Consider the following 52,009-nt stretch of genomic DNA (forward strand, 5'->3'; position numbering starts at 1 on the left):
ACAGGAAAGTCATGTCATCTCCTCATTGAACAGAAGGGTGAAGTAAAGCCAGGAGAGATGAAGTCAGTTGTCTGTGACCACATGGTTAAACTGCAGCAATGCTAGGATCAGGGCCGTGTGCCCAGCTCACAGAGGAAAAGTTTTTTCTGCTCACTGTAACTTCCGCAAAATCATCATAAGCCCAAGAGAGAGACTTTCATGTGATTTTTCTGTTGTAATTTATCAAAACACTTCACTTCTCATACTTTTACCCTATCATCATCATGAAAATATTTGTCAGTTAATTACAATATGCCGAACAATACCCTAAAATTATTACATTCGTTATTTAATCCTAATTGCAGCCTTGAAGGAGTAAGTATTGATATTATTATCACTGTTAACATTTCACAGATGTTCAATCTGTTTCTGATGCCACAGCCTATATCGCTGACTACTACGTGATGCTACTGCCATAGAATGAACTAGTATTTTGTTAACTCTTTTTCCTAATGAATACAGTTTCTTCATGTTTTGTAGATACCAGTTTGTGTTCCGCTTTTAGATGAAGCATTTAATGCTTTTTAATGTAAAATGGCAGTAGTAGCCTTAAATTTGGCCTGTATCCATTTGGCCTGTGTTGTTATTTATATATTTAAATAGTTTGTTACATATTGTATTGGATTTATTTCATGCTAAAATAATTATCTTTTTTGTTTACATTGTCCAAGGGAAAATGCTAAGTCACAGATGAATATAACAAGATTAAATATTGCAGACCTAGGGATCCAAATGAAGAAGCAGATGTTTCAGATTTTAGTAGATTATATCAATAACTATCTAGAAAGCTACATTTATAAAAAGTACTGGAATACAGTAGGCAGAAAACAAACTTGGTTTCTATTGTATTTATTATAAATTTTATGACAAAACCATGTCCTTTGCAGCAACATGGATGCAGCAGGAGGTCATCCTAAGCAAATAAACGGAAAACCAAATGCTGCATGTCCTCACTTATAAGTGGAAGGTAAACATTAAATACACACAGACAAAGATGAGAACAGACATTGGGGACCACTAGATGGGAGGGAGAATGAGGGTACAGGCTGAAAAACTACTGGGTACTATGCTTGTCACTTGGGTGACAAGACCATCCATATCCTAAACCTCAGCATCATGCAGTATTCCTGTGTAACAACTCTACACCTGTACTCTTTCACTCCCCACTCAAAAAATACTGGGGAGTACAATTTGCTAGATCATATGGTAGGAGTATGTTTAATTTTGAAAGAAACTGCCAAACTATTCCAAGTGGTTACACTGTTTTGCATTTGCACCAAATAGTGAATGAGAGTTCCTATTACTCCACACCCTGGCCAGCATTTGGTGTCAATGTTTTAGATTATACTATTGTGAGGTGGTATCTCGTTTTGATTTGCAGTTCCCTGATGACATATAATGTTGAGCATTATTATGCTTGTTTGCTATCTGTATGTCTTCTCTGATGAGGTGCCTATTTATGCCATTGGCCCATTTAAAAATCTTTTTTCGTTTTCTTAATGTTAAGTTTTAAGAGGGTTTTGAGTATTTTAAATAACAATTTTCTGTTACATATGTCTTTTGCAAATATTTTCTCCCAGTCTGTGGCTTGTCTTCTCATTCTCTTGATAGTGTGTTTCACAGAGGATATTTATTTTTAAAAACAAAATCAGGGCACCTCTATAAGGTAAATAGTCACTTCAAATGATACTACAGAATATTAGAAGAGACATGCTCACAGTGTATTTTGAATAAAGCATGCAAGTATTTAAAACAATTTTTTTATTTGGACAAAAGCGTATGTATGTTAATAAGCACATGATTATTTATCTTAGAAATAAAAAAGTAAATAATCTCTGATTTTTAGCCTCTCTAGGCCATGAGGAATTCTATCAAACTCTTAGTATATTGTGCACTTATTTATGGTGATCTCTCTCTGATCTTATACTGAACTGAACAATTGAAAACAACTGAAACTGTAATTGGGATATGACCCATGAGGTGAATATAGGTCTTACAGGTGTGTATGTGTTAATCTTTTTACTCCAAGATTCTGTTCAGGGTTGGGGGGGATGGGGGGAGGTTGGGGGGAGCACCTTCCACATGGTGCTTTGCAGGAAGTCACCAAACAATGTATCAGACTTTCACTACCTGACTTCATTCTTAGTTGCATCTTCAGAATGAAATTGAGAATTTTATTTAAATTCAGATATACCTAAATATTTCATACTTCAATACATATAAATTTAAAATAATAAATTATCTAAATAATAAAATCTCTGGTCCTCTATCTTTTTTCTCTCCTGAGCAGCACAAGACACATTAATGACAGGTAGTCATACCCAGGTTTTAAACAGTGGTTTCTGTGGCTTAGGACAATGTTTCCTAATGTTCTAAAATCCATATCCTATCTTTAAAAAACAGCTTTATTGCAATATAATCGTAATCTCTTTAGATTTGTTGCTTTTTTCTCTATCACTACCTTTTTTTCTTTGCAAGATTCACTGATGCAAACGATCTTTTTAAATTAAAAACACAGCAATTGTAAACATGATCAAGATACAAGGTTTGAAAATTTCAAACATCAGAGTGTCGTACAGTAAAAGCATCTGCATCTCCCTTAATGGCATTTTGATTATCAATAGTGTTGGACTCCCTAGCTCTATAAACATATTGTGTTACTTACTGTTTAAATGTATACCATTATATTTGGTCAACATTAGCTCTTGAGAACTAATCAATTTGGCATATTGCTAAGAGAAGATTTAGATGGTGACGCTCAATACAGAGGCCTCCAAAGTTTGGAATTCTTTAATGCTAATTTATCATGCTGGGGATTTGAATTACTGATTATGGTATTCAAAAAAAAATTAACCACTTCTAGGGTTTAAGTTAAGGTACACCCACCCACACAGACTCCTCTGCCTAAAGCGAAGAATTTTTAAACAAACTATAGCTAACACAGAACTTCAATCAATTGCCCAAGAATGTGCTGCTTTCCTTACCCCCTTCTTCATGCTATGCTGCAAACACAGTGATAAAGAACATGAGCTCTAGAGTCACCTGATCTGAGTCCAGATGAAGGCTCTGACACTTCTTAGTTATGTAACCTTAAGTGAATTATTATTTTATCTCTTTAAGCTTCAATTTCCTTTTTAATCCCATCAAACTTACAGCAAGCAATTCACTTTACTTCTTTGTAAAGCAACGTTAACAAGAAGTAATGTGACAAGGCATGCAAACACTGAGCTCAAAATATGACTATTATTATTTCATTATCCACTCCATTTATTTTTATTCTTCTAATTTTTCCTTCTCCCAAGTCCGTATTTTACATCCATCCATCTAATCATATTTATTGAGCTCTTATTAAGCACAAAGTCTATGGATGGCACGGAAAAACCCAGTGATCAATAGGATGCAGTCTTACAGGAGCCTACAATCTCAGGCAAAGTTCAGGATTAATTAGTGGTTAATCTTTACTAACTTCATAAAACGTATCAAGCACAGTGCAGAGCACTTGACACTCATTATCACGTTTAATTTGAAGCTCTATAAGGTGGATGCTCTTTTACAGAAGAGGAATCTGTAGCTTAAGGAAACTGAGTACTTTATCCAAGCTGGATCCAAACCCAGGCAGACTGACTCCCAAACCCTGCATGCTTGTCTGCACCACATCCCAGGCCCCTCAGCTCTGTGAACCCTTCTGAGTCCTCAGGACAGCAGCATTCGATTCTTCCTCTGCTTGCACTCTTTTAACATTAGTCATCTTAAAAGAACTCTTATCTATACAGTTCAAGACGTTACACTGTCCTTTTAATACAACCCTCTTCCATAGCTTTCCTAGAGGTAGCATGGTAGAGGCAGCTGTTAAGGGCCCAGATTTTGGAGTCTGCTGCTTGACAGGTGTGTGACCTACAGCAAGCCACATAATCACTCTGTGCTGCAGGTTTCTCACCTGTAAAATTGGGGTAAGGTTACCCCCACCCCAGAGGTTGTGTTGAGAATTAAATGCATTAACATAGGTAAAGGTGTAAGCACAGGCAAAGCACACAGTCAGTCATTACTGCATAAGCAGTGGGCTTCATTATCATCCTGTAATTATGTTGTCATACCAGAATCATGTATACCATAGGTCAGGGACCACATTTTCTTTTCTTAATATCCCTAGGTCGGGCAAATCTTGCTCTGACAAAATAGTTTATTTGGTCGAACCCAACAGAACGAATATTTCTTTCTGTATGTAAATAAAAATAGATCATGCTTAAAGATGCTCCTTTGCCCAAACTCCTCAAGTTTTCCCCCAACTCCTCAAGTTTTCCCCCATTTTCAGTTCCTCTCCCTCCAACCTGGTCTTCATCAGGAGAGGGGAAAGGGCTTTTTCTGCCTGGCAGGAACTCACGACCTGGAAGAAAGAGGGCCTAACCTGCCAAGGAAACGACCTTCCCCTTCCTTGCCTCTCTGCTCCTCTTCCCGTTTCCTATGTCTTTTTCTTCTCTTCTCCTGATGTTTCCTTCTCTCGTTAACTATGAGGATAGACACGGATATTCACAAGTCCATCTGGGCCGCACACTCCGAGGTAGGGCATGAAGGTCAGGAGGCAGGTTCCTGTGCCCCAAATCTTGGAAAAGATGAGTTAAAGCTCTTCTCTTCCATTACTTTCGCCCTTCCAGTGTCTCGGGAGCAATTCAGTGTCACCTCACGCCTTGCCTTGCAGAAGTCCGGAGTTCCGGCCCTGAACTGGGGCTCCCAGCCCTTACCGACCCTTCGGCGGCGCGGCGGGGCGGGGCGGGGCGGGACTCGTCGTCGTCCTGCGGCTGCACCCAGGCCGCTCACCGGAGAGCGGAGGCGCCGGAGGGCGGGGCCGAGCGGGCCCCACTCGGTAGGCGAGGCTGAACTGCTGCAGTGCCCCCAGGAGCTCTGCGCGCCGCTCGTCGTCGCTAGGCACCCCGAGACCATGGGGAAGCTCGTGGCGCTGGTCCTGCTGGGGGTCGGCCTGTCCTTGGTCGGGGAAAGGTTCCTGGAGTTTAGGTGAGTGGCATCTTGGCGTCCTCTTCTCTTTCTCTCCTCTTCCAAGTGAGATCAGGAGCTGCCGTGCGCCCCCTTCCTAGCGGGTAGGAAAGAACAGCTTTGGAACCTCACTCCTCCATCGCACCCAGCAAACTGCCGGTTGAGACTCACTTTGCGTTTCGAAAAACTGCCAAGCAGGAATACTCCCATTTATTTTTTGAAGGTTATGACCGCCCCCGACCCGCTTTACTTTCTGAAAGTCATGACCCCTTTTTACTTTGAGAACGTGATGACCCCCTTTCCCAGGTCGGCCTCAACATTCTGCTGGGGAAAAAAGAACGTCCATCGGAAACTTGGACTTGGGAGAGAGAATCAGGCTACCAGTGGAATATTTATGGCTGAGACATTGCCCAGGTCTAGCTAAACACAGACTATGCTGGGTTATGGAACCCATCCTGGTTTTAAAGAGCTGGCCAGACAGCAGGGCAAACCTGCTGAAACCTGCAGGCGGCAACCGGCATTTTGTAGGCATTTGACCTTTTGAAGTGGAAGATACAATGGTAATAGCCAGCCTAGAAATGTCTCAGGAAAAGTCAATACTGGGCTAGAAAGAAGAACCTTTAAGTGGTAATATACATTCATGAGTGGATCGAAAGCCTCTGCTTGCTTTCAGTTGTCTTCAAGTGTTTATGTACTTCTCTTAGTAGAAGCTGGTCTTTTTCAGAGGATCACGCCTAGAATCTGTTGAGGCGGCTGGTGCCTATTAGTAATACTTTCCACTTCGGTTTGAGAATTTTATTGTTACATTTGCTCCCAGTGCAACCACATGAGAGAATCATAAAATAATAATAATAATAATAATAATAATAAAGTAGGCCTAAGGGGTATTTTTTAAAAAACAAATGTCTGTAAGATAAGTATTTAGTCTTCCTGGTTATACTTTAATAAAAATTTTAAATTATCCCTGATATTTAGAAGAATATGGAAACATTCCATTTCACTACAGAAACAAGAAAACTGTATTAAAAGATAAATCGGCCAATTGTTTAAATTGTAGTTGGTTTAATGAATTTACCTACTTGCAAAGTAAGTCAGCATAAAATTTAACAATTAAAGCAAAAGTGACAGAGTTTGACTATTAGGGGGGCCCTGCTGAATTTTGGGAAAGCAGTTTGGAAGGAGAAGTTCAAAGGACAAGATTATATTAAGGGGAAAAAGTACAGATTTATAATAGACAATACTTTGGAAAATTAAGTAGTGCTATTTTGTACATTTAAATTAACATTGTTCGATTACCCATACTATTAAAGAGTGTCTTTTATTTGGGCAGCAGAATGTTTTCTATGTAGAATCACATTATAGTTTTTCAGCAATAATTGGGTAAGGTTAGCTGATATAGGTATAATACCCAAATAGTGTCTACATTATATACATAAACATAAAAGGAGGTGCCTACTTACTTGTTATGCCATTTATAAATTCTGATGAAGATAGTTAACCAACACGAAGATGATTGGAGTCCATGTTTAAACGTACATTTTGAATGCTGCGCCTTGACTTCTAGGGTTGGGTTTTATCTTCTACAGAGAAAGGAGCAATGCCTCTCGAGAAGTGGAGTCAGTAGAACTTGAAAACTGCCACCTTATTGAGGAAATTGGTACGTATGTGACAGTACCAAGAGGAGCCAGCACAGTTTCTTGGTCACCATTCAGCTGACTGACCCCTGCCAACTCATTTAATTACATGTCACTACTTAGACTTTCCCAGTGGGACATCTGCCCAGTCCACTCTGCCCCATGCAAGGCCTCTAGGGGTGTCCTACATGACATCATTTGTGGCTTTTTCTCAGCCCATTTCCTTACGGACCTTTCTCTGCATTACTTAAAGAATGTCATTGACCACACCCTGCTTGTCCCCTCACTGAATGCTTCTCCTTTCCTGTCTGTGATATTTCATTCTCCTCTTTATCCTCTGTTACCTTTCTTTTTTTTCTTTTAACTTCCTTCTTTCCTTCCTCCCTCCCTTTCCTTGTTGTCATTCCTGGCTTCCAGTGTTATTTTTTTCAAAATTTATGTACAAGTACTAAGAGTAATATGACTTAGCTCTTCCCCTCAAGAACCTCACAGCCTACATACCTTCTTTTAAAAAATTAATAAAAAATCCACAACCCAGTCCCTACCCTCTCAAACTGCAGCCCTTCTTTGTTAGTCAGTTAAAGGGTAGCTCACCTCAAACTCTCCCTAAGCTGTAATCTACTTTACATTTCTGTCTTTTTCTCTTTCATCCACCCACAATCAGCTCTGCTTTTACACTTTTCCTATGTATGATACCCACATTCTCAAAAGATTCAATTCAAAATCCAGGAACCATTGTTCCCTGCTTATCCCTCATGCTTCTGTGTGAGACGTAGGCTAATCTCACCTGCTAGTTAATGCCATACGGCTTATTTGGGCGCCCCACCTCCAATTCTTCCTGACATTGCTAACAGAAAAGTAAAATTGGCCAGGTGCGGTGGCTCACGCCTGTAATCCCAGCACATTGGGAGGCCGAGGCAGGCAGATCAGGAGGTTAAGAGGTCGAGACCATCCTGGCCAACATGGTGAAACCCCATCTCTACTAAAAAATACGAAAATTAGCTGGGTGTGGTGGGGCATGCCTGTAGTCCCAGTTATTCGGGAGGCTGAGTCAGGAGAATTGCTTGAACCCGGGAAGTGGAGGTTGCAGTGAGCCAAGATCACGGCATTGCACTCCAGCCTGTGTAACAGAGAGAGACCCAATCTCAAAAAAAAGATGAAAGAAAGGAAGGAAGGAAGGGAGGGAGGGAGGGAGGGAGGGAAAGGAAAGGAAAGAAAAGGAAAGGAAAGGAAAAAGGGGAGGGGAGGGGAGGGGAGGGAAGGGAAGGGAAGGGAAGGGAAGGGAAGGGAAGGGAAGGGAAGAGACGGGAAGAAAGAAAAGTAAAATCAAATCAGGCTAGATTGTGTTTCCTGTTCTGGGAGTATGTTCTTTCACTTTCTCACCTTTGCTTATGAAATTCTCTCCAAACTTACTGATTCTTCTGTCTCTGCTTACTGAAATCAGCTGCAAATTCATCTCCTTCCTCTGAACTCTGACAGCACTCTGAAGCTCCAGTTCACTTATGACACCTGCCACATGCCTTATATTATAGCTAGCAGTGTTCTCTCTTTCGCTATCAGATTGTAAACTCCCTAGGGTCAGAGGCTGTGACTTATTTATTAGAATGTGATGGGATAGCTTATTTTGTGATATGATTTTCTGTTTTATTGCTATATTTGAAAATATAGAAAAAGTGCCCTTTTGATTTGGGTTTTCTCCCTTTTTGGCCTCTCAATTCCTAAAAAATAAAGTAATCTGACTTGACTCCCTAGTCTTAGACATGGTTTGTGCTAGCAGCAGGAAAGCAGAAGAAACTGAAGAAACCTTTCCTGACTTGTTTTTCCTGAGCCCCTTCAAGGGATTCTGATGGAGAAAGGATATGAATATGTGGATATCTTTGAATAACAGGGACCCCTACCCCACTGCCTGATAGCAGCCTGAGGGAGGAGCATGACCTCAGAAGGAATTGTGTCAAGGTATCTTTAGGGATGCTGGACCCTGTGTTCCATCTTAGGCAAAGACCTTGTGTCATTGCATGACATGGAAGTAGCAGAACTGTCTAAATTAAAGGGACCAATAACTTTGGCAATGAATAATTTCATGATACATAGTGTAGAATGAATGCCAGATGGCCTTTCCAAAACGTTCTGCTTAGTTTTAGAACCCACCACCTAAAATGATTTAATAACTCTAACAGAGAAACCCAGTAATGACTCAGATTGGATTTCCCATCAACTTAGTGGAATGGGGTATCAAAGCAATTTAATGTTAAAAATAAGGAAATGTGACATTGACTCATTTGTTTACTGTTTTGTAGTATAGTAGTATTCATATTCACTATACAAATGAGTCTCAAAAGATGTAAGCCTGCAAGTAATTCAGAGGTATAATTAGACTAGATGATTGGTAAGGTCTAGCCTGACTCTTGAATTGTATCACTCAACTAGATTCAAGAACATAAAATTAGAGTTAATATTGTAAGTCTTAGGTCAATGTTCTGATTACCCAAATATTTTGAAGAAAATGATTTAAATAGAAGCAGGCTAGGGGCAGAAGAAAAAAAATGCCATGTTACTTCTCATGTCTTTTGGCGTATGTTTGGTGAACTAAACAAGTTAGACTAATGATGGATCATTTGCCAGTAGGACAATACTGATATATTATATCTTTTGAAAACGCTGGTTTATCAAAGGCCTGGTGTCTATAAGCACCCTTTACAAACATCTACATCATCCTCATAACCAATTTGTAAAGTGGGTGCTGCTATCTGTGCTTTGGAGATTAGGAAATTGACCTACAGAAGAATTAAGTTGCTTGCCCAGCGGTCTGGAACTAGGGGGTAATGGGATTAGATCATAAGCCAACACTGTTTCCTTCCATACCTTTGTACTCTCTGTTGTGTAATGCTACCTTTCTTATCTGCTGACAACACATTTTTATTATGGAAAGCTCCAGTAAAGTTTTACAACAGCAGAAAACAGAAAATCTGAGGTGCAAACAGCTGAAATATTACAAGATATAGGTAAATTAAAACAAGGCAGGCTAGATATTTAAATTCAGATAACTATAAGATAATTCTCACAAGTCACAACTAGTTGATGAGTAGAAGGTTTTATAAAGCCATGAAAAGCCAGCCACTGAAGGATTTTAGGTAGGGTATGGTAGGCTGTAACAGAGCTGGAGAAAAATTTTTATTTGTGTTTTCAAGATCCAGACTTTTGAGGTTTATTTTATTGGTGGAAGAAACTCTTATTTTGTTTTTCCTCCCTAGCATTTTTTCTCGGAAGAAAAGTTGAAAGGTGAAATATATCTTTCTCCAGAAATCATATCTCATAGATCTTTTTGTATGACGTTGATCTTTTTTTCCAAGGCTTTGATGGTCAAGGATTGTTTTAACCAGGACGTTACCTGGCTGCCCTTGGCATCTAATCAAAGCTATACTTGAAATATGAATACTTTAGTAGGGCTTTCACTGGGCAGGATTATCGAGTAGGCGACCTGTGTATTTAATGCCTTCCTATTTTCCCTTCCACTCCTTTCCATTCTATAGCTTCCCATGTCTCCAAGATAGGCTTCTACTTCATAGTAGGTTCCATGTGTTTTCTTAGCTGGCTGTCAGAAACTTCTTTCCAAGATATGAAGTGATGATGATGAAATTAACTGATAGTAATATTTTGATATGACCCTTTCTCAGAGTTCCTGTAGGGGATGATTGGAGAAATTAAGAAAAGAGTAAAGAAATGAAGTTATGCCAAATAGTAGTAGAGTTGACAGTCTAAGAAGCAGTAGGCACCTATTCATAAGACTGATTTTAGACTTAGCAGTGGGGTTTTAATGATAGTTGTGCACAGGCTAATAAATGTGTGGAAAAGTCTTAGAGGAAGGTATTCTGGGGCTTTTGCTCCTGCAGGTGTCATTGTTCCTGACATTCATGGGGCCTGTCCTGCAGGTGCAGTGTAGGTGGAAAGGAGGGGTAGAGATTCTGTGCAAACTTGTATGGTAATTCTTTTCCATTGCTGAGTGCAAAGCATCAGCTTTCCCATGCTCTGGATGGAGCAAGTAAATAAAGACAGGCACAACACGTCTTAAAAACACCCACTCTGTTTTAGGTGAGTTATTGAAGTAAGTTTATGCTGTCAGAGGAGATATGTAAAATGCTGTTTGAAAGAGAAGAGGAGCCAAACACGATTCAGATATCTTGGACTTGGAAATCATCACCCATTTTTCAATAGTTTTTCCTCAATACAAGACAAAGTTCAAAAAACAAAATGTATGTATTTCTTTATTGAACCAGCCAGCTTTATTAAGAGCTTCTACGGTGAAAAGGCAGGTATTATGTTGGGTATAAGGATACAACGCTGAATAAAACCCAGTCCTTGCCAGAAAGCAGACCATCTAGTAGGAAATCAACAAGTAAACGGAGGGGTGCAGCCCAGTCTGAAAAAGATCATGGTGGCCATAGTCACAAGTGATCATATTAATATATAAAATGGATGCTAAGACCAGGAAAGTGTGGATATGTTGAGAAGGTGGTCCCAAAACTCCAAGAGCCTGTGGCCTTGGCCAAGTAGAGGTGGGGTCGGGATGGGAAAGGCCTGAATGTTGCAAGGAGAGAGCAACATATGCACAGACATGCCAGTGAATGAGTGTGGCCCATGTTGCAAACTACTCAAAGCACAGTAGTAAGTACCACAGCACAGCTGCAATGTAGAATAGAGAGTGGGGCCACAAGAACTGAGACTGGAGCCAAGATGTTTGGGACCTAGACCAAAGAGCTTAGGATTTATACTACCAGACCTAATGGGCCTCTGCGAGGTTTTAAGCAGGGGGTAACAAGGTCAACTTTAAATTTTAAAATATGACTATCAGCAATGCAGAGAATGGGTTCAGGGAAGAAAAGTTGAATTATTGGGAAGCTATTGTAGAAATCCAAGAGGAAGTTCTAGAGCTTTAATGACTGGTGATCAGTTGGATTTGGAAATTAAGGAAAAGGAAGGCATCAGAGTTAACTCCAGGCTTCCTGCTTTGGGTGTTTGGGGAATGGTAGCACTATTCATTGAAATAGAAATACAGAAAATGGAGCAGATTCGAGGGAGAAATATTTCAGATCAGTTTGGAATCTGTGGAATATGAGAAATAAAAGACTCAGGTAGAAATGTCCAACATACTGTTTAATACAAAGGTCTGGAACCTGGAAAAAAGCCTTAGAATTGATTAGAGATTGGAGAGAAGCCATCTGCTATGATCCATGTGGGACTAGAGTGCATCATGTGGGTAAAATGTATGCTCTGCCGTGAGAAACAGCCAAGGTCAGACAGAGCCTGGAAAATACTCCTCTATAGGACAGAGATGGGAATAAGACTAAGGTACAAGGACACCAAGAAGGGAGTGCAGAAAGGCAGGAGAAATGTCAGAAAAGTAACCAACCAGTATTCAATGCAATTTCTAAAATGGCTTTATTCAGTTTGCTGAATTCTTCCAATGTCTATGTCATTTCATGTGGAAATAGCTATCAAGGTACCATATGGGTAAACCCTGATTAACTGGAATGCTTAGGAAATGGGAAGTTCTGCTTAGTTTTCATATTTCCAGTTGGGGATTACTTTTGACCTTCAGTATAAAATAATAAAATAAAATCTTTCTCAACTGCTAAGTGCCTGTTGTTCACCATTTTGTTGATTTCAATTTGCATCATTTTTGACTTTGCTGTAATTTTCTTTTTCATATTTTCCCCTATACTTCCCCCTGTTGCCTTTTGACACTGTAGTAACCCACTACCCTAGGTAACCATTTCTGCACATGTTCCAATTACTATGACTGTGTCCCAAACCACCCCAAAACGTAGTGACTTAACCGCCATTGCTCAAGAATGTGCACTTTTGGCAGGGCACAGTGTAGGCAGTCTCCTCTGTTTCATTTACATCAGCTAGAGTGACTCACAGGCTGGGAACTGAAGTCATCTTCAGCTACTATGGCCTGAACCAAAGGAGCTGACTCTTTCCACTTTGGGTAATGCCTCTGTACTCTTTCCTCTGTAGCTTTAAAATAGCCAGACTTTTTACATTTTGATCCAGAGTTCCCAAGGTGCATGTCTTAAGAAATAGAGAGAGAGAGAGCCAGTGGTAGCTATGACTAAGACTTAGCCTTGGATGTTATGTGGCACTGTATTCATCTTATTCTGTTTGTTAAGGCAGTTACAAAGTTCTTCCTAGCTTCAACAGGAGAGAATATAGACTTTACTTCTTGCTGAAAGAGTCTGAACATCACATTTTAAGTGCATGTGGCTGTGGTACATATTGGTTCTGACATATTTGTAGAACATAGTTTGCCATACTAAATAACCATTGCCTTCATTCTTATTTCTGTCTACTTGGAACCACATCATATGTAGATCTGTGTTCTGTGACAACCCATTTTTCATCTTGTTCCCAGTCAAAACTTATTATATGTCTCTTTCCGTAGGAAAAAAAAATGCTGAAAACTAGCTCTCAATGAGAAAATGATCTGACTAAACTCTTTCCTATTAATTTATACTTAGCAATCTTTCATATTCATATATACTCAGTAGTGCATTACTCAATAATTTCCCAATATGATTGCATAATGATAGAGTTTTAGGCTTCATGTTGGAGGAGGAGTATTTGGCAGAGAGGCCTGTAATAAAAGATGTTCAACATTATGACTTTCCAGATTTTATCACTCAGTCTATAGACCAGCCTTCTATGGGGAATAAAGCTGAATCTCTCAGGACATGCCCTGGAAATTACTTAAAGAGTAAGTCTAGGATAAGAGTTTATTTTCTAGTTATTTGCCTTTTCCTCCTGAAAATGGGGTTCTAAAAAAGGATTCAGTATTTGAGGAGTCTGACTCCAGTTTTACTGTAGAGTAGCATGCCTGTGAGATTCCTGAAAGTTAATATAGTTTCCCAAGTAAATGGTTGAAAAAGTCAACGATTTCCAAAAGAAGTTTCCAAAATATGTTCATAGTTTGGACTGTGAGGTATATTTTTTAAGCCTTCATATATGCATTTTTTCTGATTCTACCCTTCTTTTGCAGAAAATGGCTCTGAAGACATTGATATACTTCCAAGTGGGCTGGCTTTTATCTCCAGTGTGAGTATTTTCCATGCTGCTCTGATGCTTATGTCAATAGCTCTATAGACAGTGCATCAATGTTGTCCACTGGAGCTGCCAGATGGATCCCTACACTCTCAACCCACCTCTGAGTAAACCAGTCAACTAAAAAAGCCAAAACAGGATTCTGGAGGGCTAATTAGAACACGACAGGAATGCCCAGCTTTGACTGCCTCATGGTGGGCAACTCCCTGTGGTTAGTGGCATACTCAGTAGGGTCTTGATAAATATGTATTGATTTCCATTCAGTTCCTACGCTAGTCTCCAGATCTGTCCAATTGCTGTCTACTCTCATCATTGCCCTATTTGACTGGGTTTCCGTTTCTGGTAGTCATCTTCTCACTAACTGGTATTCTTGTCACCATGCCTGCCTGTATTTGGAGCTCTGTAAATGTTAGTAGATCGAATGTTAACCATGTTACTCGATTTAAAACTCCAAGCACTTTCCATCTTGAGTTCCCTGCCATTATTAACTAGTCTTTCAAAGAGAGGTAGAGAAGAGACTGCATTTTATTCCCAATACTATCTTCACAGGAATAATCAAGAAGTTATGCCAGGGACAGCATTTTGGTAAACATACAAAAAAAAAGTGTACTTATGATAGGTTGAAATTTTTCATGTATTAATATTTGTTAAATCAGCTGCACTTTGGAATGGAGATATAATTTTGAAAAACTGTATTTACCACATTTTCAATGTGAATTCTGATTGCTGGAATTGGATGCCTAATATTCCATTTAGGACAATAAAATACCACCAAAGAAGATGAATTTTGAATCTAAATATTTTTGACCAAAAAAGGAGTGCATATAGTAACCATGGCCTTAAGTTATAAATTCATAAGTACACACAGTAGAGTACAGTGGGGCTCTCATTTGGACCTTAAACTGCGGCTGGTGCCACTGCTGGTACTGGTGCTAGTCTGTGTGGGCATGATTTTATTTCTTTATGTTTGCTTCAAAATCAAGGATAAAACAAAATGTTCTAGAAAAGCTTTTTCCTTGTTGACATAAATTTTCTATTGTCGGTTTAGATTTTCAATATTATGCCAAATACAACCACTAAAAGTAACGATTCTATAGCCAGAAGATTTCTTTGCTGTTGTGAAGTAGTATTTGTCCTTTCTACTTCCTGTGAAGTAGTATGGTTTTTAAAAAAATTTTCACTGGAACTAAAAGTTCTGAATCATTGCTATACTGGAAGTATATATTTTCATCACAAATAATTTTATGAGAAATGTTAACATAAAGTTCTAAATAATGGATCTCCCTCTGTAAATGAACAAACTACTCATACTTATAGGATAAGGATGATGTTCTTTGCTTGTTTCTAATCCTTCTGCACTATAATAAATTCAGGACCTTGTTCTTTTGGTTTCTCCTTTCACTCTTTCTTGCCATCTTAGAAGATGTTTGAAAGTTACTGATTTAGAGAGTAATTCTGTGCAGTAGATATTTCTAGTCTATTTAGGGATTGCAAACAGGGTATTTTTTTTTCCTGCCTTGGGACTTGACATGCTTCTCTTTGGCTCCTTCTTCACGCTTTGCCAGTTAACTCCCATTTCTTTGTAAGGGTTCATTGTGGTGGCACTTTACTTCCTCAGGAGAGTCTTCCCTGGCACTCTCTTGTGGGGCGAGGTGCCTCTTTAATATTCCCTCACATCCCCTGAGTTTAGGCTATTATACACCACACCATACTGATATGCTTACTCTAGATTTCAAGATCCTTGATCTTAGGACTTTGGAGCATGCATTGTTGTGCCCAGTACCTAACATGCTACGAGGCATATGTAAATCCTAGAATATTTACTGAATGCATGTGCTGATGGATGAGGATAGTAGAAGAGTTCAGTGATTGTCCACATATACCTGTGGTTTGTTGGGAAAAATAAGATTCCTGCATGTCTAGATGATGATTTTCCCCATTTTTACCAGTGAATGGCATGAAAAGAATTGCTTGCAGTCACCAGCACACAGTTGGTTTGCTGCCACAAACTCCTACCTAACTGCTTTAAATAGAAAACTAGGTGAGTGTGAAGCCATTTATCAGAAGTGTTTCTTTGATCATCAGACTTAATTTAGATCAAGCTTGTTTGCAGTGCCCCACCCTTGCCTCTCTATCAGATTATTTTATTTCTTTTAACAACCAGTCTTTCCGCTAGCTGACTGTGCTCCACCTTCTCCCAAGCTACCAAGGTACTTGTCATTGTGTTCTGCCTTGAGCTATTTTCCTGAGCGATATTGTCTACTTCCAAACCTTTCTGTATGTATGGCAGAGAGAAGCTGAACAATAAATGATCTGAGTAATTTAGGCAAATCACTTTTCTAGGCCTCATTTCCCTCATGTGAAAGGAAGGATGTGAGATTAGATGCCCCTGATGCATATATGTATATTACCATACATATATGTTAAAAAATTAAAAGCATATAATAATTAAATATGTGTTTATATATATAATTGCTATACAGGAATTAATTATATATTAATAATATATAATTATCTATTATATATAACATATAATTATATATTATATATAACATATATAAGTATTATATTTTTAAATTTTTAACATATATGTATAATTTTTTCCTCCAGTGCTATATTATCTGAGTCATTGAGCTGGGTGAAAAATTGGCTATAGGAGAAAGAGTGGATTGAAAATTGAATTTTATGGTCCAATGTTGGGGAGCATAGCAATGTTCTTTGCTAAGGAGAATAGATATAAATGAGAGGATGGATTTGAGGGCAGAATTTTGATTTTGTTTTTGACTAGTTGATTTTGAGCTGCTCTTTGGGAGGAAGTTGGGAATGCAAGCTAGAGCTACAGAGAAATGTTATAGATAAACGTGCAGACTTGAAAGTGCTTGGTATAAAGGAAATATCTGAATCTTTATGCATAAGATTTGCAAGGAAAGTGTATAGAGTGAGAAAGGAGGAGGAATGGTTGAGGACAGAAGGAGGCAGAAATTCAAGAGCCAGGAAGAGGAGCAGGACTTCTATCTGGAAATTCCACTTTTAACTTTTCTACAAGAAAGAAGGAGATTTACTGTAGTGTCAAATGCCACAAAGGTAGAAAAGTTATCAAAATAAATAACTGGGACACCATTTATATGATCATTATAAGGGTATTTCTACAAACTGGTAGGAGTAGACTACTAACTTCAGGGAATTGAGAATTGGAGCAATTCACATTAGGCAACAAGATCAGGTGATGTTTCTAAGAATTTGATGGTGAGGGGAAGAGAGATAAATGCATATATGAAGAGGCAGTAAAGCTAGGATAATATTTATTTAAAGAAAGGAAAAACTTGTAATTTTTCAGGCCAGAGAAGAAGCTGTTAGTGAAAAATGAATGGTAAAGCAAGAGAAAGAGGGTGTAATCTCTAGAGACAGATCCTAGAGAACAGGGAACCAAGAAAGCAGGTAAAGGATTTAACCTAAGAATGGAGGAGGGACACTCCTTCCTTGAGAAAAGAGGAATAAAGCAAGAGAATGAGTAAAACTGAAGAAGAATTACTGGGACAGAAAGGAAAGAATTATAGGAAATTCATGTTAAATGACATCATCTTTTCAGAGAAGTTGTAAGTAAAGTCATTCATTCATAATAAAGAGGAAGAAAGTATGGGCTGTAGAACAGTGATTCCCAACTTTTTTGGCACTAGGGACCAGTTTCATGTAAGACATTTTTTTCCATGGACTGTGAAGAGGGAGTGGGGAATGGTCAGGATAAAACTGTTCTAGCTCAGATCATCAGTTATGAGATTCTCATAAGGAGCATCCAACTTTGATCCATGGCAAGCTCAGTTCACAATAGGGTTCTCACTCCTATGAGAATCTAATGCCACTGCTAATCTAACAGAAGGTGGAGGTCAAGCAGTAATGCGCACTCACCTGCTGCTTACCTCCTGCAGGGGTTGGGGACCCCTACTCTAGAAGATAATGAAAAAATTTAAAAGGGAGACATGAGAAAATCTAATAGATTGCCTATCGTCGTGAGCAAAACAATCAATAAAGAGTACTAAATGTCTGGCTGAAGTTGGGGTGGTGACTGAGTGGAGTTTTTCAGCCTGACTTTAGACTTGCCCTATGTAAGAGCTAGACCAAGGCAAAGGGAGTTGGTGCAGAATGTGATAAGAAAGCAAAGGGTGTGCCTATTGATGATGATAGGGTTATGGTCTGGAAGCAGAAGTTTGTGGCTAGGGACATGCCAATCCCTTCTCCAGATGTGCTGACTTGAGAATAAGGAGGGAATAGTGCCTCCTCTGATGAGCTTCAGTAGTGCTAGTGTTATCTGGGAAAAGCCAGGTTTCCCCCAGGCAACAATGGGGCATACGATTTGGGCATAGAAGGACTGTTCTAAAAAAGAAATTTGAAGATATAGCTGGGGTTTTTCAGAAAAGATTGGCTACCCCAAGGGGGAGCAGTGGAAGGATAGTATTATAAGTGTATGTGTACGTGTGTAAAGAAGGGACAGGGACAGGGAGAGAGGCAGAAAGACAAAGCGAAGTAGGAAAGAGAGAAGATTAAATTAGCAGAGAAGATACAAAGTTGTTGATATTGATATATATCCGGGGACACGGAGAGGAAGTAGACTGTTTTGTAACTGGTGTAGAATAAACCAACCCCAAGATTTGTCACAGTGGACTCAGATGCAGCAAAGGCTCTATACCTTCAGGATGCCTATTGTTGATTGATAGATACCTGATCCTAATAGTAGAAAGGACCACTGTCCAAGTTACTGGAATAAACTTTTTGTGATATTTGAGTAAAGCATTCATGTCAGAATTTTCAGACATACCTATAGGAACAAAATAGGTGAAAAATAATCAACTCTGTAAGACTGGTATCCTTACGTTAAATCTTAGCCAGCTCTACTGTTTGCCACTACATGATATAATCAATGTAGGGATGGAAACAATGCAATTAAACTGTACACCCCTCCTCTCTGCTTTGAGGAAGGTTAGTTATAGAATACTAGGACTGGAAATAATCTTGCAATCATATATTGAATTTCTTCATTTTATAGACGAGGAATGTGAGGTACAGGCAGGTGAAGGGATTCATACAAAGTAACATAGCTTAGTCCCTTTCATTATATTTTTTGGCTTAACTCCTTCTCTCTAAATTAAAAACTCTTCCTATCTTTAATATGTTTCTTTCTGTGTTCATAGCCAATGTCTAGATGACATCGGTAATGCCCCAGATCAGATCATGGAAACAGCTGACAGAGTGAAAAAGCCCAGAAATCTAAATGAAATATACAACTTCAAACATTTTTATTTGGCTTTGAGATTTTAAATTCCATATGAAAATATTGTTTTAATATGTATATGTGTGCATACTTATTCTTTATTTTTTAAAGGGATTAAAATATCCAGGCCTGCCAAACTTTGCACCAAATGAACCAGGAAAAATCTTCTTGATAGATCTGAATGAACAAAAACCAAGGGTACAAGCACTAGAAATCAGTGGTGGATTTGACAAAGAATTATTTAATCCACATGGAATCAGTATCTTCATTGACAAAGGTAAAGCCTGTATGCTTAGGCATAAGGGGGAAATGAGGGAAATAGAAACCATTTATCTCCAACCCCTCAACATTTATGTTACAGGAAGAGAGAGGATGCTATTTTACCATACAGATGTATTTTTGTTAAATGATAAATTGGTATAAAACATTGTAAATATTGCATTAAAGAAGAAACGCTAGTATTTTTGGCCCTATGTGGTCTCCTCCTCTTCCTTCTATCTACTTTTCTTCTTGTTTGACTGTCACGACCTGTTCGAATACTGTTATCAGAAATCTAACATATGAACTAAAGGCCCTTTAGTTTAGTTTTCACTAAAGACAACTGTGAGATGTTAAAAAACATAACAGAAGGGAATAAAACAAATTAGATTCATCAAAACTGAAAGCTTTTATGCTTTTCAACCCAAAGAATGAGAGATAATACTTGTAAATCATATATTTGATGAGAGACTTGTATTCAGACTATATAAATAATTCTTACAACTGAACAACAAAACACACATAATACAATTTAAAAATGGACAAAGTATCTATCTAGATAGATATTTCTCCTAAGATACACAAATAACCAGTAAGCACACGAAAGATGTTCATCATTCTTAGCCATTAGGAAAATAGAAATCAAAATCAGAATGAGATAACATTTCATATCCACTAGGATTGTGATAATTAAAAAGACAGACAATAACAAATATTGGCAAGGATGTGGAAAAATTGGAGCCCTCATACTTTGTCAGTGAAATTGTGAAATAACGTATCCACTTTGGAAAGCAGTTTTGCATTTCCTCAACATGTTAAACATAGAGTTACTATATAGTCCACCAACTCTGCACCTTGGTGTATGTTCAAGAGAATTGAAAACATGTCCATGCACAAACTTGTACACAAATGTTTATAGCAACATTACTCCTAATAACAGAGGTAGAAATAACACAAATGCCTATCAACTGATGAATTCATAAACAAAATGTGATATTTATACAATAGAACACTATTTGACAATAAAAAGAAATGAACTAATCATGCATACTATAGTATGGATGAAGCTTGTAAATATTATGCCAACTCAAAGAATTTAGTCACTAAAAGTCACATATTGTGTGATTCCATTTATATTAAGTGTCCAGAATAAGTGTATTCCCACAGACAGAAAAATTTTTGGCAGGAGCCGGGTGAATGGGGAAGGAGGAGTGACAGCTAATGAGTAGGTGACTTCTTTTTGGGTGATGAAAATGTTCTGGAACTAGATAGTGGTTATGGTTGCACAACTCTGTGAATATACTAAAATCCACTGAAGTTTACATTTTAAAAGACTGAATTCAAAGGTATGTAAATTACATCTCAGAAAAGATGTTATAAAAACATAACAGTTATTAATATATCATATATGCTTTAAAAACAATAATTTCCAATATTATTTTTGACTGATTCTCAGTTCATAATTTCAAGCATTTAATTTAAAAATATTTGTGGGTCTAGATAGCATGAAGAAAAATAAGAACAGGGAAACCTCACTAACAGTAACCACATAAAAAGAGGGCCAAATTGAAGTGCTGGAATTTGGGATTTTTAAAGAAACGTTGTTTTAATTCTTCCAAATACTTACTGGAGTTATGATTGTATTGTAAAGTACAGATTTGCTGCGAATGACTTTGATGAATAAAAAAAGAATGATTAGTAATTATTTCTATACACTTATCCAACAGACCTTTGATAAATTCCTTTGGTCTATACCAACAAAGATTTATCTTTAAATTAACAAGTATCCCTTAAAATGCTTGAATACTCTTCTAGTCAGTAGGTTAAATATTTCCATGAAATCTTATATATATTTTTTATTTGCTTAGCAAGCTCTGCTTTCACAGATAATTGAATCTAACAATTTTTCATTGGTTTATAGTATACAAAGTATTTTCATATGATGTCTTTATTTCTCAAAATAAAATTCTGGGCCCAACCTTGACATTTCTTCTCCCCAGCCCATTCAATCAATTCATTATAAAGTTTTCTTCAATGTATCTCCCCAATATCTCTCCAATCTGAAATATCTGTCCACCTCTCCCCATCGTTGCTGCCACCATCCCAGTCCAAGCCCCCAAAATGACTTCCTTAATTTTGCATGGGCCACCAACTGTACCTTCCTTCTCATAACACCTCAATTCATTTTCATAGTAAGGATTGCTTTTTATACAAATCTGATTATGTCACTCCTTTCATCAAATTTTCCATATTGTTCCATCACTCTGAGGATAAACCCTAAATCTCCAGAATGGCCTGGGTTCCTGGGTGCTTCCCCTTTACATTCTGGCATCTGTATGCTCTCCAGTTTCACTGGAAACCATTCTTCCCCAGACTCTCTGGGCCAGCCACTCTAGATTTCTTTTCATTCTATGGAGTGTCTCATGCCTCAGGATCTTAGCATCTGCTGTTCCCTCTGCCTGGAATGTCCTTCAGCTACTTCTGGCTCACTCTTTCACATCATTGAGGCCTCAGCCTAAATATCATCTTCTCAGGGAAGCCTTTCCACCATCTTGTTCCAGGTGTATACCTTTTTATTTTTCTTCTCAATGTACTTCTTTTTTAAAATCATTCATTAAAGTGGTAACTTTTTTTTTTTTTTTTTTTTTTTGAGACAACAGTTCACTCTTGTCATGCAGGCTGGAGTGCATGATCTTGGCTCACTGCAACCTTCACCTCTTGGGTTCAAGTGATTCTCCTGCCTTAGCCTCCCAAGTACCTGGGATTACAGGCACATGCCACCATGCCCAGGTAATTTTTTGTGTTTTGAGTAGAGATGGGGTTTCACCATGTTCGCTGGGCTGATCTTGAAAACCTGACCTCAGGTGATCCACCCCCATCGGCCTCCCAAAGTGCTAGGATTACAGGCATGAGCCACCGAACCCAGCCTACAGTGGTACCTAATTTTTTTTTAATGTTAAAGGATACCAATTTTCTTTGCCTCTCTTGCACTTGCTCTAGAGCAAGTTCCTTCTCATCTTCAGGTTTAAACTTAACTGTTGCTCTTCAAATGAGTGACATTCGGTGAAGAACATGTCTCCCCACTCTAGTATTCTTTGTTTTCAGATTATTTAATAATTTTTCCTCCTTGCTTTCCTCTCTCAAATATAATCGCCATAAAAGCATATGTGACTTGTCCGTTGCAGATTCCAAGAGTCTAGAACAGTATCTGATGCACAGTAGGTACTCTATAAACACATATTAAATGAATAAATAAATGAACTCTATAGGACAGGCAGAACACATAGTAATACTCAACTTTATAGAGGGATACAATGAAGTTTAGAGGAATGCCAGTGAAGTGTGGCTTCACTTCTGCAGTTCGTACATGGCTGATCCAGAACTCAGACTGAGGAGGTCTTACTTCTAAACCTATGTCTGTTACTAAGGTGAGCTTAGGACTCTATTTAAATAATTTTAAAACCACAACTTTTTTGCCTCACACTGTATAAGACATAAGATTCTTTATTGGAGATGGTATAATAAGTGATCAGATTTAGCTGCAACTATTTCATTGCATGGGATAGTATTAGAGGTAGAGGTGGGTTTTGGACTTCTTTTTTTTTTTTTTTTTTGAGATGGGACACAATCTCAAACAGAATAACAGTCATATAATCAGGCTTCCAGAAGTTGAGTATATTATGATTGACAGCTTATCTTGTTTCTTATCTTCCTTAATTATATATTTAATTCATAAAGCCAAAATATTACACATAGAGATAGAGATGGAATGAGAAGACGGAAACCAAAAGTATTCTCACTAAGTATATCTTTCTTTGCAAATAAGATTTAGTAGATGTACTAGAAGAAATAAAACCAGGACAGCACATGATTGTTCACTATTGTGTCTAGCAAAAGACTGAAGGGCCGTGTTGGGACTGAAATCCAACCCATGTTCTGCTTGCTAAGCCCTGAGCCTTGGAACAGAGCTGAATCAGACCAGAAGGAAGATTTCATCTGTGAGTGAACACCTTTGCTTAGTTTGCATGAAAGTGCCCAGTGTGTTTAAGAGGTCCTAGTTATAAGCTTTGCATCTCAGGTTTTGAGCTTGTTCCACCAGGTGCTTGAAAACTACATCCAGGAAAGGAATAGGGAAGATGAATACAGAGCAAGTCCTTCAGTGGGAGGATAGGGCCAGACCCTTTAAAACTCCAGAGCTCATCAAACCTAGAACTCCCAATAAGTCAGAAGACAGCACTCTCAGAGGCCAAATTATTATCCTCAGTCCTGTTCAAAGCACTTCACATTCCAATTGAAATGGGTAGGTGACATTTCTGAGTTGGGTACTACCTGGAATTTGTTTGTTTTGTCTTGCATTCATATTTATGTGCCATGTCCACTGGGCTCACTAAATATTGTTATGTTGACTTGTGTCAGAAGTTCATTGTCTAGCTGGGAAATGTTGCTTATTTTAAGGTAATTTACATTGCCCTGACATTTATTGAGCTTTTGTTGCAATGTAGATAATTATCGCACACACAGAACATCTCAGCAAATTTTTGTTTGCTTGTACCCACTTCTCTTGTTGAAGGGCCATCTGGGGAAACCACATTCCTGTTTATGCATCCTTTATAGTTCTGTAGCCTCCTCTTAGACAGGATATGCAGATAAGGCTGAAGAGATCATCACAAAAAGTCTTGGCTCTGCCACTTTGTGGTGATGAATTTGCTGATGGGTCATTCACCTTCTGAGCTTCAATTTCCTCAATTAAATGTGGATTCTGCATTTGTCTGACTTACCTATCAGGTAGACTGTGGGGGTAAAACTTAAGATGTACAAAGAAAACTTTTGGAAGTGAGCAAGTTTTTAAAACAAGTCTAATATTAGTTGTGATAGAGGTAACTTTCTTGGAAATTATACCTTTTTTCCACGTAGACCAAACTGTGTATCTTTATATTGTGAATCATCCCCACATGAAGTCCACTGTGGAGATATTTAAATTTGAGGAACAACAACGTTCTCTGGTATACCTGAAAACTTTAAAACACGAACTTCTCAAAAGGTATGGAATCAAAGTATTGTATAGTTCTATTTATTTTGCACCTCTGCTGTGTGCTTTGTTTTCTTTGGTTCAGCAGGTTTTCTTAAACTTTTGTTTTGTAGATTTTTTTCTAAAGCTTTCTAATGATTCCCATGGTGACACTTCTCAGCACCTTACTAGAAATTGCTGTGTTAGGTATTGAACATGCCTATATTTTCCAACATTTTGAAAGCATTTTAATCCTATAAAGGTGCTCAATTAGATTCGCAGCTCTAATTCCATCCTCTTTACCACAGCACCTCAATACCTACTGTGGGTCTCTGTTTAAACACCTACATCCTTTTTTGGTTGTCCTGATAGGTTGTGTTCTGTGAACCTCACCCACTGGGTGTTATAACCAACCTCCAGTTGGGTCACTTCTTTGTTTCATTACAGCTTTAAAGTAGAATTTTCTTAAAAGCCCGTGGGCACTTATAAAAATTACATTTGTTAAATTGATTATGTGGCAGGCACTATGCCAGAATACTTAATTTAACTTAATTCTCATAAAGCCTTTAATAATAGGCATGAGTAAGCTAAGACTTAGAGAAGGTTTGGGTTAGGTAACTTGCCCAAGTCACACAATTTATAAGTGGCAGAAACAGGGTGTAAACCTAGATCCATCTGAATTCAAAGCTGAGCTCTCAATTGCAATGATGAACATCTTTCTTGCTGCATTCATTAAAATAACAAGCTTTTCAGTGGAGAGGCTACCTGTCTGAAGGCTGTAGCAAACAATAAAGAATTCATCTTTCATCAAATGGGCTTAACACTAAAAAACTGGCTCCAAAACAGTAAACTGTTCCATAGAATAGATGAATAGGAAAAGAAAAGAAAGTTCATCTTCTCTCTTTCTCAACATCATATATTAATTTCTCCCCACAGAATATGAGGGAAACAAATGCAGAGGGTAGAAGTAAGAGGTGTTCAAGTTATTGGACTCTGCTCCTAACGCACTGTGCTGGGTTCTCAGGCCATACTGGAGAACAGGACTTCCACAGGGTTTCTGGGAAACTGTGGACAAGTCACTTAACTGGTGCCTCAATTTATTCAGCAAAATGGAGATTCTCATTTGCCTGGTTTACCTAACTGGTGGATTGTGAGGATCAATTGCATCCTGTAGGATCTCACAGGAAGAGTCTCCAAGAAAGTGCAGTCTGAAGGCACACCTGATATGTGGCCACTTCATTAGGGAGTACAGTCCCGAGAAGCAGACTTGAGGAACCAGTGTGAGGCAAGGAAGGGAGAATGTTTTGGGTTGAATTTTGTGCCCACCTCCCCTCCCCACCAAAAGATATGTTTAAATCCCAGCCGTCACCTCCTCACTCCGAATAATGACACTAATTGGAAATTGAATTACTGCAGGTGTAATAAGTAAAGTTATACTGAAGTAGAGAACCGTTAATGCAGTAAAACTTGTATCCTTTCAAGAAGACAGGCAGATATACAGAGGGGCTGCCATGTGAAGATGGATACTGACATTGGAGTGATATATTTACAAGCCAAAGAATGCCTGGGACTACTGTAATGCCTTGCTGGAAGAGGCAAGGAAGGATCCTTCCCTAGAAACTTCAGAAAGAACATGGCCCTACTAACAACATGGTTTTGGATTCCTGGGCTCCAAAACTGTGAGGCAATACCTTTCTGGTGTTTTAAGCCACTGAGTTTGTGATTCTTTGCTATGCCAGCCCCAGTAAACACATACAGTGAGGGAAGTCATTATTAAGCCAGCCACTGCTAAGTGCAATTAACTGCTTGAAGTCATGGGCTTATCCTCTACTAATCAACATAAGCTGCATCTGAGGACAATCTTGTCAGGGAGAGAAAGGGAGAAGGGCTTATCCATAAGCCCCATCTCCTATTAGTCAAAGGTTTGTCTCAAAAAGCCTTCACTTTCCCACATTCTTTGTTGTTGTGCATGTGCAAGTTAAGTTTTGTGGTATCCTATGCCTCAATGTCAACATGGAAGTCTGGAAGTGGGAGGCAAGAGGCCCACAGCAGGCATAAGCTGAGGCACTGCTAGGCTGCCCCTGTGGGAAGTACTTCAGACCTGTGCAGAACTGTTTGAGATAACAGCAGCTGGAACAAGGTAGGTGAGGCTACGAGGATCTAAAGAGGAGCCTGAGGATACCCTGGCACACACATTGATAAGCACTTATAAGGGGGAAGAACAGAGAGCTACAAAAGCAAATTGTGAGGCAGTTTAACCTAATTTATGGTATCAGACAATACTTTTTGGAGTAAGGAATGTTTAAGCAGATGTACAACAGGTGAGTAGTCCAGTGACCTTGGGAAAGTCATTGTATGTCACAACCTCAAAGTATTTCCTGATTCATCCAAATTTTCCTCTCCTAAAATTAAATCTAAAAATATTGTGCATTTTTAATGCATTATTTTTTCAAGTCACTTTTTTTCTTTTCGAAAATAAAAATGACTTTATTGTTCTTACTGGTTGTAAGAATAAGACTTGCTCCATTTAAAAATGTTAATGGTATTAAGGAACGTAAGAAAGAATATCACCTGTAATCCCATCTACTCAGAGAAAATATAAAGATCCAGATGAACTGGGTTATGCAATGATAACAGGACAGCAAAACCCTAACATCTTGGTGGCTCACAACTGCCAAGGTTTGTTTTGTTTTCTTACTCATGCTATGTAACCAGCATGAGTGAGAAAACAAAAGGTGATGTAGGAAGTCAGTTTTATATTATCCTCATTCAGAGCCCTAGGGGAACAACAGTCTCTATCATCAGAAAAGTTGCTCATTACTGTGGAAACATGAGGGAAACATGGTGAAGCAAGCACTGGTTCTTAAAATCTTCCATCCACAAGCCACTCACCTCATTTTATTTCATTTCATTGGCCAAAGCAAGTCATATGGCTGTGCCTAACTGCAAGGGGATTAGGAAGTGTAATTCCTGAAGGAGGATAACCATAGTTATCAGTGAACTACACTACCACTACCACAGATAACCATGATCAACATTTACAAGTAAACAGATTTTGGAGTTTGAGGTTTATTTGTTAATGTATTTTCACTGACTTCTGTGAAAGGGAAGAGTAAAAAATGACAAATGGCTAAAGAAAACTCATTAGGGCAATGCAGAATCATGAGTTTCTGTGGAATTCCTTAATCTATACTAGTTTATGTGTCCTCTTTCAATATATATGTATTTTTTTACCTCTTTCAATATTGATGAACATATTGGTCTATGTAGAGATGAGTGATTTTGACAAGGATAAAGAATAAATACCTCATAGATCTCTCTTTCCACCTTTCTTTCACTTTAGTGTGAATGATATTGTGGTTTTTGGACCAGAACAGTTCTATGCCACCAGAGACCACTATTTTACCAACCCCTTCCTGTCACTTTTTGAGATGATCTTGGGTCTTCGCTGGACTTATGTTCTTTTCTACAGCCCAAGAGAAGTTAAAGTGGTGGCCACAGGATTTTCTTCTGCCAATGGGATCACAATCTCAGCAGACCGAAAGTAAGCTCTTTTATACATTTTTCTGTCCTTTGCTCTTGACATTTTGGTGGACTTCTTTCCTTAGGAGGTAATTACTTCCTTAGGCTTACAAGTGAATATATGTTTGGAGGGATCAGTCATGGCCACGATTCACACTAAATCTGTGATCCTAAGCAAACTATTTGTTTCCTTGGATTTCAGTTTCTTCCCAGTTAAAGGAGAGACATGGACTTAAGGATATAAGGACCTCATTCCAAATTTTTACATAACTCTTGAAACACACTTTCTTAACACACTATATAGGAAGATAAATGAGCAATACGTCTGCCCCTTATGAGGCTAGAAAGTATTTAACCACTTATGCTAAGTTCAGTTACACAAAAGCTCTTAGGAGAGAGGGAAGTCTACCTTGGATTGGACATAGGGATTGTATAAGTTTGAGACTTATTGATTTACAACAGCAGACCATTCAATGAGAAAATCCTATTTTAAAAGCATGAAATTTTATGAGAAAACACTTTTTAAAAGTGTTTAAAAATTGAAGGTTTTTTTTTTTTTAAATAAAGAGGAGTACCTTGAATATTAACATGTAAATTTGAGATAATGAACAGAAATGATCCCTATAGAAAACACCTCTCGGTGTCCTTCCTCTTTTAAAATATTGTGATTGAACTTTATGGTCATATGGTCATTTATTTTCAAGAGCTAGATTTTAGAAGTATATACACTTTTGGCCTTATAAGAGATCCATTTATCTTCATTCAATTTAAGGAAAAAGTTGTGACTTCAAAGTAATAAGAATGAGCCTACTATATATGTCGTCTAGAAACACCAGTTTCATTATAGTCATAACTCATATTTAAAACCTGTTTAAAGCACTTAAAGAATATTAAAAATAAGACTCCATTATCTTCTTTTACTTAAAGGATTGAGTTTAGACAAGGATTGCAGTGGTACTTTGAAGGAGTGTGAATTTTTATACCTCTTCTCCAAAATAAAAGTGAGTGTTGTCTCTCATTACCAGTTGCTTATGTGTAAATGTCATTTACTTCAAAGGTATGTCTATGTAGCTGATGTCACAGCTAAGAACATTCACGTAATGGAAAAACACAATAACTGGGATTTAACTCAACTGAAGGTAAAAGTACCCTGGCTGGCCCACACAACTTGACCTCTTACCTGAGTCCCATACTTGACCCAGGAATGTGCTCCTTGAATGAGGAAAACATGGCTATTCGAGAGCAATGTCAGTGAGATTATGCATGCGCTTCTAAAATACAGAAGCAAAGCCCTTTAAAAATACCAATTTTAGGTATCAGAAGGAACTGTAGGGGTTGTGGGGATGAGTAGGGGCAAAAGCGAAGAATGGTTGAGACAATGTCTTTACTACTCCCTCTTTGTTGGCAGGTGATACACTTGGGCACCTTAGTGGATAACCTGTCTGTCGATCCTGCTACGGGAGACATTTTGGCAGGATGCCATCCTAATCTCATGAAGCTGCTGTTATATAACGCTGATGACCCTCCAGGATCAGAAGTAAGTTCCTATACCTCTCTGAGCTCACAGGCAAAGCTGCAAGAACAAATTCACTGGGAAGATTTGGCAGAATTTAAGCAGATCACATTTGGTGTTATAGAACTAAAGAAATTCTATGTATGAGAAGAGTAAAGGTTTTGACAGGCAGGGAGATAATATTCATTAATTCTTTTAGGCCACCATTAACTCTTCAATAATTCTTTCTATTAGGAATAAAGGAAAAACATAAGCTCAATTATTCGTATTGACCCAGATTGCCATATCATATTTCCAATCAGGAGAGAGGCTCTGAGCAGGTCTTGCAGTTAGACAAAGAGAGTTATATATGGGACCATCTTCTTTTACACTGTCCAACATGAAGCTCAGATAAAAGGATTTAAATAACTGTCATCTCAAAATAAAATGAGATTTTGCCTGCAGGTTCTAACATATATGATGGTATTGAAAATTGTCTTATTTTAAAGATGTTGTTTGTGTTATTTAAAAATATATCTTCTAAAACAATAGCGTAAGCCATTGCATTTTCTACATTAAAAACAACATTATAAGATACTGCATTTTCTGTGGCACTAAGGTTAACAATTTAAAAACTTTTAGTGAATTTATATAGAGCTATAAATTCTAGGCACACATACTCAGAGATTTATTCATAAAAATTTATTGAGTATCTGTGTTGTGTCAGACGTTGTTCTTTTGCTTAGGATATATCAGAAAAAATATACACGGATCCTTGATCTTAAGAAAGGGAGACAAACAATGAATAATAAGTATAAAAAATAAGTAAAAATTAAAAAGTAAGTTTGAAGATGGCAAGTTCTATGGGAAAAAAAAGCTCAACAGAATAAAGGGGATCAGGATTGCTGTATGCAGAAGGATGAAAAAAAAGCTCAACAGCATAAAGGGGATCAGGATTGCTGTATGCAGAAGGATGAGCAGGTCCTGCTACTAAAGTCAGAGATCAGGGTAGGCCTCATTGAGATAGTACAGTTTGGAAAAATAAAATGTGTGAATCCACATTTGGGGATTTGGGAAACTGAAATTCAAATTCAAACCCAGTAATTGGTCTAGTGGGTAAATTAGGACATACAGTTATTCTACTTCCAATATTGCTGTTTTTCAGTAAAAATGCGATTTTTTTTATTTTTATTAATGTATTAGTCACAGCTTCCTAAAAAGAACACAAGAAATGTAAAAAGAAACAAAAGTCCAGCCTGAGTCTAGAACCTGAAGAATTGTTACCCTAAACTAGGAAGCAATCCTTGCCTCAGATATGTACCCCCTAAAAATGATAGACAAAACTTTCCTTCAGGAGCCCAACCACAATGCCTGTTTTAAGGAAATGAAATATGATACATAGGAAAATTGGAAAATTGTTTAGGATCTTTTTCATATCTCTATTTTCAAGTTGAATTATTTTTAAAATTTTAGATAAGACTTACTTTTCTTCACAATTAGTGACACCTTTTACTTCCAGTTGAATCTCGTCTTTCTTACATGAAATCAAAGCTTAAGTATTTTTGTTTAACAAACCTGAGATGAAGGATTTCCTTTAAGATAAAAACAAAAAAAAAACTCTATTCTAATACGAGGTATCAATGTAGACTCATGACTCATAAATTTCTAATTGTTTTCCTTTAATTCCTATCATATTTTATTTGTGTGAACTTCATCCAGGCTATTGGAAAGCCTGAGTGCTTAAATATATACAGATTAGCAAAATTAAGTGTGTTAATCCTGGGATCAATAACAGTACTAGGCAGTGATATGTCAGACGGAATTCCAAAGTAGTTTACATTATTTACGCTTTATAGCCACTTTGTAGATGTGAAGGGGCTCCAGCTGTGATGACTGCTGTCTCACCAGTTACCAGGTTGAGTTGGCTGGATAACTGGGTGTTTCTTCATTATTTTGTCCTGTTTCTCTTCCCCATACTGTAATCTCAAAGGCAAGATACTTCCCACAGAGGGAGGACCACTATCCACTTGAGAACTAAATAACAGCATCCACTGGGTCTTACCTCCTTCTGTAAGGGATGGCTGCACTGTCAAAATTGTGTAAGTCATCCCTGAGGAATTTGGCTAATGTCAGAAAGCCAGTTCACTTTGGTGCATGGATAACCTTATGACATTAGTATTTTCATCAGAAAAAGAACAATTTATTGTAGATATACAGATTTTTAGCTTCTGATTTCTGAAAAATAGATTCATCTTGAAATGTTTGGGAAGGACAACATCATGAAACAGCCATTTGCTCACATAGTATACTAATGAACGATCTTTTCTTGACAGGTACTTCGCATCCAGAATATTATGACTGAGAAGCCCAGGGTGAGCACCGTGTATGCCAACAATGGCTCTGTGCTTCAGGGCACCTCTGTGGCTTCCATGTACCACGGGAAAATTCTCATAGGCACTGTATTTCACAAAACTCTGTATTGTGAGCTCTAGACTCTAGATAGTCAAAAAAAAGTCTACATGTTTGGCAAAAGTAAACTGATAATTATATGATAAGTGGAACTGTAAATAAATTGCAAACACCGACCAGTGTGTAGCTTTTCTTATGGATAGAAGGAGCAGACAGAGATTCTATGATAGCCACCAAATTGCAAGTCAGGTTACTGACAGTTCGACGAGAAGCAAAACTTTGCAGCTCTTTGTTAGTACCCCGAATATTCTTTCTACAATAAAACATGTGGACTATGTCCAGTGAGGTCTCCCACTCACCTAGAAGCCCTTGGAAACTGGGTCCAAGTTACCTCCTACAGTTTTGATGTTCTGGGACTCCTACAGTCTAATCCAAGAGAAAAGCTAATGTTCAAGTATTTACAACCCGTTTCTCCCCCGAGTTGTGCTGGGCACAGACTGTTAATTAAGTGTTCTAGTCTGCAGATAAAGCAAGAATCAGCATCATGAGACTGCCCAAAGCCCTTGGAGCTTGGATTCCCTAAGGGTACAGACACATAGGAAATCAGGTTCTGCGAAATCTGACAGTTGGGCCTCAGAAGCTACCTTAGGGCAGGCAGGGCTTATCTGTTCATCTGCAATAGGTCCTTATTTGTATTGATATGTGTATCTGAAGTATAGTTGGCCCTCTATAACTGCAAATTCTATGTCCATGGATTCAACCAATGAGAGATGGAAAATATTTGGAAAAAAAATGGATGGTTGTATCTGTACTGAACATGTACAGACTTTTTTTGGTCATTATTTCCTGAACAACACAGTATAACACATATTTACATAATTACATGATATTAGTTATAAGTGATCTAGAGATTACCTACATAGGGGAATGTACATAGATTATATGCAAATACTATGCCATTTTATATCAGGGACTTGAGCATCCGTGGATGTTGGTATCCATCAGAGTCCTGGAATCAATCCTCATTGCTATGGAGGGACAACTGTTTTGCTAACCTACTGGACTCTGAATCTTAGATGAAGCCTTAAGGCAGTTATCTTTGACTGCTTTTAGCTTACTCTTCTGATTAATTCAATAAACACTTATTAAGCAACCTCCAGTAAACTTGGCCCTAAGGAATCTGAAATGAGTAGAATGGTTCTGGCCTAAAGTCCTGTCTTAAAGACCAACCCTAAACTTAATTTGATGAGAATGAAGAGAAGTGTCTCTTTTTTGGTCCAAAACCAGTATAACCTTTAGCAGACAAACCATTAATGAAAGTCAGAGCACCCAAGCATCTCTCTTCCCTTTTTGTGCCTTTTATTCACGAGTGGTTGGTTGGTTGGTTTTTCTCTTTTGGGGATGTGGATTTGGGGAGACCACTTTATATCCTAAAGAACATTTCTCAGTTATATGTATGTTTGCTGAAAAGTTTTGCAGGGTAAAATTCTCCTTTTCACAGCTTGTAACCCATTGTGATTTTGACTTTAAGGTTTTGTAGTTTTCATTGTTTCAAACAGAAATAAACAATCAGCAGAATGCTATAGTCAATTATTAGATTTTAAATTTCAAAAGCCTAGCTATCAAGAGAACACAGAAAAAAGGAAATTAAAGATGTAATTTAAGAAAATAAGTAGAGTCAGTTTTGAAGAATATAATGGTCTTTGTTTTAATCCCTAACCATCACACTTACTATATTAGTCAATGTTTACCAGACTAGGGGAGATAAAGAGAGATAGTAAAAGACAAAGATAATTTAGATGCTGGTAGGTTCCTGAGAATTGATCCTGCTCTGTCTTCTCAGGCCAAGTTAGAAAGGCTGGGGGATAAAACCCCTCAGGAAATTTGGGTGATCTGATTGCTGAGAGACTAATGTGTCCTTTCACTGGGAGGACCTGGGAAAGTCACAAAGCCCTAGGGATTCTCTGTGCTCAGCCTGATGAAAAAATAGAGAAGAAATGCTAGTGTAATTTACTGGGGATGGCATCACACTTGCACTTGAACTTGGAACAGAAACAAACTTCCATGTGCCCAGAGGGGTATGGGGGTCAGCAGAGAAAAAACTGATAGACTTAAAAAGGTCTTGCTGTCAGGAAAAATAAAATAAGTAGTCATTTGATTCCAATGAAGATCGAAGTTTAGATGGTGATATCAAAGACAGCTGCCTCTCCCATGATGCTTTAGCTCTCCCTCCTGGAATTTAGAAAAAACTTCCGGGATTGGGAGGGGGCTTTGGAATTGCCTTGTGTATTGATTTGTGCTTCCAATCAATGTGTGGGGACTAAGACATAAAATTACATGAGGCTATGGAAAAAATAAGATCTGATACACTTTATGGTTTTAGCTTTTTCATAATTGCAACAGGACAGACTGGAAAGGACTTAGTTTTTTGCTAATGGACATGTGATTACGATCTTTCATTGCTTGTTCTGTGGCTAAGACCAACTGGATATTAAGTTGGCCCTCTCCTGGGGATGCCAGTGGAAGATCCAACATAATCTCTTTTACACTTTGCCCCTGTTCTTGCTCCAAGTAGGTCACTCTCAGCCTTCAGCTACTGGGATCCCCTCACTTAGTGTGTCCTCCCCTTGGGAGAGGCCCTGGCAAGATGGTTGAAGCTTGGCTTTTTCCTGGAGTAAGCAATTTACCCATTCTTTCCAAAGGACAGGAGCATTGATTGCCCACTATCATCCTCTCTTTGCTTTGTCACCCCCCTTCAATAAGTTTTTTCTCCCCTTCCTAGAGAGGCACAGGTTTAACAACAGGCCTGCTGCCTAGACAGTTATCTCAACCAATTTCCCTTTGCATAAGCACTCCCAATCTTTATGTGATTATCTTGAGCCTCTTCCTTCACTTGGCTTGGGAAGGAGAAGAATTGCTCCTCACAATAAATACTGCATTTTGATAATTCATTCTCTTCTCTTCCCCAGTCTTTCTGCTTAATTATTAGAGACATGAATTGGGAATACAAGGGTGATGGTTAGGGGTAGGTAAACTCTTTCAGGAGCCACAAACAAGCTTTGGTTGGGATATTTGGCTTCAGGTATTTGCAGCTATTTTTAGAATGTGGGGGTACTTGGTGCTTTGTTGTTTTTATCTTTGAGTCCTTCTATGCTGATTCTATAGTCACAGAAAAATTCTCATTCTGTATTCCTTTGGTATCAAACAGGCTTTTTTCAGGTAGCAGAAACCACTCTATCTAGTTTATGGAAAAAGGGATCAAATGTAGGAACTAGAGCTTCACAAAATGTTGGGGGTATTTCCTTTGGGTTTGGGAATAAGACAAAGACTCTCAATTTTACTGTGACTATTGTTTAACATAGGATTGGAAGTCCTGACCAATGCTATAAGATAGGAAAAAGAAATAAGCTGGGCACAGTGGCTGACACCTGTAACCCCAGCACTTTGGGAGACTAAAGTGGGCAAATTGCTTAAGGCTAGGAGTTCCACACCAGTCTGGGCAACAAGGCAAAATTCCATCTCTACTAAAATTATAAAAAATTAGCCAGCATGGTGGCACATTCTTATAATCTTAGCTACTTGGGAAGCTGAGATGGGAGGAGCACTTGATCCCAGAAGGTCAAGGCTGCAGTGAGCTGTGACTGCACCACTGTACTCCAGTTTGGGCAACAAAGAGAGACCGTGTCTCAAAAAACAAAAGAAAAATAAAAGGAAGTGTAAGGATTATAAGGGAAGAAACAGAGCTATTATTGTTTGTAGATTACATAACCATCTACTTGAAAATAAAAAAAAATAGAACCGAGAGATATAACATTAGGGTACCCAACAATGTTGTCTGATACAAGCTAAATTATACTATTTAATAAAAATCACAACTATGAATTTGAATCAAAGAGAAGATAGTGCTCACAATAGCAAGAAAATCTATACAGCATCCAATAAATAAATATATTAACCAAGAGTACACAAGACCTCCATGGAGAAAACGTTCAAACTCTATTAAAAAATCTAGAAAATATTTTGAATGTGTAGATACATATTCTAGGCTCTTGGATAAGGTGAACATATAAGGATATAAATTCTCTCCAAATTAATAAATTCAAAGTCTAGTAGAATTTTTTAAAATAAATGACATAAACTTATTTATGTCTTAAAGGGACAACTTTGATTTCTGTCAATACAGCAGGCTAATAATTCAGAACCAAACAGCCTAACATAAACAACAAAAGATAATAAAACATTTTTAAAAATATTTTTGAAAGCATCAAAAATCTCACAAGATAATGTGGAATCAGCAAATCATAATTTAAAGGAAAGCAGAAATCTGGAAAGGTAAGCAGGATTGAATTCACTTTTGTCTTGAGGACATCTTAACTGATTGATCTTGTGCTTTGGGTATTAATGTCTCAGAGGGCAAGAACAGAAGTCAGATCCTGGTTCATCCTGATGTAAGGAGTCTAATAAAGGACCAATGCCTATAAAACCAAAACCTTCTAACCCCAAAGGGCTAACTATTCATCTAAGGTTGAAATAAATGTAAATCGGTTCAATATTTCCACTCCCAGAAGGCTAAAAAGAAAATTGTCTTGGCACTGAGAAAAGTAGAAGAAATAAATTTAATACTGCTGATTAATTTTATATTGCTGAAATAAATTTAAGATTGATGAAATGATATCCATCTGCTTATCACCATTTAGATTTTGAGCCAAATTCCCACTAATTGAGTGGAAAAACAGGAAAAAAAAAAACAAACCTCAAGCTGTAAATTTAGTGTAGTCATTCCGGATATGTAGTATATTTACTCACCTGGCAGAAACAAACACATGTCCTCTCTGGATTTTATCCTAGATCTTAAGAAACCTAATAAATAATTATCTGAGCAGCAATTCACAGTAAAAATAAATAAATAAATAATCAAAGAAACAGGGCAGCAGAAACAGACTTGCAGAGACCCAAATACAGAAATGATCAAATTCTCAATAATTATACTTACAGAGTTTAAAGAAATAAAAGACAATCTTAAACCCAGGGTGCAGTAAATTATAAAAAACATATGCAACAGATTTGAAAAATATAAAATTGAACTTTCAGAAATGAAAATCTAGTAATTGAAATTTAAAACTTAATAAGTAACCAGGAAACATTTTATTATTGAGGTATAACAGCTTAAAACTTGTTCAAATGTGTATTTACAGAGACTCTCACAGCCTGAGAGAAATATTTTCCACTTTTTAATTTCAAAGCACACAAAAAGTGTTACTCCATTGGAAAGGCTATGAGGATGACTTCTAACGTTACTTCAGGACTCAAAACAAATGCCTTGGGATAGTCACTCTAAGCCTTTTTTTTTTTTTTTTTTTCTTTGAGACAGGGTTTCTCTCTGTCACCCAGGCTGGAGTGCAATGGCATGTCATGGCTTACTGCTGCCTTGACCTCCTGGGCTTAAGCAATCCCCCTACCTCAGCATCCTAAGTAGCTGGGACTGCAAGCATGCACCACCACACCCAGCTAATTTTTTTTTTTTTTTAATAGATAGGGTTTCCCACATTGCCCAGGCTGGTCTCAAACTCCTGGGCTCAAGCAATCTACCTGCCTCAGCCTCCCAAAGTGCTGGGATTACAGCCATGAGCCACTGTACCTGGCCCCACAAAGCCACTAAATACACGTAAAGGTGGATGCCTAGCGAGGCCATGTAGGTTGTCAATAAAAACAGCCCAAAACATGCTCAGATAAAGTCATGGGTTATGCATGTGGCTAATTGTTGGAAAGAGATCTGAAGGTCAGTTTTTAGGAAACAGTGTGGGGTTGTGTCAAAGGGATTAGGAACAGAGAGAGAGAGAGAGAGAACCCCTTAATGGATGGATTTAACAGGAAATGAAGCAGATCTGAAGAGATAATTAGTGAAATGAAAAACAGTTCATGGGAGATTATACTCAGTATTAACACTGAGAAACTGAGAGATTTAAACTCTAAAAAAAGACATGGAAGCCTAAAGCAGAAGATATAACATAGAATAGATTGGCTCCACAGAAGAAAAAAAAAAAGAAAAAAAATGGGTAGAGAAAATATTTTAAGTAATCATGCTGAAACTTAGAAATTCATACCTAGCCATATCTTGGTGAAACTGCAGAATATCAAACTCAAAGACCTTAAAAGGAGCCAGGGATGGGAAGAACTGTACTACTATCAATCAAAATAGACTTTAAAAGTATTACCATGGATAGAAGGGACCACCCAGAAGATACAGTAATTTTAAATGTATATGTTCCTTCTAATACAACCTTAAAATACATAAAGCAAAAATTTGCTGAATTACTATAAGAAAAATACAAACAGTCATACTGTCATGATGGTTGATTTTAACTTGCATTCATAGTTTATTGGAAGAACTAGAAAATTTTTTAAAAATATTTGAATAGAGAGCACCTAAAACACACAATTAGCAAACTTAACCTAATAGAACTATATAGAACCTTGTGCCAAGTAATTGCAGATACACATTATTTCAAGGTCACAAAGAGCATCTACAAAAATGGACTATATACCTGGCTATGAAGCGAGTCTTGATAATAGTATATATTGTCTGACGACAATGCAACCAAGCCTAGACTCCATTTTTTAAAAACCTAGAAAACTTGCATGTTTAAAAATTATGTAACATTTCTAAATAATCCATGAGTCAAAAAAGAAAAAGAAGTAAAATGGAAGAAAGTGATTTTAATTGACTAATACAAATTTTTCAACAGATGAAATCTTATAGAAAACAGCTAATATTAAATTTATGTAAAATTTATACGCATAAATGAATATATTAGAAAAGAAGAAAGACTGATATTAAAGAGGTAATATCATCCTTTTGTTGATAGAAAAAAACAGCAAAGTAACATCAAAGAAAGTTCAAGAAGGGAAATAGTAAACATCAGAGCAAAAACTGATGTGGTAAATAGCTCCAGGATTGTTAGCAGCAGGGGGTCCACGTGGGTCTGCAGCAACTTGAATCTTGCCTCCTCAAAGGAAATAATTTACCTAAGGGGGATAAGGCAGAGGGAGAGACCAAGGCAATTTTCTGAGCAGTAGTGAGGGTTTATTTTAAAAGTACTAGGGGAGAAGCGAAAGGAAAGGAAGTATATTTGGAAGAGGGCCAGCAGGCAACTTAAGAGATCCCAGTGCTCTATCCAACCTTTCACCTGGGTTTTTTATACATTGTCATGGTTCTGAGGTTTGCATCTCTCCTTCTTTAATTTTTCCTTGGGGTGGGATGTCCACATGTGCAGTGGCCTGCCAGTACTTGGGAGGGGCTGCATATGCAATGTGTTTATTGAAGTTTTATGTGTGCTCACTTGAGGCATTTTTCCCTTACCACTTGAGCATTCCTAGAGGAAGGCCTTAGACCAGTTAAACTCCACTATTTTGCCTTTTAGTGTGCAAGCTTGGGCCCACTCACCCGACTTCTGAGATCTTATTGCAAAGCTGCTGATCATGTTTCAGGTATTTTCTATCTATTGGGAGACAGGACAGGCTCACTTAAATAGTAATTGGTTGCAGCGGATGGCATCAACTGCAACCAGCATCAGCTGCAACCAATTACTATTTTAGTGAGACAACTTAAAAACCACCTGACCATCACCTGATCAGCTGATGGTTGCCTGATCTTCGTGGCGGTGGCGGTGGGGTGTGTACCTCTTTTGCCCTGCTCATGTCTACCTAACCTCACATTCCTGACCCAATTCTTTCGGAAAATGGAAAAAGGTCAGTTTTCTGTAACTGCTTGTTGCTGACAGAGGGGCGGTGATAATTGTTCTGTGGGTCTTGGCCTCTTACTAGCTGTCAGGGCAGGGTGGCTTTGTGGGTTAGTGAACGTGGTATCCAGCGAGGTCCAAGGGAGACAGGGGCAGGATTTCGCCTCTGTCGTGTCTCACTGTTGGGCAGTCTAGTGGTTGTCTGTAGAAGAGTGACTCTTGAATATTGAGAGGATGGTATCTCTCACGAAGGATCATCTGGAGCTTAATGGCCTGGAGGTGTGAGGAGATAAATAGGGTTGCTAGATTTAGAAGACATGGCCCAAAAAGGAGCAAAAGCAGGAGACTAACAAGTGGGTCTAAAAAGAGAAGAACCCAAGAGAACACTTTCCAGGTTCTTTCTTAATCTAACCGACGCTGAGAGGCTTGTTCCAGTAAACTGGAGGTTCAGTTTAGGAGTTGTCTGATATTGCACTTTTCCCGATTGATTTACCCATAAGTAACAGTTTTTATCTAAGGCTAAACAAATTCCTCCCTATGCTTCCGTTAGCATATCTAATTCTTGATAATTTTGGAGGATTATAGCTCTCTAAAAAGTCAATTTGTTCTTGCATAGTTGTTAAGGTTGTAGCCATGGCATCAATGTCGTCGGCTATTTCCCTTGAGAGCTGGCTATAGGTCAAGGAGGCGTTTGTGATTCTAGCAGTTCTGGTTCCCCTGCTGGCTATAATGCCAAGTGCTGTGAGAAGAATTAATTGGATAGCCCTCCTTACCCTGGGAAAGATGGAATGCCTATAGATTGATACTGGAAGAGAGAGATTGCCAGGGACTATGAAGATGTCCAGGGATACATAGCCTATGGTACAAATTCCAGTCCAGTTAGTGGGGAGGCATTGGTGAACTGGCTGGCCACAAATATAGAAGGCTCCTCGGGTTTTAAGATAAGTAGAGATATCAAAATAAGTGGGTGAGGACAGCTCCAAGAAATGCCAAGGCTGCCAACATGCCCAGGTAGTTGGTGGCTAGAGTCATGCCTGCTAAGACCTATGTGCATGGGCTTTGGCTCTGTTTAGTTCCCTTGGTTTTATTTTCCCAAAAAAGAGAATTTTGAACTTGGCCCAATAGAACCCATTCTTCTGTAGAGCTAAGGTTAGTAATTTGCAGACATTGGTTATATCAGCAGGCCGGAACCAGAAATTTTGAATATTGCAAAAGTTGGGGTGTCGCTGGCAAAACTGAGTAAATTTATCTAGCAAAGTTCCCTGAGGACAGGTAATATTTGAAGGCTTGGGGAAACTTGTGTGATGGCAGAATTAGTTGTGGGTATATGTTTGGTAAGTTCATTGGCTAAGATCTACAGTGAGAGTAACACTGCAAGCTGTACTGGGAAGAGCCCCTACATCTGTTCCGTTTTTCTTCTTGGCCATAACACAAATAGGGGCTATTCCCATTAAAGTGATATTAGCAAAGGTAAATCCAAAACTGGAAGGTTCCTTGCAGATATCAGGGAAATCTTGCTTTACTTTTGCAAGAAGGCTATTTGCAGGTCCAAACATCTCCCATTAGCCTCCCATTGATAGAAAATATGAAGTTCTGCCTCTGTACTTGTCCAATCTCTTGGTGAGGCTGGATAATCTCTCCCTAGTATTTTAGCAGAAGAGCTGATACATAACCAGCAATTGGTGGAGTAAGAGAATCCTGTGCTTTGGAGCAATTACTGAGCTTTTTCCAGTAATGGAAAATCAGAATGGTGGTGTGCTGCTAGTAAAGGAGTGAGATTGAGAACCAGTAGGAACAGGCCCATGGCAACGTAAGGTGACTGTGAAGAGAGAAACTGGTCACAAAGAAAGCTGCCACTGGAATACCTAGTTGTGTACAAGTTAGGGTTAAAATCAGAGAAATTGCAAGTAAGATTTCTAATATTAAGATAATTTTACTCTGAGGTGAAAGGATGTTGAGGAGCATGACTTATATTTTCACTTAAAGAGGAAATACCGATTTTCCAGTGCCACACAAGTGTGTTCTGGAGCTGAGGGCATTGCTTCCAGGTCTGGTGTTTTGGGGCTTTTCCACAGCTTCACTCAGGTGTGATGTATCCAGCTGGCAATCTCTGGTATGTTAATGGCTCTGAGGGTGAAGAGGTCCCTTCAGACTGGAGTTAGTTGGGAATTCAGAGTTCCATCCCCTCAAGCTTTAATGAGAAGTAGTGAGCCTGGAGGATACAGAGGCTGGTATTTTTCCCCTTCCGATTTTGGGTTTCTTTATAACCAAAATGCCCAGAGAGCCTGTTGGAAAGTCTGCTAAAGAAGAGACACAGTAGGTGATTTTGGCAGTGTCTTCATCTAGTAATAAGTCCGAATATAGGAATGGCCTACCACATAAGGCCTCAAAGGGGCTCAATTGCAAGGGAGTCTGAGGAGCAATATGGATCTGAAGTAGAGCTAATGGTAAGAGGTCAACCTGTGGCTATGCTGTTTTCTGATAGAGTTTATTGAGGATGTGTTTGAGGGTTTGGTTAGTTCTTTCCATTTTTCCTGAAGATTGTGATCTCCAGGCAAAGTGAAGGTACCACTTTAGGTCTAGGGCACTACTAACCTGTTGAGTTACTTGGGAAATAAAGGATGGACCATTGTTACTTTGCAATAACCTGGATAGCTCAAACCAAAGAATGTGTTCCTTTAGGAGGAATTTAGCTACCTCCTGTGCCTTTTCAGTCCTTTTGGGGCAGGCTTCTACCCATTTTGTGAAGGTGTCTACACAGACCAAGAGGTACTTATACCTGCAGCATGCAGGAAGATGAGTGAAGTCCATTTGCCAGTCCTCCCCAAGGTATGTACCTCTCCTCTGGATTGGTCTTATTAATGGAGGGGGCTTCCCTCTCTGGGCATTATTTATGGTGTACAAGGTACAAGCTTGACAAACCTGTTGAATAGTTTTGTTTAGTCCGTTCCCACTGAATACTTATTTACAAACTTGCCCTAGACTGTCCTTTGCAAGGTCGCAGAAGTTGTATAAACTCTTAATGACTCTCCATTGGGAAGTTCAATTTTTCTAATATCACTTTAATGGGAATAGCCCTATTTGCATTATGGCCAAGAAGAAAAATAGAATGGATGTAGGGGCTCTTCCCAGTACAGTTTCCAGTGTGACTCTCACTGTAGATCCTAACCAACAAACTTACCATACATACACCCACAACCAATTCTGTCATCAACCAAGATTCCCCAAACTTTTCTCCATCTACCTGCCAGTTTCTTCATCTCTCCTCCAATTTCTCCATCTACCTCCCAATGGAAAGCTTTTCATTGGGAGGCTTTCCACTGGGAGGTAGATGGAAAAATTCTTCTAATCTGTACCATCCACTGGTTTCTTCTTTATACCCATGTTGGGTGGCCCAATCTATTTCTTCCTTAGTGTATTGGAGAAAGGGAGAGAGGGTAACAAGGTCCCCATGAAGGTATCATTTGACATAGCTGCCTCTTCAGCTTTTTGTCAGCTAACTTATTTTCCCATGAAGTTTCATAGAGCCCCTGTGGTGTCCTTCACAGTGTACTACTGTCACTTCCTAAGCCAAATGAACAGCCTCCAGTAGCTCTAAGATTTGAGGCTCACAGTTAATAGGAGTATCCCAATCTGTTAGATACCCTCTTTCCTTCCAGATAGCCTTGTGGGCATGAAGCACCAGGAAGGCATATTTGGAATGTGTATATATGGTTATTCTTTTTCTTTCCCCTAATTTTAGGGCTCTGGTCAGTGTGATGAGTTTGGCTAGTTGTGCTGAGATCCCTGGGGACAGAGCTTTAGCCTCTACAACTTGGTGATGGGACTCTATAGCATACCCTGCATATCTAGTTCCATCCCTGACAAAGCTACTGTCATCTGAAAACCTATTTTGTCTGGATTATGGTGGCATAAATTTTGTTAAGTATCTCACAACATGAATATGTTGAGTTATCATCTCCTGGTAGTGGCAGTAAGGGGGCTAGGTAAAGGGTGGAACACTGCTCAACTGTTACCTGTGGGTTTTCCAACAACAAGACTTGGTACTTCAGCAATGTGTTGTCAGTGAGCCATTGTGGTCCTTTTATGTCCAATAAAGGGTCTGTTTGGTGGGACATTAGGAGCCAGATTGTCCTGTTGTGATGTTGAAGGCCTCTGCTGCAGCTACTACCTTGAGGTAATGTGGCCATCATTGTGCTGCTGGGTCAAGGTTCTTTGAAAAGTAACCTACAGCATGTTTAACTAGCCCAAATATTGACTTAGCACTCCTAGGGCTACACTTTGCCCTTCAGTGATGAAAAACTGAAATGGTTTCATTATTATGGGTAGGTCAAGGGCTGGGGCTTGTGACAGGGCAGTTTTTAACTGCCTAAAGGCTTACTCCTGATTCTTTTCCCTGAGATTAGGTCCCTATCAGTCCCTTCTTTTAGAGCCTGATATAAGGACTTAATAATTCCACCACATTCCAGTATCCAAAGTCTGCAAATCTTATGATCCTCAGAAAAGCTCAAAGTTGCTTTCAGGTGCTTAGGGTAAGTATTCTAAGGATGGCCTGTATCTATTCTGCAGAGAGTTTACATTCTTTGGGGGTCAGGATTATCCCCAGGTATCAGACTGCTTGTCTCAGTAGCCGTGTCTTGGTCTCGGACATCTTGTACCTTCTGTCTACCAGAAAATTTAGATGTTAGATTCCTAACTCTCTTGCTGGGGAGCAGATTAACAGATCATCCATGTACTGTAGGAGATTCTCTCCCCCATCACGACTTAGTTCCTGCAATTATCTGGCTAACACTTTCCCAAACAAATGGGGACTAACTCTGAAACCTTGTGGAAGTATTGTCCAGTCGAGCTGTTAACTTCTTCCTTTTTCATTCTCCCACTCAAATGCAAATATAAATTGGGAGGATGGGTCTAGGGGGATACAAAGGAAATTTTTGAAGTTTAAGACTGAAAACCACTGAGCATTTGGAGGTACTTCTAGAATTACATATGGGTTGGGGACCATTGGGTATATTCAGACTACTGCCTCATTTATGACTCACAGGCCCTGCACTAACCTGTATTCTCCATTACTCTTTTTAACAGGTAAGATAGGGGTGTTATAGGATGAGTTACAGGATATTAATCCATGTTTTAGAAATTTTTAAATCAGCAGCCAAAGTCCCTCTTTGGCCTCCAGCTGAAGAGGAAACTGCCCTCTGCATGGATAACTAGGAAGATCCTTGAGCTGAATTACTATAGGCATAGCCATTATGGCCCTTCCTGATATTCCTGGGGCTCAGACCCCTGGATTAATGGGAATGTCTGTGAGCAGTTCATCCTTGTGTGTGAATTCCTTCAGGAATAAGATTGCATTTGGAAAAGGGGGTGTTGGCCCTAGAGGAAAGGTTAACTGAACCCCTAGTCTAAACAAAATGCATCTACCCAAAAGTGGCATAGGACATTCTGGCATCACTAAAAATGAATGAGAAAATACCGTTTATCCACACAGGCAGCACAGAGAAGGAGCAAAGCTCTAGGTTGTGGGTGTCTCATTTACCCCATTGCCTGGCAGGATTTGGAGGATAATTGCCCAGGAAAAGAGGTAAGAACTGAGCAGGCAGCTCCTATGTCCAAAAGAAACCTTACAGTCCTACCTGCCACATCCAAAGTAGCCCTTAGCTCCATGCCCTCAGTAGTGATGTTCAATCCAGGAGCTGGCCAGAGCATAAGGCCCCTTCAGCACAAGGTCATCAGGGGTTGGGATTCTGTCCCAGGGGCCCTTTGGTCCTCAGGGATGTCTCAGATCCAGTGGCTGAGCTTGTGGCATAAGGGGCAAGCCATGCAGATACTTTTTCCATCTGTTCCATTGGGGCTGTTTGCCTTCTAGTGGCCTGGCTTCCCACACCAATGGCAGTTACCTGGGAGGGTATTCTGAAGGCAACAGACTTGTAGAGCAGCCAGTAGTTGGAGCTACCTCTTTTCCTTTCACCTCTCCTTTTTCCTGAACCCTTTCCTCTCCCTCCTGGTCCTGGTTGCCAAAGACTGAGGAAGCTATTTTGAGAGTGTCAGGCATAGGGGTGTTGGGATCCACTGCTAGTTTTTGGAGTTTCTTCCAAATATCTGAGCATTTGGGGCTGCCTGAGTTAGGAAATTGTCCTTTAGGACCAGTTGCCCTTCTGGTGTCTCTGGGTCTAGGTTAATATATTTCATTAGAGCCTGTTATAGCCTCCCTAGAAAAGCAGCAGAAGTTTCAAAAAGGCCTTGATCTATTAAGGCCAATTTATGAAAGCTCACAGGTTTTGCTCTGTTAGCTTTCATTCCTTCTACCAGACAGAGGAATGTGTGGCTCCTTGTCCACATGCCCCACTGGATATTGTAATCCCAAATGAGGTCCACCTGAGAAACTATTATGGCCTCCACAGAGTAGCCACCAGGGTCAGTCATATGCATTGCCTTTGCAAATTATTGGGCCACTTCCATAATAGAGCCACATTCGCCCGTAGACAGAGTTTGCCCTAGTATGACTAACTGGTCCCTCCAGATGAGTTTAAATGTTAAGCCTGCCTTATGGGACCCTTTAATGTATTTGTCAGAGCCTTCCATAAACTTCCCTAGTTCCATTTTAATTTGGCTTAGGCCTTGCATAGTGAATAGAGTTTAGACTCTAGTGGCTCCACAGGGGCTGCTAACCTCTTGAAAGGGCATAACGTAAGGGGGTGGTGTCTAGATGGTGGCCCTCAGTAGGGAAGGGAAGGATCAGGGCTGGGAGACTTGGATATGATAGGGTAGAAGGGGCAGTGAAGTTTGAACTAAGCTCTGCCTTGATTCCTCTGGGGCTTGAGACCTGGATAAACCCCATAAGAGGTCTCCCAAATCAACATGAGGGGGCTGCCTGACCATGGCTGCTATCATCACTAGATCGTTTTATAAGCCCAACAAAGATCAGAGCTATTTCTTAGGTCTATGAAGGCCTGTGCATAGGGGATTTTTGCACAATTTCCCTGCTGCTGGCAAAAAAAATCTAGTCAATAGATCATATTAAAATTTATGATCCTATTTTCTGGCCAAGATTCCTGGTTCCTGAGCTTGTATTCAACCTAGGCTGTATTACAGAAAAATATTATGCTTTTTCTTTTTAGGGTTTGGGGGTCCAGAATGAACTGGTCTTGCTGGGAACCCCTAATCTTGCCTTCTTCCTTCATCTCTGTTCTAATGGTAATCTGTGCCTATAGCCTGGGACCAGCCTTCATCTCTGTCCTATGAGTACTTTTGTTTATTGTGCCTGCAGCCTTGGGCTGTCCTATATCCTTGCCTCTATGACCTTATGATGACTCTCACTTGGAGCATTCTAACAACAAAATGATTATCTCTTTTCTGATATTTATATTTCCCATGTTCTTTAGTTAGATGAGAAGCCTGTTTTTCAGCCAACTGCTGCAAGGGGTTGGACTTCCCTCCCTTTGAATATAACCTTGAAGGTCCTTATACGTATTGAAAAGGGTATGGAAGTGATTAGAAGAATGGAGAAAAATTTGTATTTGGGGTTCCTTATCCTCCCTGGGTAACATGGAGAACAAATGCTTAAACAGACAAGATAACCCCTCTGCTACAGGAGGAAATGGAAAGAAGCCAGAGGAATTCCCGTGGAAAGCCTTCATGTGCTCACAAAAACAGCAGCCCTTGGATTCAAAAGGGCAGCATTTTTTAACCTCTTGACATACAGGAGGAACCTCCAGAAGACTTGGGGCTTGGAATAAGGGTTTGCAAATGGCAAAGGAAGAATTTTCTCTCCTCCCAAAGGATTGCTTACTAAAAAAATAAAGGCAAGTAGGTGGCGTCCTTAAAAAGCTAGAGTGAGATCCTGTGCAGCAAATAAACAGCATCAGAAGACACCAAAAAACTTGGCCCTGGAGCATAACAGAAACGAAATGCATATGCTAAGTCATAAGGAGCTGGCAGAGTCAGGGTTCTGATAAGTGTCTGTCCCAGAAATGAGCCAACAGAAATCCACAAGGGAGCCCATCTCTTTGCTGCTATGCAAACACAGCAAGAGCTCAGGCATATGAATAACAAAGTGGGAGTATGTGTGTGAGCAGAGAAGGAAGTTGTGTGGCATGCAAAGTGAAAGTGGAGAAAAGGCAGACTTGCCCCAGAGGTAGATGGTCTGGTGGGTATGCAAGGCCATTTCAGAATGCACAGGGAGACAACAAAATAGGTGTTGGTTTTAGGAAAATAGCCCATTTTAATAGGAAAAGCAGAGGAAACCCCAGACATTGCACAGTCTTAGGCTTTAGCCCTACCCCTTTCATAAGCCTCCTGTCCAGGAGGGCCGTTAGTGTCTCAGGTCTACTTGGTGCAGTTTCTAACATTTTTTTCACCCCTGTGAGCCACCATCAGGGAGAGCTGAGAGATCAGCCATGGGAGGCAGAGCCACTGTGGCTGAGAGAAGCCATTCCAGGGGTTGATTAATAAGTGGGAGAGTGAAAAGAAAGAAGGAAACTGTGTATGGGGGTTGAATGTCTCCAGCCTAAGAAGGTGACCCATAGAGGTGTCTTACCAGTAGGGAACGTATCCAAGTCATATTTGCACTGGCGAATCTGTACAGCTCTATAGCAGCTCAATTCTTGCCTCCTCAAAGGGAAGAATTCATCTTATGTGTATAAGGCAGAGTGGGAGACTGAGGCAGGTTTTTGAGCAGGAGTGTGAGTTTATTTAAAAGTTTTAGAGTAGGAATGAATGAAAGTAAAGTACACTTGGAAAAGGGCCAAGCGGGTGACTTGAGATATCTAAGTGCCTCTTCTGACCTTTGACTTGACATTTTTGTACATTGGTATGATTCTGGGGTTTGCATTTCTTCTCCTGTCATTCTTCCCTTGGGCTCTCCACATATAGAGTGGCCTGCCAGCACTTGGGAGGGGTTGCATGTACAGCGTGTTTACTGAAGCTGTTCACATGCTCTCTTGAGGCATTTTTCCCTTACCAGTTGAGTGTTCCTAGTGGCAGGTCATATACCAGTTAAACTACCATTTTGCCTCTTAGTGTGCATGCTTGGACCCACTCACCCAAGCCAAGATCCTGAGATCTTATCAGAAAGCTGCTGATCACCAGCTTCAGGTATTTTCTGTCTATTGGGAGACTGCCTTTCTCTGGTGCCAGTTGCATCCAATTATTGTTTTAGTGAGACAGTTTAATAACCACCTGACCATCACTTGATGGCCACCTGACATTCCTGGTGGTGGGCAGATGGGGGGCTCTCCTACGTATGCCTACTCTAACCCCAATACCAGAACCCCAACCTGAACCCAACATCTTCACTTCCTGGTATTCATGCCCTTGCGTATCTCCCTCTAACATCAAATATGGCTGACTTGTGTAACCAATAGGATATTCTAGAAAAGATGATGTGTGACTGCCAAGGTCAGATCATACAATAACACTACCATTTCTGCCTTGCTCATAGAAAGAACGTGTTATGATAAACATTTCTATTCTTTTTAGCTGCTGAGTTCCAAAGTAATTTGCTTGATAACTAGTACAATTAATGAAATAGAAAATGAACATATAATGGAATAATTGAACAAACCTTAAAAGTTTTAATACCCATGTGATGAGACAATCAAGAAAAATAATGGCTCAAATATCCAATTTTAGAAATGAAAAATAAAACATGCAGATGCTATAGACCTTAGAGAAAGAGGGGTCAATGAATCACTTTATGCCAACAAATTTGAAAATTTAATGAAATGATCATACTTGTAGAAAAAATATATCATGTTCTATTAATTAGGGTTAGACTAAATTACTATAACAAATAAAATAAAAAATAGAGTGGCTTAAGAAACATAGGTCTTTATTCATCCCTCATCTAACAGTTCTTGGGAGAGTTATTAGTAGGAGAGTTTCTCTTGATGGGATCATTCAGATACCCCACTCATCAGATCCTTCAGGAAAAAGAAGAAAGTTCTTTTAGGGGATTATTGACACAAGGATTGGAAGGCTAAGGAAACTAACAAGATGCACTCCACTGCTAGCAATGGGACAGGAGAGGTAGGTCAGAGGAAGACCAGGAGCTCTTTCCATCTCTAGGTTTGAAGGAATAAGGGGTGGAAGCAGTTACTGGCACAAGGAGAGAGTAGCCAAAGTGAAGACTCTCCCAATAGATGCTGTAGCCATTGTTAGAAGGATGAAGCCAACCTGTGATAACTCAGCAGAGAGAGCATGGAGGGAATAAATATCCTGACTTAACTCATTCCGTTCTCTGAACTAGAAGCCAGAAGGCAAGGGAGCTATTGGTGGAGTTCATAATGCCTCCAGGAACAGAACATTGAGGGGGCTGCATAGAGAGTGAATCTTGAGCAGTGAGTGGCTTATGTTGCTAACCATTCCTAGTGACTGCAGTTATCTGCATGGTTGAATCCAAGTCAACACTGTGTCTGTGTTCCATCAAACTGGAAGAAGAAAGACTAGAGAGAATGTAAAGGAGAAGTACCCAAAGTGTTAAGGTCCAGGACCAGCAATGGTACTCAGCACTTAATTCCCTTCTAATGGTCAAAAACTAGCCACCTGGCCATACCTAACTAATTGCAAAAAGAAATGGGTAATGTCAAATGATTGGAGAGACATATGTTCAAGGACAAAGATAAATTTTAGTGAGCAATTAGCAGTCTGAGCCTGTCATTTGGGCATCAAATAGCCATCTGTACCCTCCTTTCACACATTGACTCCCTCATCCCTCACCAAGGGATAAAACCCTAAGCCTCGTCCAATTTCTATACCCACTTCAAAGCACAGTATCTCCGGGTGATGTTCTGACCTCCACATTAGGTCCATTAGGGCTGCATGTGGAAGCCTAGAAAACAAAATCATTATCCACCAACACAACTAGATTATAATCTAGAGTATGATCAGAATAACTACAATAAGCAGTCTTAGGAAAAGAAAGGAAAAACGGAATATACTTTGACAGTCACTGAAAAGTCATTTCTTTTCTCATTGCATAACAATGACATTATTATTACACCAGAGAGGAACTGAGATGGTTTTCTGTCCTGGCCATGGTGTAATTCCCCATATCCTTTATAATTCCAAATTTTGCCTTTTGGAAATCCTTCCTAGTCTGTTATGCTCTAAGGCCACCTCTGAAGTGGGTCTTGAAAAGATCATGTAATTTTAGTATCCATTTCCTACAGGTGTAGGTTTGAGAGTCTGAGAACATTTACAGGCCATACTTCCGGTTGCTTTTGAAATATAAATACCTTAGAAACTTGATAGGCTTCTGGGTCTGTTTGGTTGCATGTGCCAGCAATGTCACCCAGATTTCATTTCAGAGCATGGTGTTAAAGCCAACTTTACTTCCTGGTTACCATGATCCATTTCCCTCTCTCTCATTTAAATGCTGTGTCTTTTGATGCCATCAGAATACATGGGCAAGAAGAGGCAACACCTTTAATATAATTTCCCATGACTAGTTTTCCTAATTTAGAGGCATTGGGAAGGGCTGTGAGCTACAACAATTTTACCTCCTGGTACTAAGGGTATAGCACCATATTTCTAGACATTCTCTATAGCTTTTTCCTTTACACCTGCTAGTTCTCTATTTTATTTTATTTTATTTTTGAGACAGAGTTTCACTCTGTCACCCTAGCTGGAGTGCAGTGGCATGATCTCAACTCACTGCACCCTCTGCCTTCTGGGTTCAAGCAATTCTCCTACCTCAGCCTCCCGAGTAGTTAGGATTACAAGCACATACCATCACACCCAGCTAATTTTTGTATTTTTAGTAGAAACAAGGTTTCACCATGTTGGCCAGGCTGGTCTCAAACTCCTGGCCTCAGATAATCTGCCCCCCTCAGCCTCCCAAAGAGCTGGAATTACAGACATGAGCCACCATGTCTGGCCTACTAGTTCTCATTTGAAAGCACATTTTTTTTTTCCTGACCTCTGCTAAAAGCATCAAGGAATCCTTAACACATCAACATTCTGGTTGCTTTCTGGGTAAATGATCAACCTTGCAAGTTACTGCCAGAGATAGTTTTACAAAATATTTTGTTATGACAGTACAAGAGACCTTATTTTTGCAGCCTGCGTGTGAAATATGTTTCCTTATTTCTGCTCTAACCACATATTTATCTAGGTTCAAATTTCCGTATTTTTAAGGTCATGCTAAGCTGTTGAAACAAAGACTCCAAATATAGTAGCCTAAAGGATATAGACATTCCTGGAAGGTAGTGCATCACAGTGGTAAAAACACAGATTTGGGAGTCTAATTTTCTGTATTTGAATCCCAGTTCAGTCACTTACTAACTGTGAAAATCTGGCCTTCTCTGAGCCTCAGTTGTTTTTTTTTTTAAAAAAGGTAATAATAGTAACTACTACCTTTAGCTGGTAATGAATCTTTAAAATTGAGGTAATAATAATATTACCTAGGGTTGGTAAGAGTATTAAAAGAGTTACTATACATAATATTTAGAGTTAATATATGTTATATGACAATGGTATAGAAGTACCCCCTAAATTTTTTAGAATACTTATATTCTCTTTCACATAAGAGATCTCAGATAATTATTCCAAATC

General features: G+C 39.1%; 1 protein-coding gene across 1 annotated transcript; it reads left to right on the plus strand.

Annotated features, from left to right (window-relative positions):
* The first annotated feature begins 4,877 nt into the window (after positions 1 to 4,877).
* On the plus strand, positions 4,878 to 32,531 carry PON3 (paraoxonase 3). The gene is made up of 9 exons (XM_032252904.1): positions 4,878 to 5,049; positions 6,615 to 6,685; positions 13,699 to 13,754; positions 19,138 to 19,303; positions 24,199 to 24,325; positions 27,636 to 27,836; positions 28,872 to 28,953; positions 29,223 to 29,351; positions 31,640 to 32,531. The coding sequence occupies exons 1-9, from the start codon at positions 4,976 to 4,978 to the stop codon at positions 31,796 to 31,798; spliced, it is 1,065 nt and encodes a 354-aa protein (XP_032108795.1). The 5' UTR covers positions 4,878 to 4,975; the 3' UTR covers positions 31,799 to 32,531.
* The last annotated feature ends 19,478 nt before the right edge of the window (positions 32,532 to 52,009 follow it).

The sequence above is a fragment of the Sapajus apella genome, unplaced genomic scaffold (genome assembly GCF_009761245.1).
Source record: "Sapajus apella isolate SASKATOON/1434 unplaced genomic scaffold, GSC_monkey_1.0 scaffold81, whole genome shotgun sequence".
In the NCBI taxonomy this organism is placed as follows: Eukaryota; Metazoa; Chordata; class Mammalia; order Primates; family Cebidae; genus Sapajus; species Sapajus apella.

What these genes read in the sequence shown, in the direction of transcription:
- PON3 (XM_032252904.1), top strand. Translation starts at nt 4,976, where the DNA reads ATGGGGAAGCTCGTGGCGCTGGTCCTGCTGGGGGTCGGCCTGTCCTTG. An exon ending in GAAAGGTTCCTGGAGTTTAG is followed by an intron (nt 5,050 to 6,614) that starts GTGAGTGGCATC and finishes TATCTTCTACAG; the next exon opens with AGAAAGGAGCAATGCCTCTC. An exon ending in ACAATCTCAGCAGACCGAAA is followed by an intron (nt 27,837 to 28,871) that starts GTAAGCTCTTTT and finishes TTTACTTCAAAG; the next exon opens with GTATGTCTATGTAGCTGATG.